The 72,089-nt window shown below is 25.7% G+C and overlaps 2 protein-coding genes across 2 annotated transcripts; both read right to left on the reverse strand.

Moving 5' to 3' along the window:
* Window positions 1-17,117: 17,117 nt before the first annotated feature.
* Window positions 17,118-27,841, reverse strand: LOC145831934 (cathepsin B-like). The gene is made up of 8 exons (XM_082939289.1): window positions 27,703-27,841; window positions 27,249-27,343; window positions 26,828-26,927; window positions 26,192-26,331; window positions 25,663-25,793; window positions 18,912-19,127; window positions 18,037-18,124; window positions 17,118-17,857 (listed from the first exon to the last, which is right to left on the reverse strand). The coding sequence occupies exons 1-8, from the start codon at window positions 27,820-27,822 to the stop codon at window positions 17,740-17,742; spliced, it is 1,008 nt and encodes a 335-aa protein (XP_082795415.1). The 5' UTR covers window positions 27,823-27,841; the 3' UTR covers window positions 17,118-17,739.
* Window positions 27,842-29,427: 1,586 nt separating this feature from the next.
* LOC145831192 (delta-1-pyrroline-5-carboxylate synthase-like) lies at window positions 29,428-45,191 on the reverse strand. Its single transcript, XM_082938327.1, has 13 exons — window positions 45,028-45,191; window positions 43,740-43,860; window positions 36,971-37,235; window positions 35,744-35,878; window positions 35,225-35,405; window positions 34,590-34,723; window positions 33,612-33,771; window positions 32,984-33,142; window positions 32,335-32,562; window positions 31,552-31,751; window positions 30,927-31,088; window positions 30,422-30,640; window positions 29,428-30,040 (listed from the first exon to the last, which is right to left on the reverse strand). The coding sequence occupies exons 1-13, from the start codon at window positions 45,169-45,171 to the stop codon at window positions 29,833-29,835; spliced, it is 2,316 nt and encodes a 771-aa protein (XP_082794453.1). The 5' UTR covers window positions 45,172-45,191; the 3' UTR covers window positions 29,428-29,832.
* Between the last annotated feature and the right edge of the window lie 26,898 nt (window positions 45,192-72,089).

Here is a 72,089-nt window from a genome sequence, read left to right on the forward strand (position 1 = left end):
GGCTGTTGAATAGATGTTATCTTAGTTTCACACTCTTTTGTGGGTACCAAGTCAATTTCAGACTCATTGTTAGAGACTGTTTCAGTTTTAGGTTCTGTTTTAAAGACTGTCTCATATTCAGGTTCTATTATAGGTGTCATCTCAGTTTTAGGCTCTGTTATTAGTGTCATCTTAATTTCAGACTCTTTGTTACTGATGTTGTCATTGTCTGAGACGTCTTTAACTGTGTTGTCGCTTTCTGCCAAGCTTTGCTGGCTCTTTTGAGAACAAGCTACGCTGTTGTTCTCATTCCATTGATTCACACTGTCAATGGCCTTTGAAAACTCCGTAGACAAGTTTGAACAGTAAGATTTGGCCTCTAAAAGCTCTTTGATAGCTTCGTTAAAGAAGGAAAACTGGCTTTCTTTTTCTGCTGTCTCGGATGCCTCTTCCAATTGGCCGATTACTGAACGCGATTTTCTCAGTATTTCATGCTCAATAAAATTGTTTGATCCAAAAAATTTTGGAAGCACTTCGTTTTCAAAAACCGTGCAAACGATCTCGCGTAAGTGTAAGGCGGCATCGAAAGCTGAACTCTGGCTTATGACGGAACCCTTTTCGGATACTGTATCGTTTTCTGGCGCTTTGTATAATGCCATATATGATTTAGACTCTTTATTAGATACTGTCTCAGTATCAGACTGTATGTCAGCTAAGCTCAGCTTGCTGTTTTGAAATTTGGTTCCTTTCTTGATATGTTCCATGGCCTTTTCAAACTTAAAAGACATGTTTGAGTAGTAAGATTTAGCCGCAGACAACTCTTTGTTGGCTACTTCGACAAAATAGGACTGACTTTCCTTGTTTACTGACTCGTTGAAGGTGTTTAAAAGATCGGTCAATGAAGTAGACTCTTCAGACATGCCAGATTTGAATATCCCTGGAAAGGTTTTGATCAAAGATGTGCATACTATCTTTTGCAATTGTGTCATGGCAGATAGCTTGCTGGCAGAATCTCTTAATTTGTCCTCTCTGGTCTCTGAATCGGACTTTGCGATGCTCAGAGCGTCAATTGCATCGCTTAACTGGTCGATGGCTTTGCAGTTGTCGTCTGAAGAGCTGCTAATTACGCTTAGTTGAGACTTGAGCATTTTAGCTGCCGTTGCCGAGTCTCTGGCAACTTGAGAGATGCTCTGGGGGTTGTATACAGGGGTGGTGTTCCTAAAGACGTTATCTGAAGGTTGTGCAATGTTTGCAAAGACGTTATCTGGGGTTTTATAACTGTTTCCACCTATATCCTTAGAAGTAGTGGCCTCATTGCCACAGTTCTCGTCGGAAGAGCTGCTTATGACGCTCGTCTTCGATTTCAGGGCCATCATCTTGGCCACTATCGCCTCGTCCCTCGCCATCTGGCTCGAGCACGCGGTCAAGATCGAGCTCACTTCGTCCAGGCCCCGATTCAGCTGCTCCGGCACGTCCATGAGTCCCTGCAGCAGATCTATTTTGCCTTGCACCGCGTTGAAGTTGCTCAGGATGTGGTCAAGGTCGTGATCGCCCTGATCCACGTTCATGCTCGCCACTGCCGCCTCTACGATGTGCGAGGGCTTCCTAAGCAGCTCCTCGAAGCTGTCCAGACCCTTGAGGTCGGCCACGTTCGCGGACCTGGGCACGTGCGTCGCCGGATTTATCTTAATTATGGGCAGGACGGTCTTGGAATTCGGACTGTCTGTGTAGGCCGAGGTTAGAGCCGAATTTGCCGCCGTGACGTAGTTGTCAATGGAAGACGGGTACTCCTGGACGTTCAGTTGGTCTATGAAGGTCTCTATTGACGACATCTCGCTCACAGAACAGCTTTCTGTACCGCTGTCTGGTTTTTCGGTGTCCAGACTGGGTATTTGGCTTAGTTTAGTAGCGTATTTGAGTACTTTAGCCACGGCCGGGTCGAATTTTAGCTTAACATTATCAGAAGCAACAGATGAAACATTGCTTTTAGCCTCTATTGGCTTGACAATGTTCTCACGTTCATCTGGTAAAGACATATCTGATAATTCGGCGGGTAGACATGTGTCTAGGCTAGGTAGACACTTACAAGATGGTTCCTTGCTTATGAATTTATGATGACTGTAAGATTTGTCATATACAAAGTCATAATGCTCTTTAGAGAATGTTTTATAACTATTATTCTCTGCACTGACTCCTGTTTGTACCAACACATCATGCATTGAAGCTATTGAGCCATCATTGTGCATTAGGATGTCGTTTGCTGACCCTGGTATGAAAGATACCTTGTCAATCAGCTGGAAAAAGTTGCTTTTGCCATCATTGTTAACATAGGAACGCTCATTTGGCCTTTTTTGATTAGATTTAGACATAACTTTCTTAGTTGAAGACTGTCCTATGTTGAAAGACTCATTTTCTACTACAGATGGTAAGTTATCCTTACCTTTTTGGCCTAATGTATCATCCTTAGCCCTATTATAGTTAGTCTTACTCCTAGTATAACGTTTGCCTTTACGCTTAGAAGATAGCAACTCGTTATTTTTACTTAAGTTAGTGTTTTGTGAGTTATTAGACAACTCATTTGTATATTTATCAGATGATACGGGCGTAGAAACTGTGCATAAAGGCAGTTCCTTGTTTTCAGACGAACTAATAGTAGTGTTAGACTTATTTAAAGAGTTATCCTCAGTACTTAAGTCAGAATCTGATGACCCTGACTGGTAGAGAATCTCATGTACTTTAAATGTATTAAAATTACTCTCAGACATACTTAAATACAACAAACAAATAAAAAATTATTGTGATACTAACGGTTTTCCACTTCTGTATGGTTCGGACACGACAACACTGACTTTGCTTGCTTTATTCTTGCTTGTAGACTCTTGAAGAGGCGAAATTCTTGTACATGCAGGCTGTTTCTGACTTGGTAAAACTTGTAGTTTGTGAAAAAATTCAAAAATATCTTGACTTCTATTGTTCGTGTGACGTAATTGCCATAGCAACTTTAAAATTCCAAATTTTTTTGTATGATTGTGAAACTGAAATCATATCATTTAATGTGGATCTAATTACGATTTTAGTATATTTTATTATTACTTATTTAGAATAATATTTTTAAATAAAAATATTCCATGATATATTCTAGTAATTGACCATATATTTTATTTTTTTGTTTACTGTTTTTTGTGCTCGTTTTTACTGTGTTTTATCTGAAAATATACATTAATTGCCTTACTATAAACTGTTAAGTGTATATACGTATTGAATTATTGTATCTAAAACTTGTTATTTTGCATCTTAAAACTGTTAATAGACCAAAATATGTCATCGGAAGATATAAGCGAGTTTAAAGTACACGAAATCACATACACTTGTAGTGGATTGAGCATAGAACAAGATAAAAACGACAAAAATAAGTCAAATAAAACCGAAACTAAAAACTTAGGTGAACAATCATCACAATTAAATCCAAACAAAATAAATAGTGATTCTTCCTTGTCTACAGTCTTAACATTTCAATCAGTTTTAGAAAGTTTAAGTTTTACGGATGAAAAGAATAAAACTTTATCTAGCCCATGTATCAATAACTCATTTACATCTTTTATGAATGCTTTGGAAAACTCAAATGCAAAATACACCAAGTACAATCAATCTTCTAAATGGACATCTAACCTAAAAAACAGAGACTTAACGAACTTATCTAGCAACTGTGCTTATTCTTTAAACAAAAACTCTACAAACCAAGCTACTAAGGCACATAAACCTCTTAATAAAAACCAACCAATAACTGCTAATTTAGAAGAAACTAAAGAAGCAAAGAACGTATCCTGTTCAGATCAAGCCCCTACAAAAATCAACAAAAACCTTACTCAAATTAAGCAATGTGAACAAGTAGTTATCTACAAGGAAATCGAAAATGCAGTACTTCAATCAGTGAATGATGTGCTTCAATCAGATCAATATGAAGCAAACATGGTAGCAGCAATCAAAGAAGTGATGGACTGTAAGAAGCTGTCCAAGTCAAAAAGACAGAAGATATCCTCAATAATGTTAGTTTTAAACCAGTTTTCTAAAAGAATAAGCGCAAGTAACATTATCAGTCTAAAAGATCAGTCTTTTGATCCAAGCTTTTTTATCTACAATCAACTTTTAGGCATAGAGCCAGTAAATAACTTAGTTTTTAGCCATGCTATAAAAGTAGCTAACAAAGTTATAAAAGATTATACTTGCTTTTCTGATTCAAAAAGCAGTTTTAGTAGTGTTTTTTCTGAGATATCTAACAATAAAATAGATCAAAGCATATCTAACAGTAACAGTATTTTAAATGAAAACAAAAATAAAAGAAATAGTGCAGTAAGTGATAAAAAAGATATTAGCATAGTTAGTTTTAAACAAGAAATTATTAGTTTAAGTTCATCATCTACTCTTGAAAACAAATTTAGCTCTACTGATAAAAAATTAAGTTTAAACAAAGAATATAAGCAAATTGACACTCAAAAAATACAAAACACACTTGAGAGCATTTCTGAAAGTCTTAAAGAAACTAAAAACAGTTTTAACAAAACTCAATCGTTAAGTAAAATAGACAAAAGTGTTATTTCTTCTGACAAAAATACTGAAGTAAAACAATCAGTTTCTATTGAAAATCAAAGCAATCGTAAAGAAATGCTAGAATGCTTTAAAGACATTGACGATACTTACGATAACTTGGTGCAAAGTCTCACTAAACAGTTGGAAAATTTAGATGATAATATAACTAACAGTTCAACTAAAAACTCTGATATAATTTATGATGTTTACACAAAAAGTGTTAAGTATAATAACCTGAGTCCAATTCCAAATACACAAACTGAAATAGTTAAACAAGAACATATAGAAAACAAACTAAATAACTTAATAGTAGCTTCTGATATATCTCTAAATTATAAGTCTACAGATAATGATCTTAAACCATTTAAGAATCCTCTAAATCAATTTAAAAATACTAAAAAAGAGGAAAACATAGAAAAGCAAAAACCTAGTACCATAGAAGTTACTGATATTTCTCAAAGCTGTACTTCTAATGAAAGTGCTTACGAAAGGTTTTACTTTCATTCAGACTACAGATGTTTTAGGGACAATTGTAATAAAAAATCTTCATCTTTAAACGGAGAACCATTTCAAAATCGAAATAACAACGAAAATTTTAAGGTTAACCAAATATGTCCAGCTGAATGTCATGGTATAAAACTAAGTAGCTGTAATATTAATGACCAAATCAAATCAGTAAATTCAAGTATTGATTTAAGTAGTAAGGTTTCAGATATTAATCCTGACATAAACAATCAAAAATATTTAGTTGAAGACCAAAACTTAATCGTAAGAACAGATCTAATTAAAACCGAACTTTTTAGTAGTCCAAGTAATAAATCAATCGTAAATAAAAACAGTAATAAAGAGACACCAAAACATTTTGAGAGTGTAGACAAATCATTTAATAGTCTAGTTCAAACTTTAACTGAGCAGCTAGAAGACATTGAAGTCAATGTGCCTAGCAGATTAAGTTTAGATACTTTTGATTACGACGGTTCAGAAATGTCAAATCATGACCAAAGTACTAGTATAGATTCTAAAATCGTAAGTAAATCTTTAAATATAAGTAAGAGTATAACTATTGACAACTTTGAGCCTATAGCAAGCCATGAAAAAATAAAACTTAAAAAAGAAAGCAGTTCTGAAAAAAATAAGACATCAAAACGTTTTACAAATAATAAGTCTTTTAATAACTTGGTTCAAACTTTAACTGAACAGTTACAAGACATTGATGTAAATGTGCCTAGCAGGTTGAGTTTAGATACTTTTCAAAGTTTAGAAGTAGAAAGTAAACCTTCAGAAAAGTATAGTTGTTCTAATGGTAAAGCTGAAAGTGTTACAAACAAAATATTAAACACTGACAAAAATGTATCAAAATTAAAGATTTCTGAAAATAATTTGACAAATTGTTCCAAATTTTCATCTAATTATGTTAGTACAAAATCTTTTTTAACAAAAAGTATAATAGAATCTGTCAAAAACATAGATTTTAACTTAAATGATATGAAAAACTCAATTTTAAACTGTGTTTTACAAGTAGGTAGTAAGTATGGAAAAAACCTCTCTAAAGTAAACGTAATTGAACACTTAAGCTCGATTAAAGACTTTAAATTAGATAGTTTCAAAGAAAATGAAACAACAAAAGTTTATGACTTTCAGATAAATAGTATCGAAGAAGTGTGCAAGTTTTTAGAGAATGTTTTTGATAAAGAAGCAAGTTCTTTAGATTTAAAAAGCAATGTTGAATTTGCATCATCAACAAAAAGTTCAGAAATAGAAAACAAAACTAACTCGTTTTCAAACACAAATCTAGAAAACAACATGAAACCAAAAACACATAATAATGACTTATATGCATTTGAAAACCCTTCGAAAAATACTGAAGAAATTAGAAATGTTTTAAATAATTTTTGTAAAATTCCAAGCAATGATTTGTACACTTTTGAAAGCCCTTCGAGAAATACTGTAGAAATAAAAAATAATTCAAATAATTGCAATAAGATACCAAATAATGATTTGTACACTTTTGAAAGTCCTTCAAGAAATACTATAGAAATCAAAAATTATTTTGAAAAAGACACAAGTAATGAAATTGTTAATTCTAATTCTCATTGTACATTTAAAACGATTTACAAAAGCTTAGATAACAATTCTGTAAGCAATAATTCAGTGAAAAACCCAGTTGTTAAAGAAACTGAAGTGATATCTTGTAAAGGCGATTCTTATTGCATGAAAGAAGAAACTTTGTACGAAACAATAAGTAACAGCGCTACAACAAAATCGTATAAAACTGACAACTTCAATGGCTCTATTGAAAAAGCTGACACAAAATCAGCAGACAACACGCTTTTTGAAGCGATTTCACAAGAAACAGACAAAAAAGTGAGTTCTAAAAACAATGACAAGTTTAGTCGAAAGTCATTTAGCAACAAAGGTTCTTGCTATCTAACAGATACAACACAATCTATGAAAACTTGTCGAGCAAGCCCTTATACCAGTGACAAACTAGAATATATAACATTAAATGACCAAGACTCTTGCCAATTTACAGAATCTATGAAAACTTGTCAAGAAGGTAGTTTGGAAAAAGTCAATTTTAAAACAAATCAAGTAATTAGGGATGCATCTTTGTCTTCTTATAAAACAGGTCTGCAGACATTAAATTCAGAAAAACTTTCCAATTTAAAAGACAACAAGTTTGATGCAAACTACAACTCGATTATTAATACAATTACTGAAAACAGTTTAAAGTCTAAAGTTTCAGAGTTTGAAAGTAACTTGACTAACTGCACAGCTCAAAAAAGCTTAAAATCGGGAACTACAGAACATGAAAGTTGTAATTTAGAGATTTATCTAGAAGAGTCTAAAGCAGACAACAGTTATTTAGAAAGTTTTATCAGTGATGATGGTTTCAAGGCGAAGACAGACGCTTTAGAAAGCATGCTTAATGGACACGAGATTGAAAACAGTTCACTTTTGAACTGCGTCTTACAGGCAGGAGATAAGTATGTGGGAATCAAAACTAATCTAAATAACGAAAACTTGGATACAATTACGGAAAACAGTTCTATACTAAACACAAAACAAGATAATGACTGCAAGTTGAAAACAGTTGAAATAAATCATAAAATACCCAAAACTAACATGTTTACTTTTGAAAGCCTTTCAAAAAGTACAGTAGAAACTGATTTAAAAAAAGAAAATAAGACGCTAATCAATGACTTGTACACTTTTGAGAGTCCTTCCAGAATTACTGTAGAAGTTTTAAAAGCTTTAACACCAAACAGCTCTGTTTTAAACACAAGTTCAAGTAATGGTGATCGTTGCAGTGTAAGTAAAAAACAAGGTGAAAAGTCTGAGAAAATACCTAAATGCGATTTATACACTTTCGAGAGTCCTTCAAGAAATACTGTAGAAATTAAAAACAATGCAGAAGGTAATAAAAACATTGTAGAAGGGCAAACTAAGAGTTATGATGCTGAAAAAAACGCATTTATGAACGAGCTAGACTCACTGTTGCAGTGTGTTCAAAAAGCAGCAGACAGTTCTAGTTCAAAAGATAATTTAAACAAGGAAAATTTGATTACATACAGTGAAAAACTAGTAACACAGAAAATCTTTAAACAAGACGAGATTTTAGCAGAGCAAAGTAAAAGCATTCAATACAACTCTTCTAACAAAAGCGCAAATGTTGTTGAAAGTATAAGTCATTTAGCAGAAGATTCTAAACAAAAGAAAAATTTTAAGACCATTGGAACTTCAGAAATCTGTAAAGATGGTTTAACTGATAACAAAAATGAGACTGAGACAGTTTACAAGTATTGCCAAGAAAACAAAAGTTATTATACTGACTTTAGTTTTGCAATGAAAGACAGTGTAGACAAATACTCAAAAATCACAAAGTCTGCACAAAATACAGTTGATAAAACTGAAAACTCAATGTCTACCGAACCAACACAAAATGATAAACTTAATATTGTAGAAACGCCAGTTGTAGAAAATTTATCAGAAAAATGCAATTCAAATGAAATAGAGCATAAACAAAGCAATCACTATCAAAGTTGTTATGAAAGTAAAAGCAGCTGCGAAGAAATAGAAAACACAATAGAATTAAATCAAATTTATGTGGCGGGATCTATAAGCAGTTACTTCGAAACATGCTGTGAAGAATTGTCTAAAAAGTTGCAAAAACTCGAACTAGGAACAAATAAAAACACAGAAAATTTTGAAAATGCTCACGACAACATGAACTATTCAAAAGTTTCAAAATCTTTAGATACTAACAATTTAGACTTGGTTAATAAAGATCTAGTAAACAATGCCCATAAATCAGAAAACATAGTCAGTGCAAACTTGGTGTTTCCCAACTCAGACGCAAAGGATTTCACGGTAGAAACCTCGCAAGACACAAACAAAATAGAACTGTTTCCAAGCTCGAACAGCAGTGAAGAAACCTTGCACAACATAACGAGTCTGAGAGAAACAGACTCTTATTTCAAATCCACGGAGAGCAGCGAAATGAACAGTGTTCTGGAACAGATCAAAATGAGTTTGAAGAAAGACATAAACGAAATTGACGTCTTCAACGAAAACTTGCACTCGCTAAAAGTTTCCGGGGTTGTGAAAAATAACGGTTTCGCAGGGCTATTTAATAACTTTTTTGACAAAAACAAAAAAGTTGAAATTGAAAATGATAATGCAAACAATATTGATAGTACTGTAAATCACAGTGTGTTAAGTAAATTAAAAATGTCCTTTAATCCACCCAGTAATTTGAACAACATGTTTGATAATATGATCCAATCGAAACTTTTGAACACTCAGCAAGAAACTAATTCAGTAAACAACGAATTTGTAGTCCAGAATGTACAAGTCGTACAAAATGAGCAGCTTGATTTTGAAAACATATATCCCAATGTACTAAATGAACAGTTGGATAACACAAACGATAATAATCCACTTTCAAACTATGCGAGCTTACTATTTGGTGATGCCGATTTGTACGCAAACTTTATGCAGAAAGATAAAAACAACGATCTCAATTACCTCCTTGATACCGAGTTGAATGATGTAAGCATGAAGCCGAATCATTTGAAAAGTGCGTTTATTAATTTAGAAAAAGATCCCGTTCAAATAGACGACTTCCTTCAAAACAATGAGTCTAATCTCCAGTTTACAAAGTTTGAAAATTTTGATGGTGAAAAACCTTCTATTCAAAAGATTTTTGAAAAAATGAAAAGTTCAGAAACTGTTAAGCCGGTGAAAATGTTCACCAGCCCTTTTAGGTTTTCAAATCTTAAACAAAAAGTTATTGATCAACAAAATAAGATTTTAGAAACTGTGGAAACCTTGAAAAAGTATCAAAGCAAGCCCTTTAGGTCTTTATTAACTACAGATTTCAAATCGAATTTGACAAACAAAGAAAAAAGTTTTCCAGAAGTTGTGAAAAGTCCAAACAAAAGTTTTCATGATGAATCAAACAACAGTCTGCCAAAAAAGCAGGGCAATCTTCACTACAAAGACATAAAGTCTGAACTTTGCTTGAAAGCAAACAAATCTAAAAAGCATAGGAAAATGTCAGAAAATTTTATTGAAAAAATGGAAACTTTAAATGAAATTGTTGAAACAAACTTGAACAAGTTTAACCTCAAAGAAATGTCTAAGGAAACTTTCTTCAGTGCAAAAGAAGAAGCCGATGTTTGTGATAAACCAAAAGTTAAAGATTTCGTTGGTTCACAAAACGAGGTATTAGAAAAAAACCAACAAAACACAATCAATTTTGTAGTAGAAAATGAAAAATTAAGTAATTCATACAGTTTAGTACACAGTAAAACAGAAAATAAAGTTTTTGATAAATGCTCAGTTGGAGACAGTGTTTCTAACAACATAGAAATAGAAGATTTTATTTCATCCATAAAAGATTCAAGCCAATCTATAAGTACAGTTAAACCTAAGGTTTTACAAGTTACAACAGAAAGCAAACCTACTAAAACCAAGCAATCTAAAACTTACAAAAAAGAGCGTAAAAACAAAGCGAAAAAGTCTGAAAAAGTAAACAAAACCAAAAGTAAAAGCAGTGTCAACAGTTTAAAGGTTCAAAAAGATCTGAAACGCGCACAATCTAAAAAAGAAGATAAATGCATGTCTGCTATTGACTTTAAAACTGAAAAAGAGTCCATTAAGTCTGAGTGTACACTTAAGTTACAGGAACTACTAGATGAAAATTACTCAAAAATATCTGAAAAAGCTTCTAAACAGGCTGATCAAGAAGATACGTATATTCTCAGGGACAACAAGTTTGTAAGAAAACATGCAAAACCGTCAAAGAAAAACAAAACTGACAAACCAGAAAAGAAACATAAAAGTGTTGCAGATAGCAACCACGTCATAGTGCCTACAAAGTACTTGAAAAAATCTCTGAGAAAGTCCAAGGGAAATTTCAAGGAATTGTGCAAGAGCGTCGTGTCGAAAAACAGCGCTCTGTCGCTGACGAGCCTCGACAGCTTCAAGAGCTCGTACAGCCGGACGGACAAACGCGTCGTCATCATAGACGAGTTCGTCAACCAGAACAAAGAAAAGCCGCAGTATTCCGAGATGGCGCAGCTGGTGTACCAGCTGTCGATAGTGGCCACTTTCATTTTCATGGCCCAGGTTGGCTGCCCGGCCCTGGTGAAGCGTTTCAGTCACGGGAAATAATCTGAGATGAGATTCAAATCATAACCTGAGATGAGATTCAAATAAAGTGGCATTAGATGTCATGTAATGGTCAATAAAAATCAATGTGTAAAAAATGTTTAGTTGTTTTATCGTTATGTAACAATTGTTTTTATATATTTCCCAACTAATTTATAGTATATTAAAGTTTTTTTCAAAAATTTTGTCTAGGTATTAATTAGTTATTTTTTTAAATAGTTTTATTTTAGGCCTTATGTTTTTGTACTTTGTTAAATATCTATAACGATTATAAACATTTTTATTTGCTTAAAATTAAATTAGTTAAACTATGATCTCAATAGAGTTATTTATTATAAAACCGTTTTCAAGGTTTATGTTTGAATCTCTTACAGTGTAACGTTAACTTAAAACTTTGTTGAGTAAATTGTTAAGGAAGAATTGAACAAAAATTAGTGGTATAAATAGTTGTTTTTAAAATCGCCAAATTTTTGTAAACAATTTTGAGAAGCTTTTAAAGACATGATCTCGGAATAACTAAAGTTTCTAGAAAAACATGAGTTAACTCAATACTAAAATATGCTTATAAACTTATGACTATATGTATTTTAGTAACATAGAAATGTTTTAAAATTTTTATAATTGGACAATACTTAGTGATCTCAATGTTAAAATTCTAAACCTAAAAAAATATTTATTACTTAAAAATTTGTCACCCGACTTGCCGTAATTCAAAAAAAAATTTAGTGTTTATAAGCAATTATTGGTATACTACTTTACATAAGACGTGTAGGTTGTTAGAAAAAACGTCTGTAGTTTTAAAATATCTTATTTTTTTAATGGATATATGCTTTAACTACTGTTTTCTTTGCGTAAATACTGTTGAATATTTTCATATACTGTATAAGAAATCGAGAGTTTTTAATACTCATGTTATTAAATGTCTCGTTTGATACAAAATAAATGCTTTATTTATAAGTTAGATAAATCTTTTTAAAGCACTCCTTAACTTATTTCTTAATGATATATTTATATCTGTTGCAAAATGTAATTTGGAAAACAACCTGAACATTTTATTGAAATACTAAACTTTATGAGAGCTTTTGCAAAATAATCAGTTTTATAAGTAAGGTGAAAGAGGTGCTGTAAAACCAATTGTATTGCATAAAGAATTTTTGTTCTGATATAAATCCTGGAAATGTTACTTTACAATAAACATTTCTACTAACACATTAGCTACAACATTTACACGATTATGTTGTTTACGGCGTTATATAAAGATTTTTCAATGTTCTACAGTTTTGTAATAAATTGAGAACCAGTTAAATAAGTAGAGTGTGTACTGCCGTTTTTTGTAAACAAATTCAGTGCCATAAAATTTTTATCTTTGTGTAACATAATAGTGTTGTGGCATTGACTTAAAGCTTGATTTCAAATAAAAGTTAGCTATAATACTTAGTTTAAAGTACTAACTCGAGGTAAATAAATTTTTTTAAATAAAAAGAATTAATGTAATCAGTAAAAAAAGATAATTTATTTTAACTACCTTTACATAGAGAACGAAACATTGTAGATATAGAAATTACAGTAAGTTTATAAGTATAATGTTTTTTATCTAGGAAAAAAAATACTGAAAATGCATGTTTAAGAAAATAAGTTCATTGTTTTTTTTTATAAAAACGTCTTGATAAGATTATTTTAGTAAACACATCAATCTAATTTTTACTTTTGTTGTTGTTTTAAAGATTATAGTCATTTCTATTGCTTTTATTTCAGTTTAAGTGTAAAAGTTGAAATTTAAGATTGATGTTATTTATACACTATGAAATATCATTCTAAATAAGATGTATATAATAGATGTGTTAATATTTAAACTGCCTAGTATGTCTTATAGGCGTGAACAGAACGTAAATTATGTTTACAGTACTAAAAAATCAAACTATAAATTATGACCTTGTAATCTACCAAGTTCCAAATAAATTCTTCAGTTTTAATTTTTGTTTTGATAATGAAAATTTAAAATGTACTAGCTTTACATCAGGGTTTCCCAAAGTGGGTGGTACCGCCCCTGGAGGCGATTTTAGCAAGTCGGGGGCAATAACTAGTAAAGGGGAAGTTGGTTTAAAATTTTGGGCAGTCATAGAATTTTAAAACTTACATTTGATATAATTGAGTTACAGATGAAGAAAAAAAAGATCATAGATGATTTTAATGGTAGTTTTTTGAGAAACCTTGTTGGAGGGGGTCATAGCTTTTATAATTTCTTTATAGGGGGCCATATAAAAAAAAGTTTGAGAAACTCTGCTTTACATGAATATATTTAAGTTGTGTTGAAAGTTACAACTTAATTTAAAAATATTTAATAAAGTTGCTTTTATTGTAATAATAGCGCATATCATATGTAAATAGTAAATTTAGATTAGCTTTTATCTATAACTTTTTAAAAGTGTAAAATTGTAGAACATTCAAAACTTAAACATAATTTTCTACACTTTTAAACTTTTAATATTGATAAGTTTGTGTAAGTTACACTCAGATCTTACTTTTTTAGAAGATAAAGATTTATTTTTAGAGTTCCTTCGAACTTTCTTTCAATTTTAAACGATACTGTTCTACAAAGTTAATTTAGATCTTTTTTATAGTTGTTTAACAGTATACGTCTGTCATCTTTCTTCAATGGCTACACCTCTATGTGTATAAAAAACATTCTGTAGTAGTATAGAAAAGCTATTTATGTGTTAAACGTACATATATACTCTAAAATGTCGAATATAATTCACTTTTATAGGTAACATTTAATGAAAAGTAGATTTGATATTTTAAGAGTAAAATATTTGATTTTTAGAAAGTTTTTTGAATTATTGACAGCCAAAGCTTTTACGGAATTATTGTATTTATAATGAGATTAAATATAAACTTCTTAAATTTGTGCATTCATTTCTGATTAACAACTGTATTTTGTGTTTGATTATAGCTATGAAACCATTTTAAGTTTAACTACTGCATTTATTTTGCTTTAAATAGTTGCAAACTCTTAAAAAACTAGAACATTTTCAGTCTTAACAAAGTCATTTTTACAATCTTCGTGTACGAAGTTAATAGGTATACTCCGTTTCGCTAAATTAATTTTTGGTCCAACTTTTGAATATAAGCAGATCACGTAGACTTATGTCAAATTATTATTATAGTTTATTGAACGACAAAAAACGCTCAAAATATTTGGTCCTAGGACCTGGTGCACGAAGAACGTTTCGGTTATCGAGTCGCACACCACGGATACCTTTTAACGTCTTTTCTAGGATTCTACCTAACTGTTTGTTTATCATAAACATTAAAAAGAAGTTTGTGAAGTTATTATGCTTGTTGTCAGGTTAACATTCTTTTTTTTTTAAACTTTTCACATTAGACTGCTAAAAAAGTTGTGCTCAAAACAGAATGGTAACAACTTAAAATAATAAAATAAATACTTTTAATGTAATAGCTTAACCACCATCTATTAGAAGAACATTACTTATAAAAACTAAGTAAGGGTACGTTAAAGGTTACATATTATCGTTGACTAAGTTTTCTGTGAACAGAAGCACTTTAAAAAAAATTGTCCTGGACAAGATGTTAAAAGGTATTCGTGGTGTACGACTCGATAACTGAAAGGTTTTTTCGTGCACCAGGTCATAAGACCAAATATATTAAGCGCTTTTTGTCGTTCAATAAACTATATTTTAACTATATATTTTACTAAAAAACCCTTTAAAAATAAAACTTGTGTACTTAGAAAGTGAACAAAATCTTTGAATACTCATTGTTGTAAATCTCTGAAGGATTGTGTTTCTATGTTCAATCTTATGCTATTAAAAACTTAAACTCCTAGCAAACAAAACCAGTTTAAGTACAACCTAAATCTATAGAAAGTTTTATTGCTTCTCAAAATGTTTATGTAGATAATTTTATAAGTATCAACATGATTTAAAGTTTATTTCCAGTAAATACAAGATATAGTTGTCAGATTTTAATTAGTAAAAACCTTTACTAGATAAAACAAACAAATATCTAGCATACTAATAGTAGAATTATAGCAATTCATGAAGTATGGAAACTTGTTTTTAAATTATTATTGCTTTAATCTTTCACTTGAAGACTACGTGGGTTATTGTGCTGCAATAAAAATATAAGTGCATTAAACATTTTTCTTCAGCTTTTAAAGAACTTGGTCAGTTTTGAAAACTTGTGCAACAAGTTATTAATTTAGGTACAAAAATATCCGTTTTTTGATTGCCTTAAAAATGACTTTTCCTGGACAAGACGTTGAAAGGTATCCAAGTAGTGTGCGACTCGGCAACCAAAAGTTGCTTCGTGCACCAAATCCTTTGACCAATATTTTGAACACTCTTTTTTCGTTCAACAAACTGTAATAAGAAATAAACGACTGCAGATGTTAAACTAAATAGGCGTGAAGAGAGTTGTAAGAAGGATCCTTTTAAACTCACAAGGACAAAAACAGCTCTATTTAAAATTCGTCCAAGACTTCTTTATTTGAATGAGTGAGTATTTTTTTAGATATTAACATGTTAAATCACCAGTATATTCACGAGACAATGTAAGTCTACTTTAAAATAAAAAAACTGTTTGCTTAATTTTTTTTGTGTTTATTTTATTCAAAACTTTTCGAAATCAATTCATGTAACGCAATGATGATTCAAGATAAGTTCTAAAACCTATTAGAAAAAAAATATTTAGTGAATAGTCCTTACAAGGTAAGACTGTTTTGTTAATCAATAAAAACAAAAGCCATATTTTTGAGTACCAACAATTTTAGTAATAACTTATTCTGTTAAATTTAAAATTCTTATGTAAACAAGTTTAAATGAACAAAGTTAGGTTTAAATAAGGGGTAGCAACGCATAACCTACCGGCTGAATTCAATTCGTATTTTTCAGCTGCAAATAAAGTCTTTAAATACAAATTTACATGTATTTAAATCTTTAAATACAAATATTTCGAAGTTTGCTTTTAGCTTGAACTTGATACACACAAGTGCTGGTTATTAAATATTTTCTTTAAAATTTTGATTTTAAAAAGCTTTTTTCTACTTAATATATATTTTCAAAACTTAGCGTACAACCAAGAATATTTTTACAAGTCCAACCAGCGAGATTTTTTTTTTGCTAGTCTTATTATTTCGGACAACTTCACATTAAATAAATAGTTAAGCTAGTTTATATGTTTAAATAGTTAATTAAAAAAATACATTCAAGTAAAGGTATTCCTTATAGAAAGTAATAGAAATACGATGATTTATTGAAAACTCAATTATATTTTCTTGTGATAGTATCTACTTACTTGTGATTTAAACTTGTATTTTGAGTAATACAAGATCTACAACAAGTAGATAATTTAAAATAAACAAACTCACTTTTGGCTTAAGTAAACAAAAATTTATAGCCTGCGGTATACTTTATAATTATAAAAAACTTGTGTAAAAGAAACTAATTTAGCCTCTTTCAAATCAAAAATTGACAAATACGTTATGTTTTGTGCAAACTGTGACGCCTTTATTGTTTAGTTAAAAAATTACTGTAATATATACTTTTTTATTTTAAAGTAAAACTGTTTAAAGTAATGTGGCCCGCCAAGTACTTTTTTTTAGTAAATCTGTTTTAAGTAGGCTGTCAACCGCTACTTTAATAAAATAACATATTTCTGTGTTTACCTAAAACTAATTTATATATACACTACCTTAATTCAAGTTAATTTTTATCAATTAAAAATTAATATTTGTAATGCTAATCAATTTTCAATGATGTTTACAGATTAATTTATATTTAGCATGTAATTTGTGTTATATAGATAATAAAACATCAGAAACTACAACTTATAAACAATATCACCTAAATTATAGACACTTGGTATATATTGTGTATAATGGCTGCTAAAATTAACTGCAAAGTTTGGAAATAAAGTAGATTAAATGCTAAACAATTAATTAGTAAAGTCATATCTTGCAATGCACTTAAATCTCAAGAATCTTTGGTAAGCATATTATTTCAAAGTTAAGAAAAACTTAAAAGGCTAAAAGCTAAGTAGTATTAATTAAAATCTTCAAAAAATATATCAGCTTAATGAGTACTTACTTAAAATAACAAAATAGACAAACAAACTACAAAAGTATAGTAAAATCAAAGTATTTACAATTTAAAGGCTGTTTGCCTTTGATAATGGATGCACTTTTTTCCCAGATTAAAAACGTTGGGTACATAAAAAGACAGACAGTTATAAAACTGTACAATGAACAAGTTTGAAATATTTACAATCTAGTGACTGAAACTCTTTGCCAATATTCGCGCTAATTTATATGTTTTTTAACAAATCAAACAAAAAAAAAAAACTGTTTGTTTACTATTTACAAACTTTAATTTTTTTTTATGTTGCTTTATTTAACACTGAGCGTGTTGAAGTTGCTAATTACAAATTATAAAACATAAATTGTCACAAACAATGACAAAGAGTTCTATGACGTCACAATTAATTTCTAGGAATTCCGGCGACAACAGATTCCTCGATACCGCAGTGGTTTGATCCCCTCAATATTTTGAAGTAGCCATGGTCACCCCAATCTGTGTTCCAGCTATTTGCTACTAACCTGTGAATTATAAACAAACTTAAAAGTAAATATTTTCAAATTAATTAAAGATACGTAAAAATACTTATAATAAAGAAATATAATTTATTAAAATTTTTTGTAAACAATAAAAAATAGCCAGTTTTTTGCTTTGTTATTTAAATACCAAAAACAATAAATAATATAATAAAAATATTAACCAGTATTTAGTTCCATCTTCAACTCCCCATCCCAAAATACGGATAGCGTGTCCTCCCAAGAAGTCCCCGGTAGTGTGTTGGTAAACTCCTGCGAAAAAGTTAAAATTTATCTTATTTATTGACCCTTATAGCCTCTTTATATATAAGAAGTAAGAATTATATAGGTCTCAGGTTTGCACAAATATTCTCAAGTTGATTTTGAAGCCTATAAATATAAATAAAAAAGTTAAATCGTAGCATAATAAACTTAACACCTGTGCTTAATCTTTACATTCATAGTTCTAAAAAGCTAGCTAATAATACTTTCAATTTTTTATCAGTGTAAATATAAACTATTCTTAATTCAACATGCATATAGCTAAATATGAAAAATGATAGAGTAACCATTTGTACGGATAACTTTGACTTATAATATGCGAATTCTTAAAAATATTTCCTAACCCTTTTTCTTAAAATCGTAGATATAGTTCTTAAACTAAATTTTAAACCCTAACTTTTACTTATAATCTAACTGTAAAATTACTCGGAATTTTGATCTTCAAGAGTAATATGTTAACCTAATCCACAAAAAAAAAATGTGCAAGAGTCCACTGAAATTTTTTATACACTTTCTTTATTTTAGCATTTAATATATACTATAGACATGTTAAAACGAACCAGATTTGTAAGTAGGGAAATCACTGTATACACTGAAAGCTTTTTCTAAATAAATAAATACTAAAAGAAATATAACTAGCCAGATTTATAAGTAGGTAAGTCACTATAAACACTAAAAGCTCCTTGGAAATTAATAAATATTTAAATAAACAACATAACTAGATTATAAACTAATATGTTATTTATTCAATTTGAATAGATAAATACAAGAAACAAACCAGATTTGTAAGTAGGGAAATCACTGTATACACTGAAAGCTCCTTCTACAGGTCCGTTCTTAATAATTTCCATCTGAATATCAAGCTCTGAATTGGGCAGACTGTAAGAGTGATCTCCGTAATACTTGTCATGGTGATAGTTGATTTGCTTGTTGCCCTCGCAACGATGCCTGCATTTCGGAGTGGGGATTTCACCGCTACAATTTTGCCTTTTTCCTGTTTGGAGTGTTAAGTGTTGTAAGGCAGTAATTAAATTGAAAATTAGTTAGTTAGTTACAAAAAGTTTAAAAATTTCGTTAAAAATTTAATTTATCATTTCAATAAATTTCCATAGTATGATGTTATACAATTTTTTCTATATATTTTATTACTTATTAAGTTTAAAGTATTTTTAAATACCACAATCTAAAAAACAACATACATGTAAAATATAGACAATATAAGTCTATTTAAAGCAAACAAATACAAAGTACTTCAACAATCTTAATAAACATTTATTAGAAAATGTACGTTTTAACTACTCATTTCATTGAATAGATGTCTAACCAATATATAGCAAAAAACTTTTTTTTATTTAATCTCTTTTTATAAAAATAATTTACATTGCTAAAAATAAAGACAAACTTAAAACTTAAGTAAACTAAACAACGATTATTTTATAGCTATTAGTCTAAGATCTAGGCTATGGAGTAAATATGTTATTACTAGATTTTTGTACTTTAAAACATTTTAGCACACAAAATCTGTAATGACAATAATTATAAAACTCAACTTGAGCAAATTTACACTTACAGGCAAAATTCAATAGTTATAACTTAAATTTAGGATTATTTCATTTAGTATTATAAGAAGTAAATTAGTGATTTTAAGTTGTATAAAACAATTTATTCTAACTTTACTTTATGTTTTTAATAACATTAAAAAGTTTATCTTGTATTTTAATACTTAATTTCAAGCTTTTTAAAAAATTCAAAGCAATTTGTAAATAGCCACAATTAAAAATTAGTTAGTATAAGTAAAAGGAAGTTACTAATCATTTTGAAATAAACATTAATCACAAATTTCTAATTGTGGTGTAACAAGTTTAATACTTACCATGAGTTGTCATATTTCAATCTAAGGAAGTGAATTTTAAAAGCTTCTATCTCTAACACATTTTTATTAAATATTTTTAGTAAACTTATAAACTTTTTAAACGGATAAATTAAAAAAAATTTTGAAAAATAAAATCTTAGGTAAATTTAGTTTTTATTTAAATTCTGAAAAAATTCAACATATTTGTCATTGTGTAAACTATTTAGTAGATTATTTTGTAAGTAAACGTACATGATATGAATTATGTTTTACATAATATTTTCAGAAGTTTAAAACTGATAAAAAACTACTAACTTAATATAATAAAAAATATAAATAGCTTGTTATCACAAACTTTTTATAACTTAATCACATAAAATCTAGTTTACGGGAGTTTATTATGCTACACTCAAAATAATAAATCATAAAATTTTCTTATCAAAAAAACCTTGACAAGTAATAAATTTATATTTGGCTAAAATAGTAGTGAACGATATTTTTTTATTAAAAATAAATATTTTAAAATATAAACATACTGTTTTGTTAAGTAAGAAATGTTATTTTTACGTTTAAGTTGATAAAAACAAAAGGTTGTTTAAAAACCAAGTAGTTGTAAAAGTATTTTGCTCAGTATATGTATATACTACAAAACTAAGTTGTTTTGAAAATAAAATATAGCTCTTGTACCTATAAAGTTCAAACAACAATGCTCAAAAATTTTAAACTTTATCAACATTAAACTACTTAACATTTCATTATACACGTTTTTAGAGAAATTTACGAAATGCTAATATTATAAAGATACTTATACAGCTATAAAATGTTTGGCTAAAAGAAGTAGTAACTTTAATGAACTATATAATAGTATTTAAACTATTTTACCTATAAACTACAACGAAGAATATTTAAAATAATTAAACTTTTAAGCATTAAACTACTTAACATTTCATTACACACAAATTTAAAGGTTGACCAAAACCAAATCTAATGAACAAGATATTATAATTTTTGATAACAAAAATAAAAAAATAGTTTTAAATGTCAAAACTTCTACAATTTTTAATTAATTAAATATTACATTAAAATATAAATGTGGTCTACCAAAATTCAAAACAAACAAAATGTTTGAATACATTTGAAGTATGTTTATTTAAATGTTGAATAATGACACTTATGAAAGTAATCACATGATTTTTGTATTGTTTTTCTTTATATTGCAATGTTCAAAATTTTAAAATCAGATATTTTGAAGATTAAGCAAAACTAATGGGACTTAATTAAATATTTTAATAAAAAAATATCACATGATATTTCAATGTTTTCTTATGTGTTGCAACATTTGACATAAGATAATCAGAACTTTCGTACAAGTAAAATTAGCAGATTTTAATAAAAAAAATTATTACAAAAGTTAGCACATGATTTTTTTACTGTTTCCTATACTGCAATATGTGACGTAATATATTGTAAATTTTTTACATTAAGCAATATTTGGTAAACTTAAATAAAATTATTTTAAAACTAAGAATTAAGCTTTTGATTGTTAAATATTTGTTATGTTATGATTATTTAGTTTTGTGGTTTAAAAAGTATAAAATTTTGTATATTAGGCGTTAATCATTTTCTCTTTATACCGTTCAAAAATTAAACTTTTTAACTTACAGAAAATACTGAATTACACATAAATGCTCATTTTGAACTTTATACTTCTTATTATACATACAGGGTTGCCACTCTTCAAGCCAAAAAATCTTCCCTGAGTGACCAAAAATTTCCCTGAGTAACCTTAAATTTCCCTGAGTTTCCCTGAGTATTTTTCAAATCTTAAAAACAATTTTTTCTCTTCTAACACAAATTATTAATACCTCATTCTCATTTTTCTTCTTTAATAATAAAAGGAAGGTTGTATGTGTATGCTTCTGCATTAAATTTATGAAAAAAACTGTTTTCAAAAACTCAATCTTAAAAGGTTTAAACCAATTAAAAATTAAAAACTAAATTTTTGCACAACTTTGTGTAAACTTGTTAGTTAACTTTCTACATAAAAGAATAAAGTTTAATTTGTTTGACATTTTAATTGACAAAATTTAATTATACTATAATAATAATTTCACATGAAGAACTCACTTAAATGCATACATAATAACTTCATTATGACTTGTATGTCTTTCCTAGCAACTGTTCTGAATGCAGTAAATAAAACTTAAAAGCTTAACATTATTGTAAAAAAACTTGCAAAAAGAAAGTTTAAAGAAATAGCTAAAGAAATATCTCATATCAAAGTACAACTTAATACCTAACAACTGACACAAAATAATCTAAAATTAATTTTTTTTTATGTCTTTTAGATGTTCATACACAATCTATTTTAAATAACTGAAAAAATAATTTTGATTTTAAAACAATTTCACATTACCTAATAAAAAAATCTTAATACTGTTTTTTTAAGTATGCAATTTCTAAATCAATAGTTTAAATTTTATTTTCAAGTTTATTTGCGTTGTCCTTAGCAGCTATTCCTCTTGCTAATAATTCTTTCATTGCTTCTAAATCAGACTGTTTGTTGGCATCTGCAGTATATTTGTCATAGTCTTCATTCAAACATTTGAGTTGCTTTGTAAGTTTACTTTTTTGTTATCCTAACTTGCTCAAAGCATCACCTTTATTTAGAACATTTTTAGCAAAGCGCTGTTGCTCAAGATATGCCAAATATTAGGCCCTAGAAGATTTTACAAGTTTTAACAATTCAGAACTTAGTTCAACTGTGCTTGGTTCTAGACTGTTTGCATATAGATGATCTTTGATCATTCTTCGGGACCTTATTGTCATCTCTCCCATATTAGTTGATATTACTTCCTTATTTAAGCTAAAGCCCCGTTCAACACTTGCCTGGCCATTGTTAAGCACAAAAACAGCCTCAAGGACTCTTGTTAAATCTTTATACTTGCTTGGGATATCGAGTGTGTCAAAATAAAAGGTGTCTAAACTGTGACTTTTTTCAAGAAAATTTTCAAAAAGTATTTGAGTGTTAGAAGAACTTAACAAATCAATGTATTGATTAATGATGTCATCACCCTCTTTTGCTTTTAGTATCTTCATGCTGACAAGTTTTTGGACCAACCTTGTAAAGTTTCTGACACAACGGTCTTTACCCATTCCAATTAGACATGCCAGATTTAAAACAGCAGCCCTTCTTAAAAAGTTCAAACCAACAGTCATTCTTGTTTTAATTTTTTTTATTATAGCAAATATAAAAAGTTTACATTCATTGTGAAATGACTTGAACAAAATGTTAGAAACTTTACCTTGATTTAGCAAATCTTGAATTAAAGTAGAAGCAGCACAATACAGAAGAAACTACATAAGTAACTAAAAATAAAAAGTTTATTAGAACTTTTCAATGAATAGTTAACAACAACTTTCATTTCTCTAAACTGTTTGATTTTACTTAAGTAAATATAAATTTAAAACTTAAAAAAACTACAATGTTAATACTAAGAATATTGAAGAACTAGCCGCAAGGCTAAAAAAATTCTAAATAACCACTTAAATAATAAAAATTACTACTTTTGAACAAAATATTGAAACTGGATTAACTAAACCTCATTCTAGATCTAGAAAAAAAATTTCCCTGAGATTTTCAAAAACCTCCCTGAAATTTAGAGAAAAAATCAAAACTTCCCTGAGTTTCCCTGAGTTAAAAGAAAAATGCCAAAATTCCCTGAGTTTTCCTGAGATTCCCTGAGTTTCCCTGAGATTTTCTACAGTTTGAAAATTCCCTGAGATTTCCTGAGTTCCCTGAGTTCCCTGAGTGTGTGGCAACCCTGTACATAAGATTTTGCATAACATGTATTTTAATAATTGTAATTTATTAATTTCTCAATTGTACTTAAACAATATTTTTAAACAATAGTTATTTTAAACCAGGTATTTTGTTTAATAAAAAATTATAACTGGGTTGTTTTTTTACACAGTTTTTAGAATACAAGCCACACTCTATGAGCTGTTTTGTAAACTAGATTTTAAATGTTTTTAAACAAGCTTGTTCATATGGTTAACAAATTGTTTTACCAACTATATGCTACAACTATGCTTATCAGGATGTTTTAACAACATTTGTAATATAAAAAATTTTGGTATAAAGTTTTGAAAGATTTTGTTTTGTAATATAGTAAGAAAAAGTGTGAGTACTTAACTCTTAGTTTAACACAATTAATTTTTATTTACAACAAGTAAAAATTTAAAACAATATTATTTTTATATCAATTTGAAAAAATAGCATATACAGTAAACAAGTTGTCTATTTTTTAAAATACAATAATAAATGACAGAACAATTATTTATTTTGTAAATTAGAGCAATATTTGATTTTTAATTAACCTGAGGATTACATGTTTGACAACATATTTTATAAACGCGTTAAATTAAAAATACATATGTAACATGCGTATTCTTAAAAGCATTTTAAATTGGTGAAAATACAACTTGAAGTTTACTAGAAACTTTTAAATTGAAGCTTTTTATCAATTTTCTTGTACAACAATTAACTTAACCTACTATTAAGAACGGTTAAAATAATTTTCACAAAAATATTAACAATTTTTCTGAAATTTTTAAAGCTTATACATAAACACTATTACAAAAACAAATAACCAACTTTAATTGTAAAAAATATTATTTTTTTGTTTTTTAAGTTTTTATGTACCTTCCAAGAATAAAATTTTAAATGAACGTATTTACATCATGTTTTGAAATATAACGTTTTTCCATTACCGTAAAACTAGTTTGCTATTATTACGTATTATACAGAATAAAAATTATTTGTCAGCAAATGAAAGTTGTTGTTTAAAAATTATATTTAACTAATCCTTTATAAGCGAAAATATACTTATAAAAGTTTTACGAAACAATAAATCGCTACTCAAAGCAATTAAAATTCTATTGAGCAATCAATATGTTTGAACTTATTTAACTTGTTGCAAAAGTTTATTGCTTTATTTTTCGATTTATTATTTTGTTTATTGTGAACCATAAGTGTCTGTAGTTTGAAAAAACTTTAAGAAACATTACTGTAAATAAATCAATAAAACTAGGACTTTTATTTTAAAACAGCTACTAAGAAACGGGTTTTAACTAAAGCTACACATTAATCTACTACTTTTTTATGGATTTTATTTTTCCAAATTAACTGTTACTATATTGTTTTAAAATGACTATAACTGAAATAGTAGTTGCCGCACAATTGGAAGAGCATTACATTTAAGTTAAGTCAAAAATCGTATATATACTTGTTACATTTGTTATACATGTGAATTTTTTAAATTTTAGGAAATCTTTTTTTAATAATGAACTTAGTAAAAATAAAACTACAAATAGTGTTGTAAATGAAGATGGTAAAAAAGTCCCTGGAAAAACAACTTTTATACTCAAAATTACTCAACAACTCAAATTTAGTCTGAAGTTAATAAAATATAAAAATTTAGACCAGCGTTTCTAAAGTGTTTGACATTATCCCCTTTGGAATTAGCTATCAGAAATCAACAACTAGTAAGATGCTATTAGTAAATGGGTAATTAAGTAGCAAAGTGGTAGATATTTAATAAGGTGTGTTGAGTCATTATGTGTCACCAGATACCGCGGTGAATGTAATAAAATCCCCCAAATGAAAACAACTTACCAGGTACGTGATGTTCACATGGGGGTATTATATAGGGTTGGCATGTTTTAGTGTCCCCATAAAGTCCACCAGATACCAGTCCGTGGTGAACCCAATACTTCCATGCGCTGCCAGGCCATCCTCCGTCGCAACTGTGTGGAAATAAAATAATCAAAAAAGTATATAATTGCTCTTAAAGGAAAATGAAAGTCGAACTAATATTACAAATATATTGTATGCCATAATCGAGCTTATACACTAATGAATACTTGAATTTACAAAGTAATTCATAACAATAATATAGAAAATGTAAAACTCATGTAGTTAAGTTAATTATATTGCACAATTTTTTAAAGATTTATCTGTATAGGCTAAAATAAATTACCCATTTGATGATCATGGTGATTTGCATGTATCATGTTTACGAGAGAAAATACATCTAAATTAAGCACTGTAATTACAACGAAACAAAACAATTTATTCATTTGAAACTAAAGCAACATAACCAAATAAATTAAGAAAAAAATATATAATAAAAAACAAAACATACCCATCCCCGCACCAGAACCCGCAGCAGGTCAACAGATCTTCAGATGAAATTTCAACGTTGATCTTACCTCTGCTGTGGACACATATCCTGTCACTAATTGCTTCCACGGCACCGAACGCCCAACATGATCCGCATGATCCCTGTGTTAAAAGTGTGGTTAGACTAAAAACGACCATAATGTTACTTATTACCACGTGTTTTTTAACAAATTCTATCGTAAATGGTCTGTTTTTGAATACACTATGCAACAATGAGTATTTTACACTTGATATTAAATTAAGCCAGAATTTAAATTAAGCATGTATTGCGAGATTTATATAATTAACATATATTGTCTAAAATACAACAAACATTAAAGACACACAGAAATTTACTAGCTTTCACAGTCTAAGTAATCATAATTATTAATGTTGAACAGTTCTAGCTTCTATTAAGTTTAGGTTTGTATGCATGACTTATAAAGAAAAAGAAAAATTTACATTTTATGATGTTTACTTAGTGATGAAAAACATTCGTTTATACTAGTCTAATAAGTTCCAATTTTTTACAAAACAATCAGTTTTAAAGCCCAGTTCAATACAAAAGTGCTAATTATATAAGTCCTTATCAAACTGTTATAGAATTGTAATAACTAACCTGGTCTCTAATTTCACTGATAGTTGTGCAATTTGGCCAATTTTCTCTGGAGTCAAAGTTTTCAGGTAATTCCAGCATTCCGAATTTCAACTTGTGACTCCTGAAACAAAAACAAATAATAATTAAGTATGTAGGTTTGTATGTAAAATAAAAATCCAGGCCACAAAAACTTAAATTACAACTTCAGTTTTTTTTTCTAACGTAATATAGAAGTAGTATGTATATATAGTAGTATGTAATAAAAATCAATTTATTAAAAAGTTTAGATTTATTTACTGGTACAGTTTAAGTAGGTACTTAGTCTACGTTTATATTTTAATTTAAAAAACATTAGAAGCTTTACTTTTTTTCTTTAAAATTAAACACAAAGGTTATATAAAAACTCAGATTTTTTATAAAAAACTAAAAAAAATTCATTTACTTCAAAGGAAGTTTAAATCCTCCATCCAATTTAGCTCCACACAATCTCTTTAAATCTTCAGGTTTGTAAAAATTCGGGTCGAAATTGTGGGCTGCCTGTAAACATAAAACTGAGTTAAAAAAAAATAATACAATCAAACTATTTAGCTTGGCTGCTTTGAAAAATGTCTTTTTTTGTACATTAGTTATTAACTACAAACAGGTCATATTTTCATAACAGCATAATGTTATTAAATAGAAAGGTATATAATAAAATAGTTTAGTATATTTTCAAAAGATATATTTTGTTTGAAACATGTTTGAAACATTAAACTGTAAAACACTTTTATTAGGTCATATTTAAACTTTAAAATATAACTATTACATTTAAAACCCCCACCATTAAGTAATAAACTTCATTAAAAACTATTTAAGATATCAAATGTTTTTATTAGTAAGTAATAAACAAAACATACCTTCCAAGTAGATTTGGGGTTACTGTTGATATGTTCAACAATTGAATGAAAAGTGTCAAAACTATTGCAGTTTGCTATGTAAGCAAGTTGAACTAACAACAATGTTGTTGCTAATTTCATTGTTTATTACTAATATTCTGTTAAAAAATATTAGTTGAATTATAGTATCATGATGCGGTAAATACTTTTTATATTAAAGCAAAAGATAAGTTGAACTAAAATAATACTTTTAAAAGATATTTGTATTAAAAACACTCTTAATTTTATAACACATTTGAATTTTTATAAAAAGTTCAAATGTTAAAAAAAAATTTTAAGCAATAATACTAACTGAAATCATTCTGGTACAAGGAACTAGTAAAACTTTTAGCAACAATTTTTTGTGGTAGATCACTAAATAAAAAAATGTTTTGGTATTGCAAACTTTTAAAGCACTTTAAAGCTATAACACAGATGTGCAACTAATATTGTGTAACGTTTTATCAAATAACAATTACAGTAGTTTAAATATAGAAGTAAAACTAAGACACACATAGTAAAAAAATAAAAATAAGACACACATGTTAAACAATAGTGAATAATATATAATAGTGAATGGTATATAATAAAAAATGTGTAAAATAAGACTAAATGTGCTTGATAGTATAAAAATGTGGTAGATAGTAAAAACTGAATGAAAGTTATATTTTGAATGTTGTAAATATTAAGAAGCATAATGTACAATGCAGCAAAAAGTAACTTAAAATAATACTTAAAATATTTACAAATCAATAAATCTGAAAAACGTATTTATACAATAAAAAATTAGTTATTAATAATAGTTGTTTTATACACAATATATACAGAAGTAAGCTTATAAACCATCTGAATCTTAAATAGTTACACAATAAAAAGTATATATATACAGAAAATTACAAAGTAGTAAAAAAATCTGAAAAACTTTCAGTATCTATTTAAATAAAGGCTTAGCTAAATAATTACAAATAAAATCTATCTCTGCATAAAAGAAATAAAATAAACGTATTTTAAGTCATAGGATGCTGAAGAATTTTGGCAAAAAAAGCATAAGTTAGTTCAATTTAAACTATTAATAATAATTATAAAACAACGTATTAGTATTAAAAAACTGAAACAACTGAACTTACTTAATAAACAAACCAATAACACAACATCATAATGACTTGAAGCTTTTTCGATTTAACCACAAGAAATTATAAGAATTACTCATTTGAAAGTAATAAATTATTAAAAATAAAGCTAAGTAGCGCCCATAAGTGATTAAAAAATTAAACTTTCTTGAACTTCAAGAATAATTTTTTTTTTAACATTTAAATGAAACAAATATTTTTATGTTAAAAATGTAATCATAAACTGTTAAAATTTTTTAGATATTATTTTTGAGTTAAATTAATTTTGTAGTAAGGTTTTTTAATAATTTTTCAAATTGTTATATTCTAAGCAGAGACTTTTTTTGGTAAAAATACCCATAAAAAAGTTGTCATGTTTTCTCTTAAGAATTTATTAATTTAATCTTTGTTAATTCTATTAATGCAAGTTATGATGAGCTTTTTAACATACTTAATCATAAATTAATATTAAAACCTTAACAAAATAACAACTGAACTAAAAAGAAAGTTATAATTTGATTAAACATCATAGTTGAATTTTTTTTTGTTTTAACATTCAAACTATTCTTATAATTTCATAAGTATTAGTAACCAGAAAAATGTGCAGAATCTTATTTGATTATTGTCAAGTAAAATATGTTTATAAAAACTTTACAGAAAGTTTTGTTTGAATGCACCCAATAAAATCATATTGATGCATGTAAAAAAGTTATAAAAGATATACAGAAAGTAAATGCTTAATGAGTTCAAAGTTATTTCAAAGAAAAAGAATGCTTTTATAAAAGGATTACAGAGCAATTTAAAAACTTTGAAGAAAAATACGTCGGTTTAGTATTTGTTACATTATTATTGGAGATCAAAAAAGTTTAAGATCTCTTTCTACTGACATCTCAAGGTCAAAGTTTCGGTATTCAAATACATCAACGGTAAGTTTAAATTTCACCCTTTCATAAAACTAGTTGTTTTCTGATGGTAACCAAACAATAAGTTTTAAATCTGAACTTTAAGAGCTCTCTTCACTTATCGGCAGGTCCTTATGATCAAACTTCAAATTTCCGTCTTCACTGAAATCGTGCACCGTGTGGCCGTCGCCCCTGACAACCCACTTGTAGGTTAGCAACCCCTCGCTTCCCACGGGTCCCCTCGCGTGTATCCGGGTCGTTGACACCCCAACTTCCGCCCCCAGCCCCATACGTTGACCGTCCGCAAACCTGTGTTGAGAAATAAGAATTTGATTAAAATAGTATGTTATTTAAATATTATTTGTTAAAGTTATGTAACTAATGTAAATAATTTTTAAAAAATCATAAAGCTATAAAAGTTTTTTTCAAACTTACATTGCTTAATGCTAACTAAAACGATAACAAAAAGTGACAGTTAGAGTTTTACTACTAAAAGTTAATTTAAAATTTATTTGATTTAAAACGCGTAAACTTTGTATGGCCGTCAACAACATGCTTTAAGTAGCAAAAAAAATAATTGGCTAAAACAGAGCACTAAACATCGTTAAGAAAAGTACTTATTCTTTATTTCACTAGACAAATTTACTAAAAAACATACTTATGACATACAGTTACAAAACAAACACACACCTAGTACTAGTATTATGGAACACACAAGCACTATCAACATTTTGCAGGAAATAATCAGCATTGTCCTGGTTATTAGTGACAATGGAATCGGTGTGAGAACTTCCATATTGAGATATGTGATCTACAGCGTCTTGTACATTGTCCACTATTTCAATACAACACTCCATTGCAGAGTATTCATGGTTTAGATTTACTGTTGATGTAGGTCCGAATAATAATCTGTTTGTTAATTGTTTGTTTATTAATATTGATTTCAACACAACGATTTGTTGATGTATGTTCAGTGTGTAAAGATACTTTAGATGTAGGTCCAAACAACAATCTATTAATTAATTCTTTATTAATTATAATTATTTATTTTTATTGAACTATTTCAATACAAAATCTAATAGATGAGTATTCAGTATTTAGTTGTACAACAGATGTTTGAACAAATAACAATAATCGAAATCTAAAAATAAATTACTATTTGTTTCTACAATTTTACACTACATTCAATACAAACCTGGAAGCAATCTTGGGTCCGAGGTGTATTTTAACACCCTCAGCAGCCAATATATCGTTCAACTGTTTGAACACAGATGTGTGAAGTAAATCTTTGTGAATCAACAATGTTTCCATTGCATTACAAGCTGCTGGATAGTTACATTTCGCGTCACGTACTACTCTGTAGGTTTAAATATCACAAAAGATATTAACTTTACATCAGTGTACGACTTTTAAGTTTATTAATTATAATTTTTAAAACGTATACAGTTAAACATTTGAAAAAAAAATACAAAAACACATTGATTTTTTTACATCTGAGCAAAAACTATATTTCTATATTTAAATTTAGCAAACATCTACTTTAAGCATTTTGTGTATAAAAATGAGATCAATAACATTTCTGATATAAAGTATTAGCTCAGAATGTAATTTTACACGGGTAGCTTAAATCTTAGTTAATAATCGTTTACTGACAAATTTTTCATACCAATTTAAGTAAAATCACAACGTTTAAACAAGTTCAGTTCAGAACAAAATGGTTAATAAAAATCAATGATCATCAACAACAACCTTTTTAACAAGTTATAATTTAACAAATTACCCTATATAAATATAATATAATAAAAAAGAATATTACCAACCTGCAAGCCTGATCAACACTGCAGTCCCTATCAACAAACACGTGACAAACACCCTCGCTGTGGCCCAGCACTGGTACACCTGCCGGGGCGGCCTTCTCCTGGATGCCACGGACCATGTCGCTGCTTCCACGGGGTATAATCAGGTCGATGTGGCCCTTGCAGTTGTCTATCAGTTGAGACGTTGCTTCTCTGCTTTCTACCTGTTAAAACAGTGTTTCTAATTAGAGAGTTCATTGAATAATATTTATTTGCAGTTGTCCATCAGATGCGATGTTGCTTTTCGAGATTCGACCTGTGAAAATAGTTTTAAGTTAGGGGGTTCTGTTTATGTATACTTAAATTTTATATAACAGCCCCCTAACAGCCTTACTTCGGAAACTCGGTCTAAATATCGTCAAATTTTACTTAAAAGTAAATGATACCAACCCTGGTTTCAGTATGACTGAAGGGGTGATTTCTTTTTTAGAAACAATCAATGATGCATGAACAAACTAATGGTTTCCTAACTAATATCGACGCCTTACTTTGGAAACTACTGATATACATTTTGCGAATTTTAAGTATTACCACTTAATTTAGCTAGTTTATTTTTGCTTAGCTTTTATATTGCACTACTTAAATGAATATCAACTAAAAAATTTTTGTAAATCATAAAATATACATAGGATACAAAACATAATATCATAATAATTTCAAGATTTAGAGAGTTACTCTCTATTTTTATGTAGCCTTATGTAGCTAAAAATGTTATGTACTAATAAAGTCATGATAAATACAACTAACCAACTGTGCAGCATCTGAGCATTTATGAAGATCCAAGCTGTCTTGTACTAGTTTATGCAGGGCCTTGTTAGTATTCAGTGATTCCTTCCCGCCTTTCAACAGCACCCCGTTACCTGTTGCAATGGCGAGTGATGCTATTTGCGGCAGGCAATCCGGCCTGCTCTCGAATATTATGAGAACAACTCCTATTGCCACGTTGATCTGCTCTGCTGTGAGGCCTTCTGCTAGCTGTAATATTATACAGATTTGTATAGTTATTTTGCAAGTAAATTTCTCAAAATTTTACAACTCCAAGATTTTAGGCTTATTCGAATATAACTTTTTTGTTTGAGATTTTAACAATATTTTTATTTTGGTGAGTAACGAACTTTAATCATTCTAACTGCTAAAAGTAAACAAGTAAGTAAGAATTTTTTTGTTTTTAAGTATAAGTTTAACTTTACATTCTTCAAGTTTACAATAAATTCCTGCAATTCAGTTTTCTTTTTTACCATAAGAATTTACGTTTCTTAAAAATCTACCTATTTCTCAGATAACAACATTTAAAGCTTATTTTTGCAGATAAAATAATACTTCGTTTATGTTTTATAGTATATATTTAAATAAGATGCTTGTTAACCAATAACATATAAAAAAAAAGTTATATTACCTGTCTCCTCAACAATATCTTGCCCAGTTTATCGCAACTGTCTTGCGCAACCTGTCTTATACCAGTGGCCAGCTCATTTATTTTAGCTGGTGACATTACTAATCTGCTCACCATTGATGGTGACAATTTTGAATCCTTTTTTGCGTTTGCTACGTCTATCTGTAAGAAATAATTTACCATTATTTTTATTCACGTATTTTTATACTATATTCTACAAATGTAACAATTTCAATGTATGTATTATAAACCTCCTTAGTTTTGGTTTTCAAATACATTATTATTTTGACATCAGTTTCAGAACCTAATTTTCCATATTATGAGTAAAAAATATATGAAGTAAGTGTAAAATTAAAAATTTGTTATCAAATTTGTTCATTTTAAATGATAAACCTATATAATAAGCTTAACAAATACTTTCTATAATTATGCAGTTAGATAATGTATCAAAATTGTAAAAGATAAAAAACAACCTATGTATAACTAAAAATATAGCAAAAACTATTAAGTATTAGTTGTTTATGATACAGACTTTTTTTACAAATTATGTTATATTATATTCTATATCTATGTTAGCAATATAGAATAAAACAATACTTTTGCATACTACTTAATATTTATTTTAACAAACCATATTAGCATTTATGATTTTATCTTGCCTCTCAATCAAAAGATCTGCCATCTTATTAAGAATTTCCCTTCTTTCATCTCCTGATAGTTGCTGAAGTTTTCTGCTGCCGTTTCTAGCATCAACACCCTGATGTGTGTCGGATGTTGCTTGCACTTCTGATCTGTTTTGTTTATTAAATGTTATTTGAAACAGCATTTACTTATATGATTATTAATATAGGTTGATACCTAGTGTGTGTCAAATGTTTATTGAGAATCTAACTTTAAACATTAAAAATATATTATTTTAATGTACTTTAAAAATGAATATTTAGTTTCTGAAGCTAATCGAACTTCTGACCCTATGTTAATAAATGGTTTTCATCACAACGGTAGCTTTTTAATTTCTAATTTCTAATTTTAAATTTCGTTTTAGTTTGCGCCTCCCATAAGGATCCTATTGTTGCCTCCGACTTTGAAGCGGCTACATCTCAAAAATTATTTTGAATTTTTAAAATCTGTAAAAAGCATCTTGTAGCTTAGTAAAAACTATATAAAATAAGATCAAAAACCAAAAAAGGGTGTTTACCCCCCTATGCCCTTAATACTTAATGAATGGCTGATGTAAACAATAATCTTTACTCATTTAACTCAATACATTGTAGGTAATATTTAGATAATAATAAGTCACAAGGCTTATAGGCTTGTAACAAAAGACAATATGGTTTTGAATCTGCATGTGGCCTTTTCTTTTTTGGACCAGTAAAATGAATGGAAAAAAAGTTAAAGTTTAGGCTAAAATAAGAATAAATAATGTTTTATAATAAACTATTTATCTGGTGTCCAGAAGTTTAATAACATTTTATCTTGTGTTTCAAAACTAAAAACAAAACTTATAAATCATTGCAATCAACTTATAAATTACTAAAATTTAAGTAGATAAAGAGACTTACGCTTTAATTAATAGTTATTAGTTGTAAAATATAAATAGTAAACTAACTTATCATGTGTGAAGAAAGTACCAATTTCTTTTCCATTAACAATATCCAGCAACATAGTAGTACCTTGTTTGGAACAACCATTACAAATTACTACTGATGTACCGTGATTTAAACACCACACTGATGATTCTACCTGTTTTTTAATAAAGGTAGTTTAAAAATAAAAAAATTCAACGAAAATATAAACTTTAACAGAAATTAAATAGAATTATAGTTAATGTTGTAACTGTTTTGTAATTAAGCTAGTTTTAGCATCACAATTACATTGAAAGTATTTTTTATCAAATAAATTTAAACCGTGCATTTGTTGTTTTTAAAACCTGCGGTTAACATTTTACCACAATTTTTTAGTACAACAAAATTTAAAACGAAATTAAAATCTTTTGGGTAAGTTCTATTGAGTACTAAACAATAAAAAAGTATTGGAATAAATAAAAAAACACTCTATTTCTATCAATCAAACTGAAGTAAATAAAAAGTTTCTTAAAATTTTTACGCAAAAACATTTAATCAATTATGGTAGCTTAACTTTTGAGAATAAAAATAAGCTAGGGCTTAAATTTAGATTAAACACAAATAAAAATTCAACTTAACAAAAACTGATAATACAAAGGAAACAAAAAAAACAACAAACCTTGGAGTCCATACCACCGAGTCCAACATTGGACTTTTCTCCAAACTCAACTTGATCGCTGAACACTTGAGGGCAGTAAACAGGTATCAACTTGCTGTTTTCAACACTCGGGGGCGCTGTTAGCAGTCCGTCGACGTTCGACATCAAAACTAGTAAGTCGGTGTTTGTTTGTACTGCAAGTCTGTGAAAAATAAAAAATTAAAATAAATTGCATTTTACATCGCTGTAAGCATGTATTTTAACTTGGAAAAATACTATACTTCGATTGTTTACGTAGAGTTTATATTAAAAACTCTTAACTTTATTAAACTATCTTTTTACCTTGCAGCTACTTCATTTATAATTTTATAAAAATTGATTATTTTTAAACAAAATTCTTACCTAGCAGCAAGTGAATTATAACCACTTATTTAAAAAAATTTCCGAATAAAAAACAACTAACCTGTCAGCAAATTATAAATGGTTTTTTGTTTAACAGAAAGTAATGAAAGTATAAAATAAGCATTAAAAAATACAAACCTAGCAGCTAGTGAATCATTGTCGCTTATTTTGATAGCTCCTTGGACATCTTTAGAATGGGGTACAGGAGCTGCAGCATCGTTTGTGTTAATAATTGGTACAATAGATAATTGTAACAAGTTGTCAATAGTTGATCTGTGTAATATTAATTTGTGTTAATGATGGAAACTACTGATAATTGTAACAAGTTGTCAATAGTAGATCTGTGATAAAATATATTTGTATTAATGATGGGAACTATTGATAATTGTAACAAGTTGTCAATAGTTGACCTGTGATAATATATATTTGTATTAATGATGGGAACTATTGATAATTGTAACAAGTTGTCAATAGTTGATCTGTATAAAATATATTTGTGTTAATAATGGGAACTATTGATAACTGTAATAAGTTGTCAATAGTTGACCTGTATAAAATATATTTGTGTTAATGATAGGAACTATTGATAATTGTAATAAGTTGTCAATAGTTGACCTGTGATAAAATATATTTGTGTTAATGATGGGAACTATTGATAATTGTAATAAGTTGTCAATAGTTGACCTGTGATAAAATATATTTGTGTTAATGATGGGAACAATTGATAATTGTAATAAGTTGTCAATAGTTGACCTGTGATAAAATATATTTGTGTTAATGATAGGAACTATTGATAATTGTAATAAGTTGTCAATAGTTGATCTGTGAAAAATATATTTGTGTTAATGATTGGAACTATTGATAATTGTAACAAGATGTCAATAGTTGATCTGTGAAAAAGATTATTTTATTATCATAAAGACAGACTTTGGTTTTTAGAATTCTTATAAATTTAAAAAACTTTTTAAATCAGACAAAAAATATCAAATGAATAAGTTGTTTGCTACAATAACTAAGTAATATTATAATCTTGCCGTATAATTCAAATAAACTGCATTTGTACTCATATACAGATGCCAAGCAAAAAGTCTTAAAAATGGAAGATACATTTTAGCTTAAGTTAGTTTAGTTTAAAAGATTCTGTATTAGAATAAAAGTTTAAGTTTTGATCATGTAAAACAAATTTCTTTTACCTTAGCACACCTCTGCGTTTAATTTAAAGTAAATACAGTTTTTACAAAAATATTTGTAGTGAAAAATAAACTAAGATTTGAACAGAAAATCAAGATATATTTTGTCACTTACCTTAATCTTAATATTAAAAAAAACAGCTATAACATGTTTTTATAGATGTTATTATTTTACCTCAGTGCATCTCTGTGTTCAACATCAAGATCCCTCCTACTAATCAACACTTGTGCGGTATTAACACCATACTGTCCGAACATGGCATCATATAATGACATCAGCCCTGCTTGTCCCACTGCAGCGCAAGACTGGTTGTTGATCAGGGAAGTTCCCCTGTTGTTTCTTATGGTTTCGCGCACGCTCTTGCTCAGCAGCGACTCCTTGTGGAGGATTTGTCTTCCGAAAGCGACCGCCCCGCTCGACACTATCATCACTTCTTTGCCTAAATAAATTTTTAGATTAGTTTTATTCTAATTATTTTTTTATAAACTGCACATTTTAAAATATATTTAAAAAGTTTTACTCTTCATATTTACTATAAAAAAAGTTGTTTTTAAGATAAAAAAAAATATTAAATAATTCAGTTTTTTTTTAATTGTTTAAGCTGCAGGTTTTAATATTTTACAATTTAGGACACATTCTATTAAAAAAAAATTATATATTATATATTTTGTTAGATTTAAGGCCATAGAGGGTAAGCCATGTTTTTTACAAGATTGTATTATTTTATAGGGTTTTTACAAAGCTTCAAGTTGCTTTTTACCGTTTTATTAGTTTTTGAGATATGATCAATCGAATTCGGGCCGCATAGTAGGTTTCCTATGGGAAGAGAAAACTAAAATAGCAAAAAAAGACTATTTTGTTTAAAATATATCTCCTTATACATTTTCAAGTTATCTTCTTAAAACTTTCACCATTGAATCTTTATACAATAACAAAAAAACTTTACTTTAGACTTTAAAAATTTTAAGTAAAAGTCTTTTTAAAAACAAAAACCACTTTTTTTTATGATTTTTTTTTCTACATTTAAAACCATTTATAAGTAACTTTTTTTCTTATAATGAAAGGAACCTTTCCTTAAAATTTGAAGAAGATTGCTTGAAAAATAAAGAAGGAGATAGATTTTTGAAATTTCCGAGAAAATTGACTTCAGAAAATTTGTGGTCCATATGTTTGTATCGGAAAACTTTTACTAAAAAAATTCTCAAAAGTTAAATTATACTTTTAAATTCTATACAAAATGGCTTGTAGTTTTTACTTAAAGCTTTCATATAAAAGCTCGAGTCATTGTTTTGTAATAAAAAAATGTTGGACCCCTCTATGGCCTTAATTTACAAAAGAGTAAAAGAACATATTAAAAAATACTACTTTCTTTGAATATTTTAAAGTTTACAATACTTTTATAAATAAAAGAGTATTTATAGACTTTGAATATTATGCAACTAGTTATTTGAATATGACGTAACATAAAAAATTATGAAAATAAATTAAAAGCTAATCTTTTTCAATGTAATGATTTGTTTTAATTTAGTTAATAAAACCAAACTTCAATAAACATATTAGGTTTGGATAAAAAACATCCATTAAATTTTACCATAAAAAATTTGAGAATAATAATAAAAATAGTAATCTATAAAATTTGGATTATAAACAAGTTAACAAGTTCAATTTTCTAATAATTTACTATAAGTTACTTATATAGCATTACCATAAAATAACTTACACTTGACTTCGAACCTATATTTAGTATTTATTGTGGCAGTGGCTTGTACTATTCAGTAAAAATTTTAATGATATTTTTCTTTGTAAGATAACAAAAATAACAGAATAACTAAAGGTAAGAAGAACTAAAGGTAAGGGTATAAAACTAAATACTAATATAAAGCCTCTAAACAAAATCCAGTACTTTTCAAAACTCATGATCTTTTATTAACTGAGGATATTCACAGTACAAATACACAAGCTTAAAAGAGATACTGCAGTTATTTAGAAAAATAAATATTGTTCATACATTTAAACTTGAAGTCTGTATGTATGCAAACTTGTTATTTTTTAACTTATATCTAAGCATAAAATATAATTTTTGTACTTGTTGAAATCTAATTATTATTTTAAAGTATTTTTTCTAAGTTAAATTTTATATGCATTTATACATAAATTTTCCAATTAACTCTAAACTTGTAAGTTATTTTAATCTAAATTTTTACTTCTGAAAATCATTCTTTTTTAAGTTTTAAGTTTTTTTGATACATGATGACTTTGACTTTTATATCATCACTACAAAAAACAAATCATATTTTTTCATTAGTAATAAGATTATTTATGCTAAAATAGTGTACGCCTCCCCCTAATAGAATATTAATCTAATTTTATTAATTTTGTACGAATGTTTTTGTCAGTCTCAAGTTATCGCCTTTTATATCAATCAAATAAGTTAAAACTTATTAATGAGTTTTTATAATTTTAACTGCGTTTGGTGTTTTGTTTATGTTTATTTTTTGTTTAATATAAATACTTTTATTTTCATACTTCTCATTGTGTTTCCTTTTTAATACCTTATTACTTTTAATACCAGTTACTCAGTTTTGATACCTGAGTCTAACATTTTACAACAAACAATATAATAATAACAATAATAATTTTATATTCATTCGAAACTATAAAGTATAAATATAGCCTACATCTATTTTAATAGTAATAAAACATAATAGATAACCATACAGAAAACTTATAATAACATTTTAGTTTAAAATAATTTTGTAAACATTTTATTTAAAAACATTATTGATAAATTGAAACTGTAGTTAATAAATAAACTTTTTTATTCAGTTTGGAGCAAGATTGGGATTAATAAAACTAAAAATTACTTGAGTTTTTCCGCATACTAATTTTAAACTGTGTTTGTTCACAGTCAAAACAAAACTTTAAAAGATGAAGTTGTTGTGATGACACAACTTGTGGAAACTCAACTGTTAATACGTTTTAATTTGAAACTAACGTTTGTGTGTTTGCAACTAACAACTAGCTTACTAATGCGTGGGCTCAAGTCAATTTTTATCAACTTTTTCAGATAAATAAATTGTTTTAAGTTTTTCAAAAACTACCAACTACTCATATTAAATAGCATGTTTTATAAACTTAAGAAAAAAGTTTCTTTTAAACTGTAAGTTTCAATGTTTTATACTAAAACAACAAGTATTTTTTTTAAAGTCAGTGTTACTATGTTTGTTCAAACTTTAAAAAACTATTTTAATTTTTAACTATCTTTTAAATTTTGTATACTTTAATATTAGCAAAACTCATAAAAAGCTCTATTTGAATCGCTTGTTCTTTATATCACAATTTTTTTTATAAAACTAAAATGAGCTTATTACTGTTTATAATGAAAAAAAAAAAACAGTTTGTGCTTCAAAGTGTATAAAAAAAGTATGCTAAAAGTTTTAATTAACTGAAATCAAACATTTTACATTAAACTTATTAAATCCTAAAACTTACTTGAATATACACAATTAATAAATATTTCTATTTGAATATATGCTATCAATGAAATAACATATTAATAAATTTTTGATCATTCTAAAAATGCATAATAACTGACGCTGAATAATAAAAAAAAAAAAGTATTTTTAATTCTTTTGGTCATCGAAGTAAAATTGATTTTTCCATCAGCTAAATACTCAGCTTCTTTTTTATACCTAATCTAATTTAAGAAGCTACACTAGCATTAATTTCAAAATTTGAAATATATTGAAAAAAAAATCAGTTTTTTAATACACCTTTAGTGGTAAATTGTTTTAAAAAGTCACATTTTTAAATTTAATTTGTATCAAAGTTATACACTAAATTAAACTTTATCAGTAAATTTTATGTTTTTATTATTAATCTTGAAAAATTAATACAACTAAATTAAGTTAGAAATATATTAATACTATAGGTACAAGTCATTATGTTTATAACCAAATTTAAATAAAGTTCTTTAGTTCAAAAATATTTTAAAAATTATTAAAACAACAAAATAATATTTATGGAAAACCTATTTCACAAAAATTACATTGTAGTATGTTTAATCTATTAGTTTCTTAAGTATTATGTTTAATTTGGATTTACAGTTCTCAATACTTTTAAGTAAAGCAAGCAAATTAAAAAAAAATTTAACTTACACTTAATATTATTAATGTCAGGATGGCCACTAGCTTTTTATAAAATTCTCCTAGGTTCTCTGAATTTCTTCAAGGTTTTTCAAAGTACACGTTTTAAGGTCTATTTTTAGTTTAAACTAAGTTTAAGGTAAAAAACTGTGTTAAATATTATAACAACATTAAAAATATACTCTAAAGCTATTTTAAATGAGTTTTTTAATAACAAAAAATTATCTACATGACAGATTTTTTGTGTCTAATCGAAATTTAACTACTTAACATAATAAAAAATTGTTTAAAACTCATGGTTTTTCCAGGTTTTTAGCCTAAATTGGCAAACTCCAGGTTTTTTCAGTATTTCAGGCTTAGTGACCACTCTGTATTGTACAATTAAATTATTTTCAAATGAACAAATAATTGAGAAAGGTATGAAATTGTACAAGGTTTTCAATTTTTATGACATAACAAATGCAACAACCTCAGCTCGCAAAAACACTGCAAGTTTTAAAGCTTTCATCTATTAGTAAAAATAAACATGCAAGTGAATACACTTTGTTTAAAAATAAAAATCTTATGGGAAATAAAAAAACAGTAGGTTCTAAAATGTATAGAAATGATTCAAGTCTTGATTATTTGAAACTAAACACTCCACATTAATTTTATTGAATGCAAAAATAAAAAATTGGTTGAACATACACAACCGATAAATATTTATTACAATTTAACTCTTCTTTAAATGCATAAAACTCGACTGTATACAAAAAAACAAGTAAGAGTCTTAACGAAGAATACCTTTTTATGTTACTAAATTAGTTTTTTATAATCTTAACTTTGTTTAATATTTTGAATGTTTAAATTTTTGTTTGAATATAAATGTATTTTATTTTTATTTTATTCCTTTGTGTGTCCTGTTTAAGTGGCTCAGGTTTTGATGCCTGAGTCCAACATTGCACGATAAACAATATAATAATAATAAAATAAATTATTTTTTGTCAGCTAAACATATTAATCTCGTTTTATATGTTTAATTTTATTTGACCAGCTATAGTATTATTAACTTTAAAAACAAATTTGAACATTTGAATAAAAATACTATCAGATTTTTTAAATGCCTCCAGTGATAAAATGTTGATAAAAAACATTTTTCAATTTAAGCTGTATCAAAATTATATATTTATCTAATGTTTTTATTAAGATTTTAGCTTTTATTATTATTAATATTAGAAAACTTAACAAAAATACAAGTTAATTTAAGAATACAACAGAAAAAAATAATAGTTAAACATGACTAATTCGAAAGTAAAATTTTGTCATTCATAATTAAGAACTATACATAAAATATAGCAACTAATCAAGTAATAATAAAAACTATACAATACTATACTTACAACTACAGTAAGTTCATTTAAAATTTCAAAAATTAAAAACATGTTTGTAAACAATTTTGAAAAGTTAGTTATCTTAGAATTTGTATATAACACAGAATTCTTTTCAATTCCGGGCAAGGTTCAGGACTTTTAGTTTTGTGTCACTGATTACCTTTTAGTCAAAAAGCAACTTTTTTGGTTTTATAATTGATTTCGTTATAAACTATTATGCTTTGAAAATATTTTACTTTAAATTATTTTTAGTTATTGCAAAAAACTACCTTATAAGTACATACATAAAAAACGTTGAAAAATTATCTTACAATTACAAAAGCTATTTTTGATAAAGATAAGTTTTTAGAACAACTTGGTTTAAACATAGCATCATATCAGATTCATCATAAATAAGGTATACCTTTTGTACAAGTTTTATTTAAATTTCAAAAAATATTTTTTAAAAGCTTAACTTCAAATCCAAAACAAAAAGTTTTTTTTAACAAAAAATTAATAAACATAAGTCAATTATAAAAAATACACCTGGCATATTTACATAATTTACAGAATGTACTATAAATAAAATAAGGTTAAACATTTAAAATATATTTTGAAATAATTTATGAAACAATTTTCTTAAAATATTTAAGTAAATTTAGCAGTTAAGGACATAGGGGGTTCAACTTTTTATCTAAAATATTATAAGACCCTATATGATGACTATAATTATATAGTATAAAATAGTGTTCACAGAATGAAAATATGTTATTCAATTTTTGAGATAACGTTAGTTATATAAATAGTTTCCAATAATAACTTTTTAAAAAAATAATTCATTGTAAACATTGTCAGAATTTTTAAAAAACTACTACATATCTATCTTCTCCTTCATTTTTTGATCAATTAAACCAAATTTCTAGAAAGTGTTTCTTGCATTAATAGAAAAAATATTATTCAAACAATTTGATAAAAAAATTAAGACCAAAATGAAAATGATATTGTTTTTTTTTTATAAAAAATTTTTCATTCCACATAAAAAAATCTATAATAAAATATTAATTATACAGTTACGATTAAACTAGAGAAGTTTCAGATTGATTGCTTAAAAACCGTAGGAAAAAGATATATTTTTGATGAAACAGTATTTATTTTCTTTTTCTTTGGTCCCTCCATAAGGAGCCTATTAAGCTTTCATAAACTTTGTACCCTTATACTTCAAAAACTAGTTTGAATTTTACAAAACAGTAAAAAGCAACTGCTAGCCAAATTAAAAACCTTTACAATGAAATTAACATGTATAAAAGTGATTGTCCCCTTATCGCATTAATACCAATCAATTGATATAAACTATATTATACATAAAGTTTATTTCACCAAAAGTTTTATAACACATAAACAATTTAAGAAACTATCAAACTAAAATTTTCTTTAAAATGAAATACCAACCTTGAGCATGGAGTTCAGCAACTTGTTCAACGATACTTGCCAGCCTTCCCAATGCAATTCCCCCTTCATCCGATCTTGTTAGCACTGCGCTTCCCAGTTTCACTACCAATCTTTTGCTGTCCTGTCAGTTTTATACAGATTTTTTAAAAAACTTTTAAGAATTAAAAACTAAGCTTGATTATAATTACACAAGTAATTCACAAACGCATTTAACTTTTTATATTGTTATTATAACAACAAAATAGAAATATATTTTAAATACTAAAAAATTAACTACACAAATAAAATAAAGATTTGTAGTTTTTACCAATGATTGAATTATTTTTTTTAAATAAAATTAAGTTTTTGATATTGTACCTTGGGAATTAGTTTTTTATGTAATTTTATTTTAGTGTTTATAAAAGCATAAATCAAAAACTAAAAATAAACTAACTTAAACTGTTTCTTAATGTTTTTATAAACTTCTTTGTCAAAATTCCTTGTGTAAACCAAAAAAAAAAGAAGCTTGCCAATACAAGTGATAAGCTTTAAGGCCATAGGAGGGTTAACCTTTATTTTTACAAGTTGATCTTATTTTGAAAAATTTAATCTGAGCTATCAGACATTTTTAACCGATTAGCAAAATTCAAAGTAACTTTAAAGATATAAGTAATCAAAGTCAGTGATTTCAATAGGTTCCTTATAGAAGGTGCAAACCAAAAAGGCTAAAAAAGACTATTTTACTAAATATCTTTCTCCTCCTTCATTTTTAAACCAAGCTTCTTCAAATTTTTACAGTAATGCTTAAAACAAACCAATGCAGGATTTTTTATTATGAAAAACAAAACTTTATTAAAAAGTAACACTTATTTTTTTGTTGTTTTTAACTTAAAATCTATATTTTTGATATTTCTAAATACCCAATATTTAAAGTCTTTTAAACTATAAAAGGAATTCTTCCTAAATATTTGAGGTCTCAAGCTCAAAAATAAAGAATAATATAGATTTTTAGTGAACTTTTATACTTCTGAGAAAATTGACTATAAAAAATTTCTGTCCATACGTTTGTATTGGAAACATAGAAAAAAAACTTTATATTCTATATAAAATGACTTGTAGTTTATAATTTAAGCTTTCATATAAGAGCCAATGTTAATTTTTGTAATGTTTGTTTATTTTTAAAATGTTAGACCTTTCCCCTTTAACCTTAACCTAATATCAGAGTTACAAACAAAACATCTAATAAGCAAATTATAAGTTATATATAATTATACAAGCAAGCTAGTATATTGAACTAAACAATAAAAACCTGTAAATCAGATCTCTTGACGAGTTTCTGTTGTGTCTGATTGTCAGGCCTGATAATATTTGTAGAAGAAGCTACTGTCATCTGAGAAGAATTTCTTCTTGTAAAGTTGCAATTACTCTTTATCAGAGTTCTTAGTTTCCACATTGCTTTATTGGAGTTTAAAATCAACTGAAAATTTTTAAATAAATTTAATACTATATTTTTTAATATAAGTTAAATTGACAGGAAATTTAGTATAGAAAAGTTTTAAACTGTTTTTTATTTGTTAGAAGATTTACAAAACCTTATCAAATTGAATTTTCAAATTGATCAAAATTTCTTGTAGATTTAACATTACTTTTTTTTATTCTTTATAAATTATATTGTAAAATTATTCTTTTACTTAAAATTGGTTGCTAAGTTTTAAAATATATCAAGAAAAATTAATTAAATGGTATTATGTTTTGGTTTAAATAATAAACAACCATTTCACATAAAATTTTTATGCTCAAAAAAACAACTTATATTTTATCCTTAATGTAAAAAGTTTTAATCAGGATGACCACTGGTTTTTTAAAACTTCTTCAGGGTTTTCTTTCAGGCTTTTTGAAGTGCAAGTTTTCTTGTTAAATTTGAAGTATAAATTTAAACTTATGGTAAAAATATTTTTAATAGTATAAAATTACGGAAAAATTTCTGCAATGCCAATTTAAAGGTGTTTTGATTAATTAATAATATTTTTGATTTTTTTTGATACTGTTTTTATTTTTTATCAAATTTACATTTCATGTATTTACATATAAGAGTTTTACAAAACATCAGGTTTTTTGTAAAAAACTCCAGGTTTTTATTTGCATAAGTTTCGAATTTCAACAATTTTTAAGGTAAAATAGCTGCCTTATTCAAACTTTATATATAATATTTCCTTCATTGTTTAGGTTTTTTATATATCAGTAGCTGTTTTTATTATTAATGACATTTAAAAGTTTTGACATAGAACTATCATAAAAGTACTGCATGAAATCATTAAAGAAAGTAGTAAAATGTTAAGTAGTAATTAATAAGAGAGAACCTTACTTATACCTGTTAGCAACTATGTATTAAGGGCATGGGGGGTAAGACTTTTTTGAAATTTGATCTTATTTAATATAGTTTTTACTGAGCTACAAGATGCTTTTTACAGATTTTAAAAATTTCTAATATTTTTTGAGATGTAGTCGGTCAAAGTTGGAGGCACCAATAGGTTCCTTATGGGAGATGCAAACTAAAACGGCAAAAAGTATAATTTTACATTTCATTAACTATTTTTCTACAATCATCCAAAAACTATATCTTTAATTTTGTTTGCTTTCAAAAAAATGCACCAACTTAGTATTATCATTTACTGGTATATAAGTTTAAGAGTAACAATACTACTAATTTTTTACTAAACTTTAAACTTATTGTTTTAAAATGACTCTTAATTAGCAGAAATGGGTAATACTTTTATTATTATTATAAAACTCAAAGTAGTTTTAACATTTTTAAAATGTTTATTTTATAACTTATTGGTTGTTATTTGGTGACAGTGATGGTCTGATTTATATTTTATTTAAAATCAAATTTTTATAATTGATAAACAAATACTACTGAGAGATTTACAATTTTACCACTGTTTGAATTTGAAATAAATTCTTTAACAGTCCTAATCAACAAACTGGAAAGTCTTTATTTTTCAGTGAAACATTTTAATAACTTATATTTTAATTAGAAGAAATGCTTTATCTTAAAATATAGAGTTATAAAAAAAAGTAATGAAAAAAAGCTTTTTGATTAAAATACTACAGCATTCTTTTTTTCAAAATTTAAAAGTAACAGAAAACCTTTTAAGTTGTTATTTTAGATCAATTTATACAAAATTTAAAAAATTTATATAATTATAATTAAAAATTGTGGAAGAGAGAAAAATGTAAATTCTGACAACTATGGTCAATGGATTGGTGTGGACAAAGACCTGTATTCTATATTTTTAAGCTACAAACCATTTGCTTGTAAACCATGTTTTGAATATCTTATGCATTGTTAAGTATATACTAGATAGTTTTCGAAATAAAAAATCTACCAAAGGAAAAAAAAGTATATTAAAGCTAAGTTAAAACTTGTAGTCCACAAAAGGTTTTTAATAAATAAACAGATGTTGCAGTTTAGTTTTTAGATGTGTGGCCTGATAGCGTAGGGATCCTAATGTTTTTGCCATTAAACCCATGGCAAAAACATATACAAAAAAAGTTTGCTAAATAGATAAAACTGTGTAGTTTACTAGCTTCTTAACTTTTAATGTACTATTCATATTTCAATAAAATTAAAATTTGGTAAAATATGTGGAAACTTAAAGCTTTAAGTTGCAAATGTTGGGAATATAAAACGTTTTTATGACATATTGCATTCAGTATATTTTGCTGTTAATTCAAAACATTTTAATAGTTTTATTTACATTTCTTAGCATTTTAACAAATCCTGATGCAACTTGGCGTTTGCACGCTTGAGTGATTTCATAATAAATGTTTGGTAGTCAAGATGCTAAGTTTATACTGGGTTTAACACTTCAAAACAAGTTTTAATTAATTTAAATTACTCATTTTTATTACTTTTCAAGCTAAAAATTTGATTCAAGTAAACTACATTCTAATTTTGATTATTAACAAATTGTTGTTATTTTCTTAATATTGTATATGTACCTTTAAATAGTTTATTGACAACAATCTTATCTTTTTTACGTTAAAAATAATTTTGAATAGAAATATTTTATGAAAAATTGTAAACTTATATACTTGTTAGAAGTAGTAATTTATTAAAATTTACAAGTACATACTAATAAAGTTATAATTGATTAAAATGTTTGTTTAAAGAGATCCAAACGAAATTAATAAGCTCTTTGAAATAACTGTTAAAAATTGTCTTGGACATAACATTAAATTGTATTGTGGTGTATGGTATGATTCGATAACCGAAAGGTTTTTTCGTAAACCAAGTCTTTCGACTTAATTTTTGAGCGCTTTTTTTAGTTCAATAAACAATTTATATTAAACAGTTTGAAGGCTACTTTTTTTATTCAACTCATGCAGATTTTTTATTGCAAAATTTTGCGTTGTTGTCTAAAAAGTTTTTTATGATGCAAGTTTAAGTAAATGTATGCAAATGTATTTGTTTTTTTTTTTCAATTTAACAAATATCAAAGTTTTTTATTCAAAGATAATTACTTATTTTATATATTATGTATATCTTATACTTAAAGCGTTGAAACACTTGTATGCAACTTAAAAATTTATTTTTTCATCAAATTAATAAATTTTAATTAAAGACTTTTGAGTGAAGACACATCACATTCAAAAACGTTTTGCAAATACATGTAATATATATGTTATGTTATGAGTTATGACTAGCCCTTTTAATTATTAATGTTAGTTAGCAACTAATTAAAAAAAATTGACTAAATAAACAATTTTTATTTACATCACAAATATAAGTTTTAAAAAATATTCAAAATTAATTTCAAAATTGTTAACAATTTGCAATTACATATATGCAAATATATGTTTTCCTTTTCAAATAATGTTTTAGATAAAAATCTTATATTGTAGCTTTAGGAAAAAACCGCTTAATAAAGTTAGTTTTTGTTTTGTTTTAAATCTTATTTTTTCATTAATATCAGTAGTAAATATTTTTGCAAAAAGTTATATTTTAAAACTTTTGAAAATTAAAGCAGTTTCATTCCAATTAAAACAAATATGCTTTTGTAACCATTTGTGAACGGTCTTATTTTTTTAAGCTTAACTAAGATAAGTTTAAAAAATAAGACAAGTTTAAAAAAATTTGAAAAAAGTTAACTACGTAAAACTTTAACATCATTATAATAGTTATGTAAAAACTAAATAGGACAAATTGAATTCACTTTGCAACTTCTGTAACTTCATGAAATTATGAATTCCTTTTTTATTAACGCAAATAGCTCCTTAAGCTTTCACTTTGTTTTTCTAACTGTAATTTACAAAAGTTTTCAGTAAATTTATGTATTTTTATTCAATTAGTTGTCCATATTTTACTTCTAAATTTTTATTGTAGAAAGTAATGACAAATTTAATTTTTTAGTATTCTAAAGTAGTGGTTTTCAACCTTTTCAAAAACTGAGACACTGGAAAATAAATTGTGTGCAAGCACACTAACCTATAAAAAAATTATAAACTCTATTTAGATAAACTATTTTTTTGAATTTTTGAGTGCCTTATACTAAATAACAAGCTAAGAACTGTTGATTTAAGTTATAATTAGCTTTTTCTCATAGAATAGCACAAAACGATTATCAGTTAAAGAACATTTTACTTTACTAGTTTTCTATGCAGACATAAATGTTTTCTTTGCACATCGTGAAGACCACTGCTCTATGAGTCTAGTAGAGTGTATGACTTAAAGTGTACTTTCATCATCATTGGTAGTACTAAAACGCCTAACTCAAAATTAACTTTATACATTTAAATAGTATTAGTTTAATGCAATCTTGTGAAGAATTTCAAAATATTTTTCTACTAGTGTTAGGTAGACAATCTATAACATGTTGAGTTTAAACTTAACGCTACTGATATAAACACTTTTTACATGTTTGTGCCCAGCTTATACCAAGTTAACATAGTTTATAACATTTTTTCGGTTTTATATCGACTATTAGTTTTGGATAACACAATTTCTAAGAAAGTATTCGACTTTTTTTTTTTTGTTGTCAGCAGTATTCCCATATAACTAAGCTAAGTTTTTATTATGAAAGATTCAATAAGAAAAACGTAAACTTTCTTTATTGTACAAAACTATATTTTATAGTAAGTCATTTACTGTAACTGTGTTGTATGTATATATATATGAATTTTGGCAATAAAATTTCCAAAAGCAATTAAAACTTGCTTTAATGTTTGGTAATGCTTAAATAAAGCTATGTTTAAAAAGCTAAAAGCCTAAAATTGCAGTAAAAAATTTTAGTTACCTAAAATAAATAAAAAAATTTCGTTTAAAAAAAGTTGTAGATTTTTTGAGCTTTTGGTTCAAGAAAGCTTGAACAATTTCGTGAAAGGTGTTACTACTATTAATTTATTAGTCTTAAAAACAGAAAGGCAAGTCAGTTTCAATTAATAAATTACTTTATACGTTGTTGTCCAAATTACAAACTCAAACAATCAACAACTAAGCTACAATTTTTTTAAACATATTTTTTAGTTTAAGTATACGGAAATAAACATCTATGTAAAGTTTTTTCTCGTATATATTCGTCCTAAGTTCGAATATAGTACTCAAATCTCGTCTCCATACTTAAAAAGATATATTAACGATATAGAATTTGAGTAAATAAATATACCTGATTAATCTTCAACCGCTGCAATATTTCTTATAAGCATTAAGTTGATAGACTAACAAAACTTAATATTGAATTCTTAGAATACAAAAGACTTGAATTTGACCTCATTAATTTTTTTAAACAGTGAAACTGCAATTAATTTACAAACAATTTTTGAACTTTATAAAAATAATTACTTACTAAGAGGACATAACAAAAAACTTACATGCAAACATCATTTCAATGATGTTTTTTTTTTATTTAGCTAAAGTGTGGAACAAACCTCAAAATGGATTAGTTTCTTGCAAAAAAGTTGAAAAATTTCGATCAAAGTTAAGAAAACTGATTTAAACAAAAATTTTATAAGTAAATAAAATAAGTAGTTTATTTTCTTGTTTCCTTATCAACCGTTGATTTAGTTAATATGATTTACGTTGTAGCAACATTCAAAAACTAATTATGTCAGTTTTGTTTCACAAGATAAACAACTTGTTTTCAGCAAACATTTTAAATGTTGTTTATCGTTTATAATAATTTTTTTAACTTAACCAAAAAATTTTGTAATGTATAAATATTTTAAAAACCAAATATTTTTACTTTACTAGTTGTATTATTTTGTTTTTTAATGAAGAAAACTTGTTAACACTTTTATAGAATAAAAAAAAAGTCTTAAACTGGTCAGTATTTTACCTGCATACATCTAAAGCGTTTTCAAAACAATAGTGATTATATTTTTATTACTTAATATGATAAAATTAAGTTAAGACTTTAGTTTTCCACCATATCAAAAAAAAAAAGTTTTAAAATAAATGTTTAATTTTTTTAGTTTAAAAAAATCTTACTTTAGTTATGAACTTTAGTTTTAAAGACTGTAGTTTTCTTGATATTAAAAAAACTTATGCTTTAGTACTTTTAAATTTTCTATGAAACCACTCCATAACCGAAATACTTTTCCGTACATCAGTAATTGAACCAAGTTTTTGAGCGCTTTTTTATCGTTCAATAAACATTTATGTTGTTATGCAAGTTATTTTTTCAAATTATAGTAAAGTAGTTATACTTGGTTTTGTATTAAAGTTAAACAAATTCTTTACTCCAGATTTTAGATTTTATTGTAAAAGCTATTTATATGATATTAATAGCTCAATGAACTGGTGTACAAAATATAAATAAGCATAAGAAAGAAAAAAAAACGTCTATAACAATTGTTAGGTGCTTTTGTTTTATTCTTAAATATAAATAAAAACAATTTTTTTATTTAAAGAGTACAGTATATTGTTTACTGAACGACAAAAAAAGCGTTAAAAATATTTGGTCCTAGAACTTTGTACATAAAATAATCTCTCGGTTATTGAGTACTACGGATACCTTTTAACGTCTTTTCCAGTAGGGGTGGAAACGTACCGCAGGAATGAAAATGACAAGCATACTAATATTTACAAAGTTTAAAGGCAACTGACCCGAAAAAGATAAATCTACCACATTTTGATACTTAAAGTACATTTTTAAACATTGAGATGAAAAAAGGTTATAAGTAAATTTGACTAGACATTTTAAATTTACTCTAAGTAGAGTAAAAAAAAATATATGGCATTAATACTTTGTCAAAACTAAATGGGTACTTGTGTAATTATTGATATTAGTATGAAAACGAAATGCTTTCGCCCATCTAAGATTAATTTTCTATGCATCTGGCCTTCAGACTAAAACGTTGCCCACCCTCAGAATATACTTTAGTTAGTTTAGCAAGATATAGTTGATACTGATATTATTTTTACTGGATGAACTCTAAACGAACTGTTTAGTGTTATAAAATTATGTAAACAATTTTTTTAATAGTAGAGCTACAGCTTATTATATTTTATAAAACTTATTAAATTACATCATAAAAGAAATATTTCGGTTGGTTAATTAATTTTTTAAGTTAAAGGATATAATCTAAAATTTCACTAAGTAATACAAAAACTGACTCATATTTGTATGGTTACTAAAAAACTGTTCAGGTTTTTACCATATTTTAAATAAATTATTTAAATTTAAAAATTATTAAAAAACACAGGTAAGATTCTGTAAAAAAAAAGTTGTAATAACGTAAATAGTTTGTAGTAATTACGTTCCAACGTAGCAAGTTAACTGAATAATAGTTCAGGTTTTTTGTTCGCTCAGAAAGTTTTGACTCTTTAACTCTAAATAACTCATGATTTGCTATATTTTCTTGTGTTTTAATTTATTTTAAGGTTTATTGTAGAGTTTTTAATAACTCTCATTAAAATCAGTTTAAGTAGATTCAATTTTCCTTAAACATTGTGCAAAATATTTCTTTTAACTTAGTATCTTCCAAAGTTAATAATTTTGGCTATAAAGAGGCAATAACTAGTAAGAAGAAAAAAAAAAAGATAATTGACTACTATAGGAGCTATACGTTACAAAGCAGCAATAAATTTTTGCCAATAATTTAATTAGAATTGAGTTTGGGATACTCTAATATAAAATTTTTAAACTAGAATAGTTTTTAAAAACTTATAACAAAGTAAAGTTGATACAGATAAAACACCATAAGCAACTGTTTAGTAATAACTCTCAACAATGTTTTTATATTTACTCTAATTTACAACGTAAATGTACTGAAAACTTTAGTTTTTTGAAAAATAATAATCGAGTTAAGCAACCCAACATTTTTAACCTCAAACAAATAACTTTTTAATGTGCAAGTCTTAAGTCTATAAAAAATTTTATTAAATATATACAAAATAAAAAGACTCTTAAACACCGATGAAACTTAAGTACATATTATAAAACTTTTAATGCAAAATTATTTACTTTAATTAGAAAACAGTATATAAACACTACTAAAACCAAAACTTGGTAGTAATTTTAGTAGTGTTTATTAAAAACTTATAATTAAAAGATTAGCTTAATCTTTTTACAAACAGTTTATATCTTTATCATAAATAAGCTTTAATTAATTTTTAGTAGCTAAAATAGTATATTTAATTTATTTCAAGAAGTTATCTACATTATATGTAAATTATTTTCAATTAGCTTAGTATAAGTTTCATTTAAAGCTTGGTTTAATACACATTATTCTCTTGATAATACTTAATTTTAATTAAAACTTTTGAGCACTTCATATTTTAAAATTTTTCAAACCATTTAAACCTTCTTCTTGGAAAGCAAGTTTGTATTGTAAGTTTATTTTGTGAAAATAATTATTTAAAAAAAATTAAAATTTTGAGAAATTTAAAACTGAAATTAAAGAAAACCGAACAGATAAAATTGCTGTTTTGCTTAGAATTAATCATGCAAGTATTTTATTATTGAAAAAAATTCTATACTTATATGTGTAGCTTTTTATAAAAACATGTTGTCCATAAATCTTTATTGGTTTCAACTAAAATTACCTTAGAGAAAAATACTAAAAATAAAATTAAAACCGATATTTTGTTTCAAAAATAAGTTAAAAACTTTAGCAAACATAATTTCTAAGCAACTCTTCCAGTTAATTTTGTCATATAAAATCTTAACTTAATAAGTGCATATAATGAAAATTTTAAACTATATTAAGTGCAAATGATTAATTGTGTAAAATACAATTTTTTAGTATCTAAAAATAATAGTTTATAACTTAATCTAACTGAGATTAAAAATCACCTTATTTTAAAATTTGTAAACCTTTATATTGTTTTTGGTTTTAAAAAATAAGCCTTACAATAAATAGCTGAAACTTTTTTTTTATGAAATTTAGAACTAATATAAAATTTTAAGAAAGTTAGTGGCAGCAGATTTCTTTTTCATATTTCTTAGAACTTTTTAAACATTCTAGTCATTTGATTTCAAAAATATGCTATTTTAGTTGGTTTAAGATAGTTTTTATGTGGAGTTTGTTTTGTAAACATTGTACAAATTCAAAAATAATGTTGAGGCGAAAATTTTCTTAAAATTTATTTTCAAAAGCTTAGTCCTGGTTCAACAATTAATTATCAAGATAAAAGCTATTAGTAAATCAAAGAAAAATATTTTAGTGATGGTATTATAATAAATTTTAAAAGAAATCTAAAAAATCAAGTCTCAAATTTACCATTTATATACAATTATATTAATGATTTTTATAAATATAAGTTGTAATTAAAATTATTATCCACTAATTATCTTAGATTCAGATAGTTTAATAATTTTCTATCAAATTAATTACAAATTCACAAGGTTTAAAAATGTTTCAAAGTCAATTTATATAGTTTATCATTTTTAGATTATTGTTAAGCAAAAATAAAAACAGTTTCACAAAATTATCCATTGTTGTCAAAGTTATTTTCATAAGTACTATTTGTAAAGTTTTATATCAAAAAAAAAATCATTACAAAAAGTACCACAATATTGAATAACGACACACAATATAAAAAGTAATTAATATAACTTCAAATTTGAATCACATTTTGAAAACAATTGATGATTATTAAACAATTAATAAAATACAGAAAAATTTAATTCCTTTATTGTAAAAGGCAATAATCAACAATAAAAAGTTACATAAAGTAATAAATCAATATTTTGTTTGACTTCTAAAAAGAGCAAACTAAATTAAATTTATATTTAATGAAAAAGTTATTTAACTTGTTTTAAAAAGCTGAAGATGATATATTTCAAACATTTATTAAATTGTCAAATTTATATAAAGATATAAAACACAAATATATATAAATATATAATGCAATATAAACCAAAAGTCAATTTATCTTTTTTAAAAATTTTAATAAGTGTCCAATTAAGATTGTTTTATTCTTGGTCTTATAATACTTAAATTATTTACTTAAAACTGTACATATTTAAATTGATAAACTAATATGTTGTTTCATATTAAAAAACTTAATGAAAAACAAATATTTTTCTAACAAATATGTTTCTAACAAATATTACAATAACCCCCCAGTTTTTCCTTCAGCTTTTTCCAGTATCTGTAAAAATAATATTTCAAATTTGTTTAATTATTTACAATAGAGTACTATACTGTTATCAAACTATACATTTTTATTCTATTTGTAAAATAAAATATATCTATTTCTACATTAATTACTTTATTTAGTTGTTGCATAATATATTATAGTTTAAATACAACTCATCACAATTATTTATATACATATGTATGAATTTTTGAACCACCATAAATTTTGAGGTAAATTAAAATGCAAATGAAAAAATTAATTATAAGTATTTTTATGAGCTTTAAGTTATATATTAATATATAATTGTCAATATTTGTTATATATCTACAAATAAAACTGACATAAAACAATTTTGTTAGTTTGAAATATTAAAAAAATAAAAAAAAGTTACGAGAAGAATTGGTTATAATTTTACTACACTTTAAATAAAATTTATAAATGCACATATTAATATCTATAAAGCAGTACTTCATAAATTAATTAAAATTTTAAGAAGCTAAGTAATTAATTTTATTTTATTCAGTGATATTCGAATAAGCTTAAAATTACAAAAGACTTAAAAAAACAACAAGTATAATAGCTATTAACAAACTAAATTAACAAATTTATTGGGTTAAAAAAATATACAAAACACAAAAATCAAACAAGTTAAATTTAATTAACAATTATACACACAGACACTGCTGTTAAACATGACAATCAAAATTGAACAAAAAAAGGTAGATGTAGATGAAAATAATAGGCGAATCTACAATCAAAAAGTCATCTGTAATTACTACATGATGCACACAGAAAAAAATGTTTGTGGAGATCGTATTGATTTTAAAAATTTCAGTTAAAATTTAATTATTTAGATAATTTTATATACAGTTTTATTAATGTACTGTAAGGCAATATATATGATAATGATAGATTTTTTATAGAGGAAACTATGACATATTAAAAATATAAACCTTTACCTACCATTTGGTATACTATATTGTGTAAATGATGTTCACGGTTTATAAGCAGTAATGTTTAAGTAAAATATGAAATCAAAAAATATAAGTAGACCTGAATTGGAGAGGAAACAAAGTTAAAAACATTTATTTACATTTAATCTTAAAATTTTAAAAAGCAAAGCTGCAAACAGCCTTAGACCAGCAAACATTATTTTATTTCTTGTTCACAATGTCTTTATTATTAATATTAGTATAACAAGATAAAATCTAGTTTTATGTAAATGATAAAAACAACAAATAATTGTTTAGATGGAGATGTTTGAAACGGAAGTTAAACAAGAAGTAATGAACGAACACTACACTGTCGAGATGATTCAAGAGACAATTACTGACAGACTGCTGACCCCTGATGGTTAGTTACGTCATAATTGAAAATAATGCTTAATATTGTGTGATACCTGATAAGAAATGTGAAGTCATAATAAATAGTGTTTGCCATCACAGTTATTTTTTATTGAGTGATTTCACAGTTGATTTGCAATAGGGTTTATATTATAACTTCATCTCAAAAAAAGAAATCTTATTTATTATAACATCATTTGTCACATCATAAACACATTCTTTATTGTTCATAATATATATAGTGACATCATAAGTAATATTGGGTGGTGTCAGAAAATAAGTTTTAAAAACTTGATGGTGTTACCAAAAGATAATAATTAAACTACTTTTTTTAATAGAATACAAGTTTATTAGTTTAGTTATTAAAACATACATCAAGTTTAACTTGTAGGCAACATACATATTGAATGTAAATGCATATATAATTAAAAAACAGTTTATTAATTCAGTAAGACTAATCAAGCATTAAAGTTCAATAGACATTATATTCAATTAGATATTTTATTATTGATTAGAATTTTTTATAAAATACTAAAAATTATTACATGGCACATTTGACTCATTATATTTATATGACACATTTCTCCAAAAGTTAATGGGGCAACTAACACCAAAATGAAGATAATCTGACCAAAACATTTTTATTTAATTTTTTTAATCTATTGGTTTAGAGCTTTATTTTTTAACAGGCATGGTAGTAAATAAATATATTCTATTATACTTTTACTTTGTTAAGTATTTGTTATGTAAATAGACTAAACTAATGATTATTCAATTGTATCTTATTTATCTTAAACTGATACGCTATATGTATATTCAACTGAATACACGAATCACATCAACAACCCTTATTATTTGTTACCTAGTCATTAATTAATTATTTATTTACAAACAGATATGGTATATGTTGGTTCAACTGTGGATATCAACCGCATCAATAGTCCTTATTACGTCACAAACATTCCAGAGCATGAAGTGAGGATTGATATGGGAGATGACATTGAAATCATAGTCAATGTCTTCTTCCAGAAGAACCTCTTCAACTCATTGAACAAGGAGAAAAAGGTCATTTGTAAGAATCAACAGGGACATTTAGTTTGAATGACATCTTAAATTGTTCAGTAAATTTTTGAACTGTTAATATTTGATTATAATTACTTATTTATATCATTGTAATGTACAAGATGGATTTAGTTTTTTTTTATTTTTATAGCTTAGTTATTTTTTTATTATGTACATTGTTAGCTTTTAAAAGTCTGGCAATCTTTTTACAAAAAAAATGAAGTGCTTGTTTTTTACTTTGACCAATACTTAGATAATCTCTTATCGTTTAAATTTTTAATAGATAACAAATACTTTAAAAATGTATAATAAAAATTTTACAGTATTTTAACCTAAAACGTTTAAACAATTTAGTATTTTTATTTTACAACAACCTAAAACTTTTACTTTACAGACTTTTATTATTTCAACACATATCAAAAACTAACCTTTAATATCTATCGGCTTGTATATGGAATAAAATATTTTTTAATTGATTTTTAGTGTTGTATATTAATTTAATAAAACTAGCTATTCACTAGTGTGGTTTGTTATTAAACAGATCTATATAAAACACATTTAATTTCAAGTTTTTGATTTTTTTTTTTCAAAATTTAAGTTAATTTTGTGAGTAGGCACCCATAAGTGAAATACTAATTAAAATAAATTAAAATATTTTTATAGAAACTTTTAATAATTTAAAACCACTTAAAAATTGTTATGTGTTTATCTTTTAAAACCTTAAGCTAGTAAATTCTAATTAACTAATCAATACATATCAGTGCAGATTGGATTTTGAAATAGTATCAACAAATGCTAAAATACATTTATTAAGCACTTTCAATTGCAATTAGATAATCATTAAAAGAAGCCTAAAACTTAAAATATCTTTAAAATTTAATGTTGTTAAATTATAAACAACATTTTTATCTTGATTATAACAATCAATATGAAAACTTAAAATACTGATAACCATTTCTCCATAATTCAAAAAGTATGTCAGTGTATGTTTGAACTTTACTTAAATACTAAAAGAAAGTACCTTATCAAAGACTTAGTCGGCTAAGGAATTTAAAAGTTACAAAAAAAAAATAAATTAAATAAATTAAAATTAAAAAAATTTATGTATTAAAATGTTATTCTACTAAATGTCGACCTTAGCTTAAACAAAAACACTATCAAATAATTCAAGGCATAGTTGCCATAATTTTAAATTTAGTAAATACAGCTGTTATATATGTTATGTGTTTTTATTTTACTATTAGATCTACATTAGTGATCCACCTCATATAGTATACGAATCTTTATTTGAAAAGTTCCGAATCTGGCCAGATGTTGATTTTATGTATGTTGTAGATTACTGAATTTACTTTACAACATATTTTAGAAAATTAACCAAGTTATTTTGCTTCGAAGTAATAAAAGCAGCTCTTAAAAAAGTTCTAAGAATATGATAGCAGTTACAATTCACAATCAAACATCTTATTCGAATTCGAGTTATATCTTTCTTTGAATTTATCATTAATTTATGTAAAATAGGTTATGCTCGACAATTAATAACAACTATTAAAGTTTTAAAGTGATATAATTATCATTTACACCATACACTTGATACTCATATTTAAATTTTTAAAAATAAAAATATTCTCCCTAAATAAATTTATGTTAACATCTACTATTACATTTTATATTATAGGTTTGGTTATACTTTTTTTCAAAAGTTAATTACTTAATTTTAAATTGACAAACTAAGTTTTGATCAAAAAATTCTGTGTTTAGAATAAACTAAAAAAGTCATGAGTTTAAATATATTTTAAGTTTATTTTAAGTTTTCAGTTTATTGCATCCACTTATGATTTATTTGAGTGAAACTTAGTTTGCTGAATATTACTTTCAAAAAAAAGTGTGATACATTTTATATTTCAAATTAAAATTTTCATTGCATAGGTATCACAAAATTTTGATTATAAAAATACACACCTTACTGTTTCCTGTAAATGAAAGTCCACTGGTTTTGAGCTGAAAAAATCAATTTCCTTAGTCCATGTTCACATATTTCTTGTTGTTGTGTATCAAACTTTTGGTTTCACTTGCTGATTCATCTTTAAAATTTATCTTTAAATGAGGTTGGGTGTCTCTAGAAAAAATATATTTAAAACTTAAACTTGATAATAAATTTTGTGAAAACTTAAAATTTTACTTTAAGAATGAGATTACTTTAAACTCTACAAACTGTTAGTATTTGAATGTTTTATAAGGGTAAAGCATCTCAGGAAATATTTAACTTTTTGAATTAACTTTTTGAATAAAATAAACCAATAACAAATTAATAAAAAGTTTAATGCACATACAAATATATGAACCTTTTTAAATATTTGGTGTAATTTAATATTTGAATTCTTTAAATAAGCAAACAAAGTGAGTAATGAAACTAAATACATTTGATGTCATAAATATTAAATTAATTTTGTACTACAGAAGTTTGAACTTAATATAATAAAAAGATAAGAATAAGTAAACTAAAGAAAAAAATTACCTGAAATGATTTATGAATATAAACTTGAAAAACTTTTAATTCATCTAATTTAAAAAAATATTTATGTTCAATTTTTAAAACCCATTTCAGAACCAAAACGTAACAAGGTTCAAGTTAAGATTACATTTGTGAATATAAAGTTTGTGTAAAAATAAGTCATTTATCTAAAGTTTAATATTTAATGTAAATTAAAATTTTATTTTTTGACTTGAGAAAACAGATAATGATGTATTTATAAAAATCTTTATAAGTAATAAAAAACTTTAAATTTTGGAGAAACTTACTGTATTTGTTAAGTTAAAAAACATATATAAATTAAATATTTTAGCTTTATATCTAATTAAGTTCTCCTATATATATTTTATAAGAGTGTTATTTTTAAAAATCTATACCAATTAATTACTATAAACGTTCAACTAACATTAATCAATAACAGTTCAAAGACTTTTAAAAATATAACTTGTGAACACTAAAAATCAGAAACTTAATGAAAACAAAGTATAAACAAACTATAAAATAAGTGCACCTTTTTGTTAGACCTTTTTTCAATTAAACTAAAGCTGTGATTATCTTTGGTAGTTTTTATAAATAGAAAAAATTATAAAATTATGAAAAAATATAAACAGGAAAACTAATAAACAATTTTTTTTTTAATATTTGGTATATAAAAGCAAACATTTAAATTTAATAGAAAACATTAAAACTAAAAAATTGGAACACAGCTTTAAAAGTCAATGTTTTTTATTTAATAAACCCTATTGATATATAGATAGCAATATTTATAGTTTCAATGGCAAGACAATTATTGTTAATACATTTTACAGCAGATAACAGTAAAATTTTAACTTCAATTTAAATTCCCAAAAAATATTCATATTTCATAAGTATAAACTTTCTTTATTTTTTTTTTAAACATAATTTATCACAATTTTTTTTAGATGTAGTAGACACTTTTAAAATATAAAACAATTTTATATTTTAAATATAATATAATTGAATATATATTTAGGCTGTTGCTAAGTATGTTAAAGGTTCACAGTTTGACCCATTCCAAATGAAATATATTTTCTAGATATTTAAGAACATTGAACGCATTTTATATTTAATTTAATTTTTTTTTATTTATTATAAATATAAATGCTTGCATACCACCTGTAAATTTTAAATTAACAAATTCATATATATTATAATTGCAAATATAAACTTACATACATAAACTGCATTTTTGAACAACAAAGATTACTACTGGCAACATTTACAACAATATCTAATAAAACCTATAAACAAAGGATAAATTTTATTAAAAAATTTGTGTAACTTCTTTGAATGCTTGATTCTTTTTTAGATATGGGTATTTACTATATAGCTACAACTGTTGAGAACAAAAACAATAATAATCAGTTGTTTACTAGTGAACCACTTACTTTAAATAACTTTTAACAAGTGTTGTAAGTAACAAAGATAAAACTTGTAAGGAATTTATTTTTGTTGAACTTCCTAAAAACTAAGTTATGTTTGTTTGAAATTTATACAACAGCAAAGCTTATTAAAAACTATTTAATTATGTTTATTAGTTTGATAAAAATTTGAAAAAGTTATTAAAAAATGATATTGTAAGTTAAGAAAGTAAATTGATAAAAGGTACAAAAAATTAATTGTAGTATACTCTATATGTAAGTTTATTATGTATTAAATGATCATGGAAGCTTTTAAAGTAGTATTAAAATAAATATAAAAGAGTATCAAAAAAATTCAATTTGTAAAAGCAATTTTATTTGAATAAGATTTCAATTTTATTTGTTTAGCTCTACAGGGTAAAAAGTTCTTTCATATTTAAAACCTGTTGATAAATTTCAAACAAAAATAAGTACCAAGTTACAACAAAAGTTGTTGAAATTTAAAAATTATTTAGTATTTCAGTGAAAGCAAAATATAAATTCACAACATTTCAGCCTTTATTAAGCTATATCAGTAATTCTTGACCTTTTAAATATTAATAGTTTTTTAAGCTTTGTGTCCATAACCTTGAGAAGTTTTCTCTAAAAACTATTTTTTCTTAAAGCTTAAATGCAGGATTAAAGGCAAGTAACCTTAATCTGCAGTTGTTTGATTTACCAGTTGATTTTAATTTTTGCTAGTACTTATTTATTTAATTTATTAATATTAGATAACATTAAAAGCTTCATAAGGTATAGAGAATATTTTAAGTTAAATAAAACTATCTTATTTACATTTTTGTTATTATTTCAGAAGTTTACCTAGCTCATCACTCATTTGAAAAAGCACAGCTCTATCAAAATCCAATGATTTTTTAGAACATATTGAAATTGTCCTATTTGAAAGAAACTAATATTTAGGAAAATTCAATTAGTAATAGTAACTAACCATTGACCTATTAAGGGCATAGGGGGATCCACCTTGATTTTTACAAGTTGGTCATATTTTATAGAGTTTTATCTGAGCAATCAGACATTTTTAACCGCTTGAAAAAATTCAAAAAAGAATTCAAGATATGAGCGATCAAAGTTGGTGACCTCAATAGGTTCCTTATGGAAGGCGCAAACTAAAAACGCAAAAATAGACCATTTCACTAAAAATCTATCTCCTCCTTCATTTTTCGACCAATCTTCTTCAAATTTTTACAGAAAGTGTATTATTAAATTTTTAAATGATTGAATTTAGGGATTTTTTATTTTTAAAAAACAAAATTTTTGTTAAAAAAAAACCACCTATTTCATTGATTTTTTATCTAAAATTTATATTTTTCAATATATTTTAAATTCCAACATTCTAAGTCTTTTAAACTAAAAAAGGAACGTTTCCTGAAAGTTTGAGGTCTCTAGCTGAAAAAATGAAGGAGAAGATAGATTTTTAGTGATTTTTTAAATCTCAGAGAAAATTGACCTTGAAAAACTTGCGGTCTATATGTTTGTATCAGAAATTTTTTTTAAAAATTACAATATTTCGAAAGTTAAATCAAATCTTTTAACTCTATAAAAACTTGATTGTAGATTGTACTTCAAGCTTTCATATAAGATCATATGTTATTTTTAGTGAAAAAAAAAGTCGGACCCCCCTATGCCTTTAATAAATTGATTGAGTTCAGACAAATTTACAACAAAACAGTCTATATTTTTTAAGGGCATAGGTGGGATAAATCACTTTTTTCACAATTTGATCTTATTTTCTAGAATTGTAACTAAGCTACAAGGTGACTTTTACAGACTTAAAAGTTGATTATTTAAAACAATAAATGAGATATGACAGGTCAAAGTCAGAGGCAACAATAGGTTCCTTATGGGAAGAGCACAAATAAAACTATTTCACTAAAAACTTATCTTCTCCTACGTTTTTGAGATAAATGCCTCAAACTTTTAGTAAATGTCCTTTGCAATTTTTAGAAAATTCAGGAAATTAAAAAAAAAAACTTATATTTTTAGTGATTTCTAGTTACTTGCGGTTTAAGTTTGCGCCTCCCATAAGGTACTTAATGTAATCTCTGACTTTGACCAGCCATATCTAAAAAATGTTTTAGTTTTAAAAATCTGTAAAAATCAACTTTTAGCTTAGTTAAAACTCAAAAAAAAAAAACTAAATTGTAAAAAAGGTGATTCACCCCACTATGCCCTTAAACTGTTTTCTACAAATAAAAGTTTAAATAGTTATGTATGTATGATGGTTATAAAAAATTTAAGCAAGAAAAATTTGTAGTCAATCTAATCTACAAACTTATTAAAACTAAATTATTTTACTTTTTTCTCAGCATAAATATATTACTATATAGCAGAGAAGTATTTGATAACTTAGAAAATAGTTTAAATAAATCTAGCAAGAAGTTATTGGGTTCAGAAAATAAATATAGCTTTTAAAAATAATCAAAAATATTTTTATATTTTGCCTTAAAACTATTGTTTTTATAAAATTAGACATAAAAGTAAAATAAGTTATTCCAGATAACAGTTTTAAAAATCTCTACTTGAACTGTCTGACAATTTTGCTGCAAAAAGATGTTAATTTGAGTAACCATTTTTAAATAGCAGTTAAAACAAAAATATAGATTGAGTGATAACTTAATCACTTTAAGTTTTGAACGACTGAAAAATAATTATATTTTCAATACTCAATAATTCAGATGACTATTATTTCTGGCAAAAAAAAAAGAGGTCAATAGAGAGCTTTCACAGACAACACTACAAAATCAGATTGACTTATAGGACAAATTCAATGTTTGAGATTTCAATAGGCTTGTTAAAAAGCTTCAAACTAAAAAAGTAAAAAGTCTACCTAAAACTTATTTCCTGTTTCAATTTTTAACAAAAATAAAACTCGTCTATTGCTTATATAAAAATGGTTGTAATGCAAAAAATTATTTGCTTTAATTTTTTAAGAGTTGAAAACCTTCAATTCTTTTAGTTTTATAATTGAAAATTATAGTAGTTTTAAAAATAATCACAAAAAACTTTTTCAAATACCTTGAGGAATCCTTTTCAAGTATTTGCAATATTTATCGTAAAATGCAAAAAATAGTAGATACAATTTTAAATTATTTGAATTTTGAGAAACTTGAGAATGAAAAAGTTGTAGTTAATACACTTCTTGAAAACACTTTACAATACTTATTGGGCCTTATAAATTAACTTAATATTCATAAAAATGTGACTTACACTTCACACTATAAGCTTTATTTAAGAACAAATACTATTTTTTGTAAAAAATTCAGAACCTGTATAGATTATATGTTGAGAAATTCAGTTTTAACAATTATTAACAAAACGTAGATTGTGTTTATGAGCTTCATTTAAAGTTATTGCCAACTAATTTATACAATCCTGGCTAAAAACAAATTACATTAATATATAAAACACTTTTAGTGTTAAAAAACATTGAGCTGCAAAACATAATAATCTAGCTTTAAAACACTGGAAAACTTTTAAACATTTAGTTTTCAAACTAGTTTAAATCAACATAGTCAAAGTAAACCTTGTTCTACACTTATAAGGTTAATATATTATTATTACTTTTGAGTAGGAAAATTTATAACTTAATACAGGAAAATCTACAAGTTACCAAGTACTAACAATAAACAGGGCTGCCAAATAGTTTTTCAGAAATTTCTTCTATGTTTTCTGAATTTTTTCCAGGTTTTCATAAGTACAAGTTTTGAGTCTTTTTTTTGTATAAATTTAAGTTTGATGTAAAAAGCCTACTTAAAAAGAATAACAAAATTGAAAAGATACTGTTAAAGTTATCGAATATCAATGTGTTAAAAAAATTGATGAAAACCAAAAATTTTTCTCTATATTAAGATTTTATTGTCAAATCTTAATTTTATCGTTACTTTACATGTAAAAATTGTTTAAAATTTTAGGTTTTTTAGTGGTCTATGTTCAAAACTGCTCTTTTCTTTTTTCAATTTCCCTGTTCCAAATTTTTTAGCCTAGATTTTTTAATTCCAGATTATTTCAGGATTTAAAGTTTTTTGGTAACCCTGCCAAATAATTCAGGGTTGCCAAATTTTTTTGTTAATTTAATCCAGGTATTTAAAAATCAAGTTTTTTGGAGCAGTTTTGATACAAAATCTTAAGGTAAAATAACTGTTATAAACAGTATAACAACATTGAAAAGATACTGTTAAGCTATTAAAAATGTGTTGTTTGGTTATAGTTTATTGAACAATAAAAAGACACTCAAAATATTTGGTTCTAGGACCTGGTGCACAAAGAACCTTTTGGTTATTGGGTTATACACCATGGATACCTTTTAACGTCTTGTCCAGGACAAGACTTAAGAGGAAAAAAAATAGTTAAACAACTTTTTTAAAATGTTTTTCTGATAGATTTTTGTACCTATTCAAAATTTTGTTACATTAATATAAATATAGTTAAAAATTTCATATTTTACAAGTGATTTTGGTCAAATTTTGAGGTTGTTTTTAATTTATCACATTCCATTTTTTTTACATAAGTTGTAAAATTCCATGTTTTTCCAGGGTTCTAGATTTTTTGGCAACCCTGATAAATCAATTAAAAATATGATGTTATGAAACTTTCACACTTTTTGAATTTTCAAAGAGTTATGCACAAGCTTTCAAAACTATTAAAAAAACATTACTCATCAATTTTTTTACTCAATGATATAAAATTTTATTTTATAATATTAATCAAACTTTATTAAACATTGTTCTGAAGTACAGTAACTATCAAGATAACTTTCAAGCTCTTGAATATTTTATAATTACTTTATCATGATAATAGATTGAGCTTTAGACTACAGAAATCTAGTCAAATTTAACTTTATAGCTTAAATGATGATGATTGATAACTAATATTCATATAATTAAAAATAAGTTTATTATTAAGCATGCAAACTTACTTTTAAATTCTAAATTTAGAATAATTTCAATAAAACTTAAATAAAATCAGTTAGAGGAGTAAATGTACTATAAACTATCAATTAAATAATGCAAAGAGTTGATTAAAAATATCAATTAGTATAAGATTTACCATGAAAATGTTCAATATTATATTCCATAATTAACAACAATAAAACTTGACAAAAAAAAAACATGCTAAAAAAGATAAGTATTAAAAGCAAACCTTCATAAAGTTTAATTCAGTTTAAAATTATAAAAAGTTTATAATATACAGCATAGGAAAAAAATTATTGGAAAAATAAAAAAAACCAAAGTAACAGTAAAACAAACCTGAAATTATCAAATAATTTAAAACAGTAGTATGTTTAAACTCACATCATAGTGATCATTGTTAATTAAAAATATCTTATATGTTTAAGCCAGCTAACACCAGCCCATGCTATTATTATGCTAAGTAACAGAAATACAAGGCTTTACGCTCGAATGGTTATTAACATTTTTGGAAAAATTGCTTTTTTAATGTTTAGCTTTTGCGTAAGCTGAGCAATTTTTCATTGGAGTACATCTATATATACATTGTGTCCTGTTTGAGTAAATCTCTTTAAAAATAATTGTGACTTTGTATAATTTTTGTTTTATATATACATTTATAAATGTCAAACAATGGTTTGAAAACTCTTAACAATCGGTAAAGAGGAACAACTAGTTAATCGTTAATAGAAAAATTTTATTAATACAAAAAATAAATTTATGTAATAAATTGTATAAAAATATTGACAGTTATAAATAACTACTACAACCTAAAAAAAGTTTTAATTATTGAAATTACCTACAAGAACTTATCTAACTAGCAGTCTAGCTGTTTAAAAAGCTGTATAAAATATATTTAAAACTTTCAAGTTTTAATTATAATAAAAGCACTTTTTGAACTTTTAAAATTTCTAGTCAAAGACAAAAAGCATTAAATATTCTATGATAGAAAAATTGATTGAAATAAAAATTAAAGTTTACAGTTAAGCTAAACAATAACTATATAAAGAGTTTTAAGAAACACTGACTTATAAATACAATAAGATCCGTAAAAACTTGTGATAAAAATATTTTTCTATTAAAAATGTAAACTGATTCTTGTTTAGACTAAATAAATCGAATAGAGTATGAAGAGTGTCCAGCAATTCAAATTTTTACAACTCAAATTCCAATGTTCAAAATTCTAATAATTATCTCTTTTATTGTTTTTTTACCATTATAATCTTATTAACTAGATCAGCGTTTACCAACCCTTTTTTCATGTTTACCTCTTTTTTAAAAGTTAATACCAAATTTATCCATTTTTAAAAGAAAGGAAAAAAATGGTTTTACGAACTTATTTTTTGAGCTTATTAAATAAAAATGTTGTAAAATTTTAAGCGTTTATTTAACCTAATATAATTTACGGTTAAATACTAACTTATAAAAAAAGACAACTGATAAAGTTAACATAACTTTTATTAAAGAAAATTTTACTTGGGGTAAGTTTACTAAAGGTTAAGAATCGCTTAACTAGATCAAAATAAGATTTTTTTTATATTGCTTAGTGAAGTTTTACAACCTTTTTACTATATTTAATTTAAGAAAGTACACCTTTTCTTTTTAATTTGTTTTCATTTTTTTACAATCATAATCTGACTAATTAGATATTCATGATATATTTTGAATTACAAGTTACTTTATGATGGCCCCTTAAAAAATATATATCATAGATTCAAGTTTATTGAATTACAAAAAAGCCCTTAAAATAATAGTTATTAGGTTAATCGGTTAATCTATAGTTGAGACGAGGTTCTATGTCGGCTTGTGCTCGACTCAGTTTAGATTCAGTTATGCCAATCATAAAAAATCTTTTAAAGGCAGCATATATGAAAATGACACTGAACTTTTTAAGTATGTTTGTGGCTTAAATCGCAGCGGCATTGACTTTGAAATATCCTGGAAAGTTATAAAAAGAGCACAGCCTATAGCTGACGGCAATAGCCTAATATGTAGGCTGTGTCTCAAAGAAGCAACAGCTGTTGTATATTCACTAAAAGACAAGAGATGCCTAAATAAAAGAAGCGAGATTGTATCGTCTAGCAGACATATAAAAAAAAACGCTTTTAAAGTTTAACAACTTTCAATTTCATCATAAGATAATCTAAATTTCGATTTGTACCTTAATTTTATCTTTATCTCTTTCAATTATCTGTCGTAATATATATTTACTCACTTAAGTTATATAAATTTTTGCCAGTTTATTGTCGATTGGCAAATTAATTTTTGCACAAGCCGTTTTGCATAATTTTTGATAGTTTCAAAATTACGTCATAATCTATTAATGCTTTAACTTTTTAATTTTCATTTGTGTGTTCAATTTTGTGCATTTGTGTTTTCATTTTAAACTTATTTTGAAGCTGATGAGTGCATAGGCACGAAACTCGAGTCCTTTGAGTTTTACATCTTGAACTAAACCTTTTTATTAATAAAGCCCGTAAGGTGGGCTCAGCGTAAAAGATTTAACTAATCTAGTTAAATAACTTAACTATATACATATTATATATATTATATTCTTATATTTATATATATATATATATATAGTTTTTGCTTCAATAACTACTTAAAACGGGTTATTAGAGCAGATGATAACTTTTTTAGCAAAATTCGGAGAATAAAAAATAGTTTTACACTGAAAACTTAAAATTAGTTTCGGAGTATTTATTATATAAAAATAATTTAACATGTTTAACAAATAAATTGTTTTTAAAAAATCTATATTAACAATTCAAGATTTTTCTTTGTACATTTCATGTAAACTAAAAAAATATATATATAACTCAAGTACAAAACAGTAGATTAATCATTTAAAACACAAATATTTTTTTTAACTAGTGTGTCCTGGACAAGACATTAAAAGGTATCCGTCGTTTGCAACTCGATAACCAAAAGTTTTTTTGTACACTAGGTCTTAGAACCAAATATTTTGAGCGTCTGTTTTGTCGTTTAATAAACTATAAAATGAGAAAAAAAAATTAGAACATTTTGTTGAAACAATAAGTATTTTTTAAATTTAAAACGCAAGTATATTTTACCAATATGTTTTTGTGAACTTTCTTATTCTCTGGTAATCACATAATTTTAAGTTAACTGATTTATCAAATTTATTTCAATTGGTTAAAGAGTCTTATTATAAAGTTAAAAGTGATAGAAAGCAAAGTATTTTTTAGACTTATACTCAACAATTTAATGTTAGTAAGTTTTTATTAAACAAGAAAAGATTAAGTTTGTTTAATTTTTGTTTTTTACACTTTGATTGTTATAATTGCTTTAAGTATTTTATTCAAATGTTTGTTTTACGATGCATAATTTAATTGAAATTCATTAGTAGTTTTTATTAAAAAAAATGTTGAAATTTTTTAGTATTTTCCTGCACTTGCTAAAAATAATTAAAAATAAAAATATAATTTACTCTTAAAAACTCAATAAAACCTTAAACAATTTGAACTTTTTTTAGAAAAGCGAATCTCATGGTTTCAACGTATTAATTAAAATAAATGGTAGTTTTACTGTCGTTCCTTTCTCAATATAAATTTACTTGACATAAAAATGTTTACAGTTAATAAAATATTAAATCATAATAGTTTTCTCGCAAAAACTTTTATTTAATAATTCACAAGATAAAAAAAACATTTATCAAAACATTTATCAAAACAAATAACTGAAATGTAATTTAAACTTTCACACTTTGAGTAAGATTCCTTTAGAATAGAAATGCTTATTATTACAATGTAATTTAAGTTTAAAACAGATTCATTTATTTTAAAGTGTTTGTTAAACAATAAATTTGTGCTTAATAAAATATTATGTATTTTATTAAGTATTTTTAAATATCATTTTAAGCTTTATAAGCTACTTTAAAGTTTAATATTACAGGTAAGACTAAATGAGAATAATTAAAACTAATTATAAAATAATGTTTACTATTTTTTTATAATTAAAACTAAAACGGGATTTTCACCTAGAAGCAAAAGTGTTATAGTCTGCTTTCGTATTAAGCTGTATAACTTTAACACTCAACTTTAAAATGTTTTAGTTTCGATTAATAATATTTTAGCATTTAAAACATTAAAAAATAATAAGTTTCGTACCAAATAATCATTTGCTTTATAAAATTAGTTACTTTAAAGAAAGTAACTATAACTTTTAAGTCGTTTTTATAATAAATAAATTATTAATTAAACCTTCTTATGCTTTAATAGTTCACGTAAAAAATACAAAATTAAATAAAAAAATTAAAAGCTTTATACAATTAATTATAAATAACTATAATGCTAACAAAAAGCTTTGTATCAATCTTATCTTCTTAACTCAATAATCAGCATTTGATAAATTTACACAGATATACTAATAAAAGAAAATTTTCCAAAACCATTTTTTTAATTAAAAAATTTAATACATAAACAACCTTATTGTATTGTTTATTCAATACTATTGTAATTATGTTTAGTTTCTGATTAATTTTTGCCAAATTTTGAATAAAGTCTACTACTTAGTGTTTATACTTATAATCTTAAATTATATAATTTATCAATATAGAGTTGTCCAAACTAAATACAAATCTCCGGACAAGTACACCAGAAACAATTTTAATCTTATTTGCTTTTGTTTAAACATTTAATGATTCTATTTCAGATTGTGTTAGTAACAATCTACAAAGTTGGCCAATTTATACAAGCTGCTTATGAGAATAGCAGTACAGCGAAAAGTTTGCTTATATATATATAAATTTGTTGAACACAAGTGTTGGTGGGTGATAAAGTTATTATGTCAGTAAGATACAATACATTTATATTCATTGCATATTCTTAGCAATTCTTAGTAATTCTACCGTCAATTTTTAATAATTAAGTGCAAAACTGAAACAAACGGCTAAAACTAAAACCAGTAAAAACTGCAGAAATTAGTTTTCTGAATGTGTTAGTTAACAAATATTTAAAATTACAACCTTGAATTTTTTAAACATTGAGCTCCTTCTATACGACTAAAAATAAAGTATCAAATACTTATATTCATATACTTTTATTTTATGAACTTTAAAAAAGCTAACTTATGTTTATTATATAACTTATATATTAACAAAAATTAAGTCAAACTATGTATAAAAATAAACTTTATATTACTTTAAAGTTGTTGTAAACACTTTTTATTAGTTTGATACTAGCTTTTCTAAATTTAAATTATGCTTTTAAGTAGTTTAATTTATGTAAAACCTATTATAACAATATGTATCAATTAAAAGAGTTTATCAATGATACTTAAAAGATGAGCTAAATTTTATTATACTACATACTCATAGTTTTCGTTTTTTTTTTACAATAAGATTTCTAAAGTTTTTAATATTTTTTCGAACCTAACTCACACGAAATTGGCAAAAATATTTGATATAAAACTTTCTAGTAAACTTTAAACAGTTTCATTT

This window comes from Thalia democratica, chromosome 3 (assembly GCF_965202585.1).
Source record: "Thalia democratica chromosome 3, ktThaDemo2.hap1.1, whole genome shotgun sequence".
NCBI lineage: Eukaryota > Metazoa > Chordata > Thaliacea > Salpida > Salpidae > Thalia > Thalia democratica.

Excerpts from the sequence above, each read along its gene's own strand:
- LOC145831934 (XM_082939289.1), bottom strand. The coding sequence starts at position 27,822 with ATGAAATTAGCAACAACATTGTTGTTAGTTCAACTTGCTTACATAGCA. Across the intron at positions 26,928-27,248 it reads GGATTTAAACTTCCTTTGAA|GAGTCACAAGTTGAAATTCG; the intron begins GTAAATGAATTT and ends TTTTTGTTTCAG. Across the intron at positions 19,128-25,662 it reads ATGTGAACATCACGTACCTG|GAAAAAGGCAAAATTGTAGC; the intron begins GTAAGTTGTTTT and ends CACTCCAAACAG.
- LOC145831192 (XM_082938327.1), bottom strand. The coding sequence starts at position 45,171 with ATGTGGAAACTAAGAACTCTGATAAAGAGTAATTGCAACTTTACAAGA. Across the intron at positions 35,879-36,970 it reads GAACACAGAGATGCACTGAG|ATCAACTATTGACAACTTGT; the intron begins GTAAAATAATAA and ends AATATTACACAG. Across the intron at positions 31,752-32,334 it reads GCTCAGATGCTGCACAGTTG|GTAGAAAGCAGAGAAGCAAC; the intron begins GTTAGTTGTATT and ends CTGTTTTAACAG.